At 35.9% G+C, this 72,089-nt stretch overlaps 2 protein-coding genes across 6 annotated transcripts; both read right to left on the bottom strand.

Moving 5' to 3' along the window:
• Positions 1-29,026: 29,026 nt before the first annotated feature.
• Positions 29,027-46,969, bottom strand: LOC107785830 (ADP-ribosylation factor GTPase-activating protein AGD4-like). Of its 5 annotated transcripts, XM_075233437.1 has the most exons (19): positions 46,656-46,969; positions 46,492-46,568; positions 45,750-45,850; positions 44,340-44,410; positions 42,190-42,252; positions 40,850-40,894; positions 40,632-40,697; positions 39,658-39,705; positions 39,462-39,557; positions 39,340-39,381; positions 35,953-36,168; positions 35,641-35,769; positions 34,401-34,613; positions 33,768-33,851; positions 33,420-33,692; positions 32,986-33,107; positions 32,452-32,539; positions 30,995-31,440; positions 29,027-29,491 (listed from the first exon to the last, which is right to left on the bottom strand). In XM_075233437.1, exons 1-19 carry the CDS (start codon positions 46,707-46,709, stop codon positions 29,377-29,379), a joined length of 2,349 nt encoding a protein of 782 aa, XP_075089538.1. In that variant the 5' UTR covers positions 46,710-46,969; the 3' UTR covers positions 29,027-29,376. The 5 variants fall into 5 exon arrangements, 4 of the variants coding, with proteins under 4 accessions (XP_075089538.1, XP_075089539.1, XP_075089541.1 ...); XR_012700340.1 differs by lacking the exon at positions 32,452-32,539; XM_075233438.1 differs by lacking the exon at positions 40,632-40,697.
• A 2,818-nt stretch (positions 46,970-49,787) lies between these two features.
• LOC107785829 (inactive leucine-rich repeat receptor-like serine/threonine-protein kinase At1g60630) lies at positions 49,788-56,483 on the bottom strand. The gene is made up of 2 exons (XM_016607213.2): positions 54,016-56,483; positions 49,788-50,761 (listed from the first exon to the last, which is right to left on the bottom strand). Exons 1-2 carry the CDS (start codon positions 55,391-55,393, stop codon positions 50,103-50,105), a joined length of 2,037 nt encoding a protein of 678 aa, XP_016462699.1. The 5' UTR covers positions 55,394-56,483; the 3' UTR covers positions 49,788-50,102.
• Positions 56,484-72,089: the final 15,606 nt, after the last annotated feature.

Raw genomic sequence — 72,089 nt, 5'->3', positions numbered from 1 at the left:
TGTTCAGTGCTGCAGGCATTTAGCCTTCGCGTTCGCGAGGCAGGTGACACGTTCGCGAAGGGCTGCGAGGTTGTGCATCGCGCTCGCGAGCGTGTAGTCGCATTCCGGACTAAGTGTCTCAAACCTTACAAAAATCATTCCGGACTCGATCCGACCAACCCGATACCACAAAACACGGATTACGAAGCATAAAGAAGCAGAAATGGGGGAAACAGAACGATAACTCATGAGATGACTGGCCGGGTCGTCACAGTCAATTTCTAATATGAAAATATATTTGCTTTTTTATTTCTTGATACGTACATAGTGGAGACAAGGATATCATCGCAGAATCAGGAAAAATTGAACATTTTTTTGGTCGTAATTCGAATGTGTTGTTATATAAATTCAAAGTTAAGTTGAACATTGTCTGGAGTAAAATTAAGGCAAGTTACTACTTACTACTCTTTCTAAATAAAATTTGTATATTTAAAACTAGACAAACAAAAAAACAAGCTTTGTTGTTAAAAAAAAAAGGAAAATAAATTTGATTGTTTTAAAACAAATTTGGAACCTTCAGCATAAGGACGACTGTGTATACATTAGAGATAAAATTATGTGCCGGATAGATTTACTAAGGAGGGTAATACGTTACCTATCAAAAAGTTTCTTATTCCGAAAACTCGAACATGATATATTATCTATTTTTGAACGAAGAAAACCATTTTAGCTATCACAATCCTTATTATTTTGGGGTGTAAACTCCAAAGCCTTTACAACTTGTTTGGATGGTTGGTAAATGGTTGTATTGTATTATTACTTTAAATATAATATTTGTTTTCATTGTTACTTAGATTTTATTGTATCATATTGTTAAAGTCGTCGCTATGTAACGACAAAAAAGTGACACGTTATGAAACAGACGATTTGATATGGTCACATCGTTACCTTATTTTTTCTCTAATCTTGCCCTTCCTTATTATTAAATAATCATATTTTGTCTTTTATCCTATCTTTTTACATAATAAATCTACTTCGTACCTTACTTTTTCTTTATAATATTGCACATTTATTCTTCATATTATTAGTGTATGACATTATGAAACGACGACAAATAATATATTTATCCGAACATTGCATAAATCAAAAGAATACAATACAATAAAATACAATATAATATAATACGATACGATACATAATAACCATCTAAACAAGTTATTAGCTGGCAATCGCGCGAAGCCAACAAGAGGGCAAAATGTGGTGAAACACAGCGAACAAGCAAGGCTCACTGCATAAGCGTGGCGTCCGTATGTGGCCGACGATGGAGGGCAAGACGTGGAATAAGAAAGGAATCTTTTGGAGCATGGCACATACATCAAAATATAGGAGCACCCAGCATACATCAAAAGAAAGGTTAGAAAGATTAGTAAAGAATGAAATTCTTCCGAATCTAAATTTTACTGATCTTACTATATGTTTGGATTGCATTAAGAGAAAGCAAACCAAGCATAGTGAGAAAGGTGCCACAAGAAGCACCCAGCTTCTTGAAATTATACACACCGATATTTGTGGGCTCTTTTATATTCCATCTTTTGGTGGAGAAAAATACTTTATCACTTTTATCGATGATTTTTCACGTTATGGATACATCTATTTGCTGAAAGAAAAATCTCAAGCAACAGATGTTCTCAAAGTGTTTGTTAATGAGGTTGAAAGGCAATTAGATAAAAAAATGAAAATCATGAGGTCGGAATAGAATTTTGATGATTCCAATAGTTTCGATGGTGATTTTGGACTTAGGCACATGTTCGGATTTGGATTTGGAAGTCTATAGGATAATTCGGCGCATTTTGGCGAAAGTTGGAAAATAGAAGATTTTTGGAAAGTTTGACCGAGGGTTGACTTTTTGATATCTGGGTCAGAATCCAGTTCTAAAAGTTTTCATAGCTTCGTTATATCATTTATGACTTGTATGCAAATTTGAAGTAATTCGGACTTGATTTGTTAGGTTTTTGCATCGAATACAGAAGTTGGACATTCCTAGTTTCATTAGGCTTCAATTGGGGTGTGATTCACGATTTTAGCGTTATTTGATACGATTTGAGGTTTCGACTAAGTTCGTATTATGTTTTAGGACTGGTTGATGTATTTTGTTGAGGTCCCGAGGGCCTCGGGTGCGATTCGGAAGGTTAACGGATTAATTCAGACGGAAGAAAAGCTGTTGAAGTTGTTTTGGACAGCTGCTGGATTTTTTTATAGCAGCTTGAATAGTACGAGTGAACAGTCCCACATGAACAGTGCTGTGTGAATAGTACCCGCACGTGTGAACAGTGCCCCCAAAAATTCTGGGCAGTTAAAGGGCGAGCAGTCCATTTATTTCTCATTTTTTGAGCTTCAAACTCGGATTTTTGGCAATTTTGAGCGAGAAATCACGGGAATTCTTGAGGTAAGTCCCTTGTGATCATTATTAGTCAATATTATTGAATTATCATTTAATATCCCAGCTAGATTACGTGTTTTTGAGGTATAAATCGGGAATTTGGGCCTATGGATTTAAAAATAAGATTTGATGATTTGGAGGCCGAATTATTGTAGGATTTTGGTAAAATTTGTATGATTGGACTCGTGGTTGGATGGGGGTTCATATTCTGTAATTTTTGTCGGGTTCCGAGATGTGGGCCCCACGGGAAATTTTTGGGTTAATTTCGAATTTTGTTGAAAAATTAGTATTTTTCATATGGAATTAATTCTTATAATTTTTATTGACTAAATCGAATTATTGTGGCTAGATTCGAGGCATTCGGAGGTCGATTTGAGCGGAAAAGGGCATTGCGGAGCAAGATTTTGCTCGGATTGAAGTAAGTAACGGCTATAAATCTGGTCGTGAGGGTATGAAACCCCGGACATTGTGTCGTATGACTATTTTAAAGGTGACGCACATGCTAGGTGACAGGCATATGGGCGTGCACCGTAGGGATTGTAACTTGGTCCGTCCTGCGAGACTGTGGAATTAATTGGCCTACTATTTAATATATGTTCCCTCTGTTTTCATAGAAATTGACTGTACTTCATGTTAGAAATCATGTTTAGGCCTTATGTGGTCACTGTTGAGACCTGCGAGGTCGTGTACTTACTGAATTAGCTGCGAATTACTGTTTTATACTCAGTCATAGCTTTTCTTGCTTATTATGCCTCCGTCTCTTGCTGTTCATTGTTGATACATGACATTACCTCTGTTTGGGCTGTTTATATGATTTTTGAGAGCCCGAGAGACTGGAGAGATTGATGACTGAGTGAGGCCGAGGGCCTGATCTATGAGGATATTTATGGGATCGGGTTGCACGCCACAACATGTTGTTACTGATTTATGACTGAGTGAGGCCGAGGGCCTGATCTGTGAGGATATTTATGGGATCGGGCTGCACGCCGCAGCATGTTGTTACTGATTTATGATTGAGTGAGGCCGAGGGCCTGAGTGATTTATGTCACGAGGTGGCTTATTATAGCGCTTGGGCTGAAAGAGCCCCTTCGGAGTCTGTACACACTCCCAGTGAGCGCAAGTACCTACTGAGTGCGAGTGTCGAGTGCTGAGCGACTGGGAGGAATAAGTGAATGTGAGGAGTGAGTGATTGTGAGGTTGGAGTGAATGGGAGGGCAGAGTGACTATTATTCTGAGAAAATACATTTACTTCATTATTGTTGCATCGCAGATGTCATATCATTGTTTTAAAAATTATTGAAAGATATTATTTACTGCTCAGTCTGGTTTATTGAGTACGTACTGATGTGACTTAAACTGTTAAATTGAAAGTATGACTACTCTTATTTGAAAGTTATTGAGATAACTGTATTTGCATAGCTCGTCACTACTTCTCAGTTCCTTATTTATTTTTGTTACTTACTGAGTTGGTGTACTCACGTTACCCCCTGTACCTCGTGTACAGATCTAGACACTTCTGGTCACGATGGTTGCTGATTGAGGAGTCAGACTCAGTAGACTATTGAGGTAGCTGCATGACGTTCGCTAACCTTGACTCTCCTTTCCTTTCATATTCTACTGTTCTATATTTTCAGACAGTGTTTTATCAGTCAGATGTTGTTATCATTTAGATGCTCATGCACTCAGTGACACCGGGTTTTGAGGATGGATTGTATAGTATTTTTGGAGTTATATTCTATTTTTTTTAAAAAGTATTTCTTTAATATTAACTGCTTCCGCATTTATTTAAAAGTTCTACTGTGTTGAGATGTCGAGTTGAGGCTTGCCTAGTTCCATGATAGGTGCCATCACGACAGGTGAGATTTTGGGTCGTCACAATAAGTCTCAATGAGACATTATTGTGGACCATAATAATTTTATAACTTATGAACCTGATACGATAAACTACTAATGTTGTAGTATACGGAAGGGAGTATGTAGACAAATTATATATAACTGCCTTAACTCACATTTACTAGTTTATTGTATTGTGGTATTTATGATGGACATTATAGAAGAGATTTATTTATGCGCAACTAATGTTCCTATTAAATATTAATATTATGTGATTATTGGGCCAAGTGGGAGAATGTAAGTTATTTCCTATGTATATATATGGCCCAATAAGATTATGCCCATAATTAATATTTAATTAATGAGCAAATCTCATCCGTCCGATCGGTTACTTGATGGACGTACCGGATTAAGTGTGAACCTCTATAAATTGGTCCTCTCCCCACCCATTAGGGTTACCGTATTTTATTTCTTTCTTCCATCTCTAAAGGCGGCGGTAACGTAAGTTAGGGCAAGGGGCGAGAAACCAATTTTGAATTAACGCTTCTGCTTCACGATGATGGCTTACGATTCAGGTATGTTTCCTGTAACGATTTCGTGTAAGATTATTATGTTCAAGATCCTGGTATGAAATTAAAGTTTATGCCTACAAAGCATTGGCATAAGAATGAAATAAATATGTAAAAGTATTTCTAAAGATTCTTACTTCTTCATAAATTTTCAACATGAAAATAGCATATAAGAATAACACAAAAATCTGAAAATTTATACACATATATCATAATAAATCATTTAAACGTTTGCTAGAACAATTCTAAGTTAATAGGTATTCACTCGCTCCAATTAAGTAAATATAAACTCTTTTAAGTAATTCATCAAACACCTTGTATGCGTGCTTTTGTGAGTTAAACCACTTTAGTAAAGGATTATATCAACTCACCTCAAAATTCCTTGAGCCAATACGTAGACCCCAGTCCAACTTATACCCATCAAACAATTGATTCTATAACAACCAGTGCGTTTTAATTGATTTTAAAGTTTCACACCTAAACATGAAATTTGACGTTGATACAGAGAAAGAAAGGAATTAACTATTCAATTCTTACTTATTACTACTGTAGGGTAATTGACAATAGGAAATATTTCATACCTGAGTTTAAAAATTACTGATTTGTAAAGAACCCTAGAATTTTCGTTGTCTGCCCGAATAGTTCGCTACCTCTATTTTGGAGCAAACAGAATGTAAATTCTGTTTTGTTTTTGCAAGGCTATTCACGCCTGTTGCAATCCTATTGTATTTGGTCCAATAGTCCTTTATGGGCTTAGCTTGACACGCTTCTTTTATTTGTTTTTTTTACTTAACTAGTATTTAATTATACCTACTTTTAATAATTAGAAACATTAAAATTATTAATATTCCCCTAATTGTATATCTAATTATTAATAAATAGAAAAGTAACTCAAAATCAATCACAAGGGTTTAAATCTGTAATAGAAGTATAATTTGAGATAAAAAATAAATAAATAATTAAATTCTATATTTTGCGTGTCTTGAAACTTTTATATATTTGAGGAGTGTTACAATCTTCTCTCCTTAAAAACATCCGTCCTCGAATGTTACTAGGGCTTTATTCTTAAGCTAACAATCATTCCTTAAGTCCTTGGACTTCTTAAGTTTTCTTAGCACTACTTACTCTTTCAAGGACTCAATATTTTGGCTAACTCCCTAAATTTTCAAAAAATTTGGCAGAGTTTCCCTTGTAAATTGGACTATCCAAAAAAATATCTCTATCAGAAATACCGCAACTACACCAATAACAACCAAATATACCATAACAAGTCATTCATAGGCACCATACACAGCTCATAAATTTATTACTCACACTCCGGCAAGGAGGTACCACAATAACTAACAAGAATCTAAAGCACAACAACTTTAGCATAAGTAAATCACTTTAATGAATTAAATATACTACGGCATAAACGAAATTGCTACAACAACTAAGTATAATCTAGGAAGAAAATAAAAACATGCTAACTTGTATTTAATAATTAAAATATAAATGTCAAACTAAACTTAGGTTCACATACCTTTTTTCTCAAATAAATATGGATATTTTTCTCTTATATCTTCCTCGACCTCCCATGTAGCCTCTTTTGAATCATGATTACTCCACAAAACTTTTACCGATGCTATATCTTTTGTTCTTAACTTTCTTACTTGCCTATCGAGAACTTCTATAGGTACCTCTTCATAAATCAAGTCTTCTTTAATTTCTATGGTATCGGCAGGTATTATATGCGACTCATCATGAATGTACTTTCTAAGCATAGACACATGAAAGACAGGATGAACAGAGGACAACTCAACGGATAGCGCTGGCTTTTAAGCCAGATTTCCTTTATTTTCTAGAATTTCATAAGATCCGATAAATCTAGGGCTAAGTTTCCCTTTCTTACCAAACCTCATAACTCCTTTCATTGGTGAAACTTTCAAAAATACCTTATCACTAACCATGAACTCTAACTCACGATGCCTCTTGTCAGAATAAGACTTTTGACCTCTGAGTTGCTTTAAGTGTTTCTCTAATTAGCTAAACTTTCTCTAAGACCTCACAAACAAACTCTGGACCAATCAGCGGCACCTCTGCTGGTTCAAACCAACCCACTGGAGACCTACATGTCCGCCCATACAACGCTTTATAAGGAGCCATACCAATGCTGGCCTGATAGCTGTTATTGTAAGCAAATTCTATAAGTGGTAAGTGATCATCCCAATTACCTCCAAAATCTATAACACACGCACGCATCATATCTTCGAGAGTCTGAATGGTCCTTTCTGCCTGGCCATTATCACGCCCCATTTTCCCTTTCCGCAGAAATCGGGGTTCATGACATTTGGGTATGGGAAAACTCATTCCTTTTGGGAACGGGGTTTGCCGTTTTGAAGAGTCGCCGCCTAACAATTTTAAGGTGCGTTAGGGCACCTATAGGGTTTATTTCTAACTATGTTTGATAACTAGAGATAGGGTAAGGGCTTGAAATTATCCTAAGGGGAAGGTGTTAGGCACTCCTCAGGATCCACTAGTGTGGTTCCTGGCCATACAGTTTTTGTGAATTTGTGAAATTAGCAAGTAGACAAGTAGGGCTCAAATATTAGGGGGATTTGAGTTTAAATACACAAGTGTTTGAAAACAGTTAGCGAAAGGCAAAATTTTGAAAAGAATTACAACCTGAAGCATGCTTGTGAATGTAAAGGGGTGTCCTAGGTTTGTTTGTAATATAGATCACATCGATGCAATACCCGGTAAGACACTCCTCAAAAGAGGGGATACATATGGTATTATCACACCGGTCATCATATCCATATCTACCCTTCCCACCCCGTGAAGATAATTAAAGTGAGGATTAGTTTCGACCACTATTGCATGTTGTTACCCGTCCCTTCCTATCAGTCCAGGAGGAATTTAGGACTTCTATCCTATTAGGGGGGTTCTAAGCAGACCCTCAGGTTTAAAGGCAAAATACTAAGGCGACATACAAAACAGGTAGGACTGAATTTAAAAGGGAAACACAAAACAAGCAGAAGGCTCAGTTACCTCCACAAATAATGCACATAAACAATATGACTTATATACAGTTAAGGTCTGAATTCAAAATCCTAAGCAGGGTGTTTAAGTGGTAACATCAGAACCAGATTTATTACATGACTCAGAAAAGAAGTCCGAATCAGGTTTGCCTACTGATTTTAACAGTTGATAATTAGACAAAGGCAGTTCCAGGTTTTTATTTAAGCAGTTACCTAAGGCTTCCCTAGGCGCAAAGTAATATGCAGCAGTTGTACCAAGTCATTAAGAAAGTTGGAGATTATTCTTATTATCTAAAACATGCTATTCTAGTTGCAGAGATTGTTGCCAATTTTATTCAGAAAATATCACAATGTGAAAATTATTACTTTACTACCTTTTTTATGAATCAGTAGTTAACTACGCTTTTTTTTTAAAACAAATGTGCAAGCAGGATCCTAGAACATGGTATCTAATATGCACATGCAAATTGCAAGGTTGTTGAAAATAGAATCCTTAAGGCATGATTTCTAAGTGTACACAAGAGTTGCAGAATTTTTGAAATAACAGCTTTTTATACTAGTGTTGTTATTGCCCTAGGAGCAGGATTTATAAGTGATAGACATAAAGCATGGACTAATGAATGAAGTGCTGAAGCAAGAAACATAGGTCCTAAGAACATGGTTTTCTAATGCATGTATGAATCCTAAACATGGTTTCTATTGTACAATTAAGAATATAAACCTAATAACATGCTTTCTACCCTTTAACAACAATAGCATGCATATTTCCCCATCCATTTTCACTAGCCACCCCAATACTTGTTACAAATTATTACAGACGATGATAGAATTACATAAGAAATGAAAAGTAAGAAGTTACAACTACAAGAAGCCTGATTCTGACTTCCTCTCTGAGTTATGTAATAAACCACCTCAAATCCCAATGTTGTTCCAAAGCCTTTATCATATCTGGGTGTGTCAGAGTTCCCTAAGGACCTCAAGGGATCCCGGGCAGTGCTCACACCCAGATTGCATAACCAAGAGTAGGTGTAGTGTGGAAGGGCCAGCTCTTATGTATCCAGGTTCAGAGGGAGCTCAAGGGTCCCAAAGCAAGGCTCACGCAAGAGGGGCAGAACCTAATGATCTAAGAGTGCATGTGAGAGTGCTTGACATGGATTTAAGAGAGTTGAGTTGGAAAACAGTTTGGAAAATGATTGATTTGAAGTAAATTTGCAACAGCAAGAGAAGAGTTGCTTAGGGAAAAATAGTTTTGAAAAGGGGCAGGGAATCAGCACATACAGAATAGGTCCACAGTACAACTTCAGCAGTTACAAACAAGGAAATAGAGGATTGGGGACATAGAGGATCCAAATCAGAAACACATAATTAGTCATGAATCATGTACATTGGGAGACATGCTAGTTGAGAGATATAAACAGGAACAAGTAAACATGCAAATCACATTTCAACAAAGGAGGGCAGAATTTTTAAGCATGTTGAGTAAAGCAGTAAACAAAAGGTATAATTTAACAACATGAGCCATTAAGTTAGTGCAGAAAGAGACAAGCCTTGGAAAAGGAACATACCAAAGTTGAAGGAGCAAAGTGCAGAAAAATTAAAGTAATAAGAGTTCCACAGTCTAGCCTTGGATTTTAGCCAGCTAGACAAGGCAGTAGCACAAGTAATAGAGAAAGAAAGAGAGTTTGAATGTGTAACGTGTGTTTTAAACTCAGTTGTTCGTATCTTTAGAGAAGAGAGAGTAGGGTATTTTTAGATATGAAAAATAAGTAGAAAATAAGGTAACAAGTAAAGGTATAACACAAATATAGAAATAATCACAATCAAAATCCCATTAATATAAGTACTTTCCTTTAATCAAGGAATTACTGGTCAAACGGATGCTAACAGGGATAATTAAGGAAAGGAAATCAATTTGAGAAAGATTGATTCTTTACCATATAAGGGATAGTAAAAGTATAGAGTATATAATCGAGTCTAGGTACAGAATATATTTAATTTGGGGAAAAGATTCAGCAGGGGTGAAACATCACAGCAAATTAAGGAAGGGAATCAATTAACTTAAACAAACGAGTAAAATTAGGGGTTTATAAGAAAACCTTGCAATCAAACCATAACTTAAGGAAGTCAAGATCAATCAAGAAGGAGTCATGATTCGGCATTTCGACATATAAATAGAAAAGAATGAACAGGCGTATCAGATATGCAGGGTCAAACATATTGACAAAAAGAAGCAAACTAGATGAACACAAACATACAAAGGTGACATGAGTAGGCTAAGGACTACTCGAAGCATGGTAGTTAACAAAATCAAGTAGTCATGGCTAACACGTAGAACCAGAGTAGAAAACCAAACTAACAGGTAAAGAAGATCAGAAACAAGTAAAGAAAGCCTTTAAACTCACAGTAATAAGTGAAGGAAAATTTCGAAGAAATTAGGGTTTTGAGTTAAAAAACGGTGAGAACTCAGAACCATTCAAGACAAACAAAGAAAAGGAATCTAACCATCGAAGCAAGTATACATACAAAATAAATAAGACAGTTTCAGAACCCCGGATAAAACCAAAATACCAAGGGTTTTCAACACGATGAACCAGGTAGAAGAAGACATAAACAAACCATTTAAATATAGTAAAATCATAAGACAACATTGAAAATCGGAGAAGAAGGCTTTTAAAAAGAGGTTAAGAAAACCCTAATTGTTGGAGACGAAGAGTCACTTTGAAGGAAATCGAAAAACTTTTGAGAAAACACTAAGAGGTTCATAACATGAACAGATCTAAGACAGATCTAAAAGAAAATCAGAAAGCTCTTAAAGCTAGGGTTTCAAAGAACCTAGAAAAAGTGAAAAGACTTCGAAAAGTTACTGATCTAGCCGGAAAAGCCATGGATCTGACTCGAACGGCCATGGATGGCCGGAAAAAGGACCATGGATAGAAGTTGAGCAAGGTCTGGACTAGATCTCTTCGAGATCTTTCCATGAAATCACGAAAACAGGCAGCAAGTAGACATATGAGACCAGTATATGTCTCAAACAGCCATGGGAGTCCATGGATTGAGTGAGAATCGGAGGGGATTAGGGTTAGTTTGGGTGGCGGCGACTAGGGTTTGGGTAAGGTTTCAGAGAGAGTTAGAGAGGAAAGGGATTCAACGGCGACAGGTTGGTGGAAATCAATTAGATTAGGGGGGTCGTTTAGGTTTATTTTAGGCAGGTGGAATGGGGACCGTTGATCTGAATGATCAACGGTCCATATTGAGTGGAGTTGGTGGGGATCCGGTTTGGGCTTGGGTTAAAATTGGGTTAGGGTCGGGTTTAAATCAAAATTGGACTGGGGAATTGGGGTCCGATTTGGGTTATAATTGAAATACAAAAGGGGTTGTTATTTAAATAGCTAATTTTCCCTTTTAATTTATAAAAATAGTAAATAGTTTCTGAAAAATAAATTAAAGTACTAAATAATTTATAACACATAATTAACATTTTAAAAATATAGGATCCAATTTTATACATCTAAAACATAATTAAACTTTAAAATGGCTAATATTGCAATTATGTGCAATTTCGCTTTTAAAATGCTAAATAAAATTGTAAAAATATGTAAAAATTACTTTAGCCATATTTTGGCATAAATATAGAAATATAATAGAAGAATTATCAAAATAATAATTTTGGAAATAATTATTAAGGATTTTATGGATAAAAAAAAGGAAAAATAAATCAATTTAAACCTTTAAAAATAATGGAAAAATAATAAAACACTTGGACATGCTTATATATGCATATATATGCTATTTTGAAGGTACTTTGCATATAGAAAATATATAGGGAAAAATTGGGTATCAACAGCCATCGGTCTGTGGATGGAAAGCGGTGCTTAAATTGACATTGGTACCTAATCTTTTCTGAAATGCCTGCCAAAAATGCACCGTGAACTGAGGGCCTCTGTCAGATATGATTGAAACTGGAGTACCATGCAATCAGACTATTTCTTTGATGTACAACTGCGCATACTACTCTGCGAAATCTGTTGTCTTTACTGGTAGGAAATGTACAGACTTTGTCAGTCGGTCTACAATAACCCAAATTGAATCATGTTTATGGTACGTACGAGATAGACCTACTACAAAATCCATATTAATCATCTCCCACTTCCACTGTGGTGTCTCTATATATTGAGCTAGGCCACCAGGCCTCTGATGCTCGGCTTTGACTTGCTGGCAATTTAAACATTTAGCCATATGATCTGCTACTTGTTTCTTCATGCCTTTTCACCAATACAACTCTTTCAAATCTAGATACATTTTAGTAGCACCTGGGTGGATAGAGTACCTCGAACTGTAAGCTTCCTCCATTATGGCCTTCCTAAGACCATCTACATCAGGCACACATAATCAATCATTCAACTTCAAAACTCTGTCACTTCCTTGAGTGAAAGCAGTGATTTCTTTGTTTCTAACTCCTTTTAGTTTCACTAAGTATGGATCTTCGTCTCGCTTAGCCTTAACATGTGCAACAAGGGAGGATTGCGCTAAGGCATAAGCAGTTATACCTCCTTCTTCGGTCTCATCCAATCTAATTCCATCATTTGCTAGTTTTTGAATTTCTTGACCCAAAGATCGCCTTTGTAATGCAAGATGGGCCAAGACACCCATTGACTTCCTACTAAGTGCATTTGCTACCACATTAGCTTTTCCTGAGTGATAAAGGATATTGATGTCATAATCTTTCAATAGCTTGAGCCACCTTCTCTGTCTCAAATTTAATTCTTTTTGCTTGAAAATGTACTGGAGGCTTTTGTGATCTGTAAACACTTCAGAATGCTCGCCATAAAGGTAGTGTCGCCATATTTTTAATGCAAACACCACTGCTGCAAGCTCCAAGTCGTGTGTGGGGTAGTTCTTTTCATGATTCTTTAACTTCCTGGAAGCATAAGCAATAACTTTTCCATTTTGCATAAGAACACAACCAAGACTAACTCTGGAGGCATCACAATACATTGTGAACCCACACGTACCTGTCAGCAAGGTTAACACAGGTGCAATGGTCAACCTCTACTTTAACTCTTGAAAACTCTGCTCACAAGCGTCTGACCACTGGAACTTAACTGCTTTCTGAGTCAACTTAGTTAATAGAGCTGCAAGTAAGGAAAACCCCTCTACAAACCTTTTATAGTAGCCAGCTAACCCCAAGAAACTTCTGATTTCGGTTGGCATTGTCGGCCTTGGCCAGTTTTTGACTGCTTCTGTCTTCTGAAGGTCTACTTTTATGCTTTCACTAGATACCACGTGGCCTAAGAATGCCACTAACTGCAACCAGAACTCACATTTTGAAAACTTGGCATAAAGCTTATTCTCCTTCAAGGTCTGCAAGGCTATTTTGAGGTGTTCTGCATGATCTTCCTTGCTCTTAGAATACACCAAAATATCGTCTATAAACACAATAATAAAGGTATCCAGGAATGGCTTGAAAACTATGTTCATGAGGTCCAAGAATACAGCTGGAGCATTTGTAAACCCAAAGGACATCACTAGAAATTCATAGTGCTCGTAGCGAGTTCTAAAGGCTGTTTTAGATATATCCTCTTCTCTGATTCTCAACTAATGGTATCCCGACCTCAAGTCTATTTTTGAAAAGTACTTTGCACCCTGAAGTTGATCAAATAAATTATCAATTCTTGGCAGTGGGTACTTGTTCTTAATGGTAACTTTATTCAACTACCGATAGTCGACGCACATTCTGAGAGACCCATCTTTCTTCTTGAAAAATAGGACCGGGGCACCCCACGGTGAAACACTCGGCCTGATGAAGCCCTTGTCAAGGAGGTCTTTCAACTGCTTTCTCAACTCATTAAGTTCTGCTGGAGCCATCGTATAAGGAGGTATAGATATGGGTTGAGTGCCTGGCATGAGATCAATGCCAAAGTCTATGATTCTTTCGGGAGGACGTCTGGGAAGGTCATCTGGGAAAACTTCTAGAAATTCTGTAACAACTGGCATAGACTGAAGAGCTGGTGGTTCTGATTCTGGATTAATGATGTGAGCCAAATAGGAGAGACACCCCTTACTGATCATTCGTTGTGCCTTAAAGTAAGAAAAAAACTTACCTACAAGCAATGTTGAACTACCCTTACACTCTAAGACTTCTTCATTTGGAAATTGGAACCTGACTATCCTTGGCATGACAATCTAACATGGAATAGCAAGAAGACAACCAATCCATACCCATGATCACATCGAAATCCACCATTTCTAATTTTATGAGATCGGCCTTGGTGTTGTGACCTTGGACTAAAACTATACAACCTCTATAGACTCTTATGACTTTCACTGACTCGCCAACTGGAGTAGATACTAGGAATGGCTCACTAAGTTGTTCAGGTTCTAGCACGAGGTTAATTGCAAAGTATGGAGTCACATATGAAAACATTGAACCTAGATCCATTATGGCATAAGCATTATGTGAGCAGACTAAAAGTATACCTGTAATAACTTCTACAGATGTCTCTGCACTCTGAATATCAAGTGTAGCAAACAAACGGGGTTGTCCCCCTCCCTGAGTAACTCGATCTGCACCTCTGCCTACCCTATGCCCGGTCTGATTGTGAGAACCACGAGCCTGAGGTGGTGCAACTACAGTATCTGAGGAACTAGAAGGACGAGTTGATCCACCACCGAAATTACATCGCAACTTGTGACGACCCGGCCGGTCGTCTTAAGAATTTATGCCCCGATCCCCTATTAACTGGTTTTCCCGAGTTTATTTCTGCTATTTTGATTTGTGGAGATGTTTGGTTTTGAGTTTCGGGGAGTACTTAAGTGTTGGAAAGTTGACCGTAGTCGGAACAGTGTGAAGACGGCCTCGAAATGGAAATCTGATGGTTTCGTTAGCTCTGTTAGGTGAATTCGGGTTTAGGGGTGCGTTCGGATTGTGTTTTGCAGGTCTGTAGCTAATTTAGGCTTGAAATGCCGAAAATTGAATTTTTGAAGTTTCCAGTCCGATAGTAAGATTTTGATCCGAGGGTCGGAATGAAATTTCGGAAGTTGGAGTAGCTCCGTAGTGTTGAATGTGATGTGTGTGCAAAATTTCAGCTCATTCGGACGAGGTTTGCTAGACATTTTGATCGAAAGCGAATTTTGAGAAAATTTGGAGTTCTTAGGCTTAAATCTTTGGTTAATTCGAGGTTTTGATGTTGTTTTAGATGTTTTAAGACTTGGTACAAGTTTGGGTAGTGTTTTGTGACTTGTTTGTGCCTTTGGTTGAGGTCCCGGGGGCCTCGGGATGAATTCGGATGGTTGACGAAGGAAATTTTGGAGTTTAAGTTGCAGCTTCAGCTGCTGGTGCTGTCATAACTGCACCTGCGGTTTGGGTTCCGCAGGTGCGGCGCTGCAGATGCGACTCAGCAATTGCAGGAGTGGAGTTGTGGAGAAGCAGCAGGTTCCGCAGATGCGGGTAGTTAACCGCAGAAGCGGTACCGCACCTACGGACGGGAAATCACAGGTGTGGAAATTGGACCTTAAGTGTAAGTCGCAGATGCGACCCCTTTTTCCGCACATACTGCTGGGCAGATTATTTTAAAGGGGGTTCCGCGACTTTGGGGTTTATTTCACCATTTTATCACGGCTTGGGAGCTTTTGGGACGATTTGAAAAAGGGATTTCAAGGGAACTTCATTGAGGTAAGGAATTTGGACCTCAAACTCGTTCCTATGTTATTATTTCACGGATTAGAGCTAGAAATCATGGAAATTAAGGGTGAAAATTTGGGGAAACTAGGGCTTAGTATTGGAGACCTTTGAGTAATGATTTGAGGGACCATTTGAGGTCCAATGTTGGTAATTTTGATATGCATGAACTCGTGAGAGTGTGAGGATTCTGAAAATATAAATTTTACCTGCTTCTAAGACGTGGGCCCGAGGAGCGTTTTGGTCATTTTACCTAATTTCGTGTATTAGATTAGAATTTAATTGTAGAATCATTTACTTGAAGTGTTATTTACATTATGCGATTGAATTGAATAGATTTGGGCCATTTTATAGTCGAGTACTCGTGGCAAGAGCGTGGTTTTGGGTTGATTTGAGCTGGTTCGAGGTAAGTGGTTTGTCTAACCTTGTGCGGGGGACTTTCCCCTTAGGATTGGTATTGTGATAATTGAAATGCCTTGTACATGAGGTGACGAGTGCGTACTTGTGCTAATTGTTGAAAATCTGGTTTTCATTAAGTAACTTTAATTGTGTTTTCCCTTTCTATTTATTCTACTTGCACTTTTAAACCTGCTGTTAGTTAGAGAACATGTCTAATTGACTAAATTGCTTTAATTGCTTTAACTGCCTTATTTGTATTACGTGAAGCATGTTAGGTTAGAATTGTCTGTGTTACCTTGTTATGAAGTTGAGTTTATTTGAGTATTCCTTGTGCCATTGTTGTGTGTTTTACTTTGGGACTACGGGACGGCATCCTGGGAGATCCCTTGTACGCATTTACGATTTGAGCTAAAGTGCGGGATACCGAGAGATCCCCAGCACATATATTGAGGATACCAAGAGATCCTCGGGGTACCAAGAGATCCCTAGCATACATTGAGGATACCAAGAGATCCCTATCATACATTGAGGATACCAAGAGATCCCTAGCATATATTGAGGATACCAAGAGATCCCTGGCATATACTGAGGGTACTAAGAGATCATCGGGATACTGAGAGATCATCGGGATACTGAGAGATCCCCGGTACCTTCCTTGTGGTTTGCCTTCATCTCTGTTTTCCGTTATTGTACTATTATTATCCTGTATAGATTCTTACTGTAGATCCTCAGTTGTACTGCTTATCTTATCCTGTCATCTTTATATTTATTTAATCTCAGTAGGGCCCTGACCTTCCTCGTCATTACCCAATCGAGGTTAGGCTTGGCACTTACTGAGTATCGTTGTGGTGCACTCATCCCCCTTCTGTGCATGTTTTTCATGTGCAGATCCAGGTACCGCTACTCAAGACTATTGGTCACGCCCAACTATGCCTTATAAAAGGACAATGCGGATGTTGCAAATATAACCTGAGTATTTATGCCCAGAGTCGAATCCACAGAGAATTAACCTATCAATTACTTTTGTTGGACTTACTAAATTCTTTAGAATCAACTTCCCCAAATATTGTGAATAACAGTTGATGGTATATTTAATAACTAAGATTAAAAGTCAATAAACAGTTGTAAACTAAATATGCTTAAGTTGTGAACAATAATGAGAAGGTTCTAAGGTAGTGATTTCCCCTATTGATGGAATCCCTTCTGTTTATGTTTCATATAGATTTACCAACACATCTCTATCAACCATGAACACTCTTTTTACCGTGAATCTCTCCCGAGTAATCACGATAATTTACTAGACGCACTCTCCCGAGATACGCTAGTTGGCTTTGTTTATTACAGTTCACTTTAGATTGCACCCAAGACTTCGTTATCCCTAATCCCGCCTTTAAACCCGCAGTTATAGATCCCTCTTATACTTTGGGAGTGATGTTGTTCAACAATTACCTAAATATGCACTCTCTTCCGAGTTATGCATACTAAATAGGCACAGCTAATTGAGGATCCTGTCAATTAACTACAACAAACACGTAGTTGAACAAATAGAGATTAAACTGGCAAACTATATTAACATAATCAAGAAGTTCATCCCTCAATAGGTTCCATTAAAACCCTAGACAAAGGATTTAGCTACTCATGACAATGGGTAAATAAACTATGAAAATATTCATGATCAAAATTGCAAGAAAAATAAAGAGAAGAAGAAATTATGATGTTTTGGGTGATCTCTCACACTTGTTTTTCTTGCTAAAGTACTCTCTAAAACATTACATGCCTCCCTTGGGCGAGTTCTATTGTTTAATATAGGGTTTTGGGCTAAAAATCTCGTGTTTTGTACTTCAGTCCCTCAATTTTCCGCTTCCTATCGCGGTCCTACCGCGGTTACGCCAGGACCGCGGCCAACTAGCCTCTCAGAATCCGCAACAGCCTTCTGCCGCGGTCCGATCGCGGTTACGCCGGGACCGCGGCAGTCCATCTCTAGTTCTGGTTTTGCTGCCTTCGCGTGGTGCACTTAGCGGATATTGTAAGATTGGCCTCTTTTTCTCCGTAATTGATCCCAAAAGTACTCCATAGACTGCTTTTATTGTATATAGCCTGCAAAGCATGAAAAGCACTAATCAGAGCATTTTGTTATCACTTTTTACCATAAAAACTATACAAGAAGGTGGTTCTTTAGAGCCTAATTATAGTCCAATTCACCTATTATCAACTATCATCCTTGAGGAGACGATTGCTCTAGAGACGTCGAGGTACATCTGCCGCGTCCGCAGACCAAGAAGTTCCTTTCTATTCCTGCTTTTAGTATTTAGCCCTTTTGTATTTTTCTGTTCTTATTAGACATTCTGGAGTTAGAGCTATGTAGTATTGATCTTAGCTTGTGATTCATGGGTTTTCGGCTCTTGGATTTATGTATTGGTATTGAGAGTTAAACATGGTGTAAGTCGAGCGGCACATTTAAACACTGTTACTACTTTATTTTTGTTTTAAATTGTTTTACTTCCGCAAATTTTGGTTTTCTTCCGAAAAATAGGCTTACCTAGTCGCAGAGACTAGGTGTCGTCATGATGGTTCACGGAGGGCGAACTGGGGTCGTGACATAACTTTAGGCAGTTGACCTTTATATGACCAATGTCTCCACAATGATAGCAACCATGAAACCCAAGCTTGCACTGACTTGAATGTTGCCACTTACATGTTCCACAAAGACCTCATTGGTGTGAATGTTGCTCAGCCTGACTCTGGCTATGTGAAGATGATGTCCTAAAATTCTAATTCTGGTGAGACTGATTTTCATAACTCTGAGTACATATGAGGGAAGACCCACCACCTGACTGATAACTAGACAGAGCTGGTGCTAATGACTCCTTATTAGAGGAATCCCTTCCACCTCCACTGAATGTACCATTAAACCTGCCCGTTGTTCGAGATTTCTTATTATGCTCTTTTTCTTCTCTCCTTTGTTGTCTGTATTTTTCAAAGTGCTTGGAAAATCCCACAACAGAGGAGAAGGTTGTCATCTCTACTGCTGCAGCTGATGTCGTATACTTAATGTGGTAAGCTAAACCGCCAACAAACCTGCGAATCTTTGTTTTTTCTATCTTAACCCTATGAAGAGCATGCTTAGCCAAGCTTATGAATTCTATGTAGTACTCTTGCACACTTTTATTCCCTTGCTTGAGCTGTTCGAACTCTGTAGCCTTAGCTTCCCTATCCTCTTCTGGGATAAAGTTAGCCATGAAGGCCTCTTCAAATTCTTCCCAAGTAGGCGTACCATCATCTTCATCTCTTTTCTTTTCCCACATCTCAAACCAAACGCCAGCCACATCTCTAAACTGGTAAGCAGTCAGCTCCACAACTTCAACATCAAATGCTTTCATCACTTGGAGGGCTTTCTTGACACCCTCCAGCCACAACATTGGATCTTCATAAACTATAGAACCATGGAACACTAGAGGATTCAACTTTAAAAATTCATTCACTCTTGAGGACTCAGAATTGTTCTGGCTATTTGATTGAGGTGGAATCTCATCTCTTCTCTCGTTCTGGTTGGCCATGAAGGATTTAAACATTTTCATAGCACTATTGACTACATTAAACATCTGACCCACCTTTGGGGATATAGTTGTCTGAGTCGGAGCTGCTATTGGGGGAGGCACTGGATCCTGAGGTACTTGCTCATCATTATCCACCCGTTATTCACGTTCAACTCGGGGTACTTGGACCCTTTTTGTGGATCTACCCTTCCTTTTCTGAGTTAAAGCCTTCTTAGTTCTTCCTTGAGACACAATAGTAGCAATAGTTTCTTGAGCAGCATTCTGAGTGTCGGTGTCAGAGTTGCGAGTACTAGCCATTTCTGCGAGTTTTGGAGAAACGAATACATTAGATAATTTCTTAGAGGTAGGATCTACTGCACGATCTAAAGTATGAAAAAATGAGATTTTTCCTAAATGCTTGTAGCCTCCTGTTTATAAGTATAGCGTGTTTCATACCCATAAACAAGACTCTACTAACATGGCTTCATAGACCCCTCTTAAACCCGAGGCTCTGATACCAAGTTTGTCACGGCCCATTTTCTGAACAAGTCGGGACCGGAACTCGATAACTAAACATGATTGAGTGAACCATCTCTGCTTATTAAATCTATTATAATTCCAAACTTTATATGCAACAAGGCAATACTCTAACCAAATACTTTTGATTAATTTAAATATTTAAATAAATCAACTCCAAAACTTTATTCGTAGTAACTACTGAATTACTACTAAGTTATTATCAAAAACATCTGAATATTAACCCAACGACTATGTCTATGAAGCCTCTACTGATAAACTGACGCATTGCTCAGGGCATGAGATTTCATGGTCAGTTCTCTAAGTAAACAAAGAAATAGCTAAATAAAAATGACTCTAAGGAATACTCCACGAACAAAAGCGGAGCTCACCAATAGCACTGGAAAGGAGGGAAGTCCTAAACCGTAGCCTGTTCGCCTGCAAAACCGGTTCCTACATTGTACCGCAGACCAACGTAGGTTCCCAAAAGAGAACGTCAGTACCATCCATTGTACTCAGTGAGTCTCAACAACAGGGGACGAAACTTTAATAACATATACATTACGAGCAAATGTTCTAAATGCATGCAAAACATAAAGCTTATAAGAATAATTCTAAAATAATTGCATAATAGCAGTTTGTGAATATTCTAAAGAAGTTCTTTTCTTTTTCTTTCTTATAAAAAAATACTTCACTTTATTCTTTGGGAGTTACAACTATCCTGACTTAATTCTGTCTCAGTCACCGTGTGATCGGCACGGGTTCGATCCCAACCTGATTGAAGGCCCAATCCACGAGGTACCACTCGCTTCATGGTTCTCAGTGCTTATGTATCATAGCTTATCATGACTAAGTAAATTCTTAGCAACGAGACCATCGGCTCGTGTGCTCCCTACTTTGGCACAAGTAGTTTCAGGAAGTCAACGCCTTGGTCAGGACCCTCGGCCTGGACAATGACCCCTTCTCAGAATATAGGATACTCCCAAAATCTTTTTTTTCTAAAACTTCTTCTTGTGACTTTTCAAGTCTAAATCTTTTCTTTATAGAACATCATGTACATGCTCATGCTGGTATCCTTAAATATAAAGCATGGCATAAGAATGAAATAAACATATAAAAGTGTTTCTAAAGATTCTTACTTCTTCATAAATTTTCAACATGAAAATAGCATATAAGAATAACACAAAAATCTAAAAATTTATACACATATCATAATAAATCATTTAAACTTTTGCTAGAACAATTCTAAGTTAATAGGTACTCACTCGCTCCAATTAAGTAAATATAAACTCTTTTAAGCAATTCATCAAACACTTTGTATGCGTAATTTTGTGAGTTAAACTACTTTAGTAAATGGTTATATCAACTCACCTCAAAACTCCTTGAGCCAATACGTAGACCCCAGTCCAATTTATACCCGTCAAACAATTGATTCTACAACAACCAGTGCGTTTTAATTGATTTCAAAGTTTCACACCTAAACATGAAATTTGATGTTGATATAGAGAAAGAAGGGAATTAACTATTCAATTCTTACCTATTACTACTGTAGGATAATTGACAATAGGGAATTTTTCATACCTGAGTTTAAGAATTACTAATTTGTAAAGAACCCTAGAATTTTCGTTGCCTGCCCGAAGAGTTCGCTGCCTCTGTTTCTGAGCAAACAGAATATAAATTTTGTTTTGTTTTTGCAAGGCTATTAACGCATGTTGCAATCCTATTTTATTTGGTCCAACAGGCCTTTATGGACTTAGCTTGGTACGCTTCTTTTATTTATTTATTTTTTACTTAACTAGTATTTAATTATACCTACTTTTAATAATTAGAAATATTAAAATTATTAATATTTCCCTAATTGTATATCCAATTATTTATAAATAGAGAAGTAACTCAAAATCAATCACAAGGGTTTAAATTCGTATAGAAGTATAATTTGAGATAAAAAAATAAATAATTAAATTCTATATTTAGCGTGTCTTGAAACTTTTATATATTTGAGGAGTGTTACATTAAGCGTTCCAACCTCTTTGTCGACTTGTTTTTTATCTATTTCTATTCCCTTATTGCTTCAATGTTTGTCTTATGTTGTTCCAAGTGCTTGGTAGTCAAATTCGAAGACCTTTACGCAACCTCTTTTACTTTACCTAAGCTTCGGCCTTTTCGTCTTTGATCCTTCCTTTTAGCTTGATCCCTGGTTATGTCATCTTCTAGCCATGATAGGTAGTAGTACATATGTCCAGCATGGTACCTATCGGGCTTTATAGTCTCTCCATCTACAATGATCTTTTGGTTCCACATATGATGAGCCTCGAACTTGAACGGAATGACATCCTCTTTAAAGTCGGCCTTGTATGAGTCATGTTGGCTACCTGGGGTATAACATGTTTCCTTCCAGCTTGCCTCATTATTCTTTTTGGAGCATAAAGGTAATTGTCTCGCAATCCAATCAATACCAAATAGGTAGCCTTTTTGGACCGAATTATGAACTCTTTGCTGGGAAACCACTCGAACATCCAGTGTACCTGTTCGTCAGTTAGATTGCTGAAAAGGCGTACCCATCCTTCAGCATTTGCATGCTTTGCAAATCTTTTAGGAGCGAATGTCAATCTTCTTTGGATGATGACTGACAATATAATCATTTAATGGCCTACAAAGGAACTCTTGACGGTAGTTTCCTCTTTGGAGATGTTCTAATAATCAAACCTGTAATAGAAGATTGCACCCCTCAAAATATCCAGCCTCATGCTTGCATCGGTCCAAGGCTCGGTACATCTCAACTAATATCATAGGAACAATGGTGTAGTTTTGTCCCTAGATTTCTTCCATCATGGTCCTGGCGACCATGGCTAAACGAGTGTGAATTTTCCCTCCTTGCATTGGGAAAATCGGCAAACTAGGAAACAGACTATGAAGGCATAAGCTCGACGATGAATCCATCCAACAAAGGTGATGGCAAAGTCCTCATGATACAAGCGGTATGATTTTCTATGTCCATACCGTCTGTACAGAAAGTCAAAGGTAATGTAGGACTTCTTCAAGTAACCCAACTTATCATTCTTCTTGAACTCAACCAATTTTAGAAAACCATGAGGTGTACGGTTTTCTGGCACAAACAAACCCGGACTCTCCCATGGATATTTGGCGAAATCCCCAATTTCTTCAGAAAGAGGGGTCATCTCCATATTTCCAAACCGAAAGACGACCCTCTTTTCATCCCAAAACATAGTGACTGCCTCAATTAGTTCTCTACTGGGCTGGATGTCGATCAAGGATGGTAAATTACCCAGTACTCTTCTTACATGATTCTTGTCACATAGTGGGAGGTCGTTCCACAAATCAATCAGTCAGAGATGTTCTGGACCATGTTGAACCTGGGAATTTCGTACCTTATTTTCTGCATCAAATAAAAGTGTTAGCCCTTCCCCCTCCTGAACTGATTAATTACGCGATAACAATCAACACATTGGCTAATCGAAGTTGAAATAAAATCCAGAATTTTCAAACTGAAAAAAGTCGAGACAAATCTAGTAATGAACTTCACTAGGCAAAAGTTTGTGAAAGTTGAAGAATTACGAGCGAAAATCACTACTCACAATTGAATACACATTAAACCGAGTATTTTAATATTTCAATATTTTTAAAGTTTATATATTGAAGTTCTTGCAAATAGTGATGGCTAAACTAGTATTTGTATATATTGGAATTACAAGTTTACATCTTATTGTGTTGACAACATATTTTTACTCAAAGTTACATGTGAAAATTGTTTTTTTAAAATGAAAATTGAAGGTGACAACAAATAAATAAAGACAAGCAACCAAGGGGAGGTCATCCATATAACTATAGGAAATAAAGCATCTGATGCCTCAAAAACTAAAAGAGGGAAACAAGAAATAAAAGTTGAACTAATATTTTGGGCTAACGGTAAAATGATTATTCTATTTTATTGCAATGGATATGTCTTTGCATCACCTTGTATCATAACTATAATACATCAGACTCTTCATTTAGAATCTGAATAATAAAAAACTCCTAACTATTTTTTATGTGAAACGTTGAAGCTTGTATGACTTTTCATGAGGTTCTTTTGCCTATTAATTAATTATATTTTAGTTTTACTTTACCAATTAATCACATCAACACACTCACGCACACGGTATTGCCATTTGGTGATAAGGTTTTAGTGACGATATTTAGTGGCGACACCTTAAATCGCCACAGAACGTCGTCACTAAAAGGTCAACATTTCGATTTTAGGCAGTAGCCAGTTTGAGAGGCAACATTGTATCACTTTTAGTGGCGAATCCTTTTTATGGCGATAAAAGGAGTCGCCACTAAAAGTCATCACTAGAATTGTGTATATGTAGTTTCGGGTAGGTGCGAAATATGACAAAACCTTTAGTGACGACTACATAATCGCCGTAACAGTGGTCACTAAAACGTGAATATATAGATTTTAGGTAGATATCAATTTACGGCAACACTTTTAGTTGCGACTGTAATTGCCGCCACAAATCGTCACTGAAACGTGTATTGGTAAGTCGCTACTATTATATAGGCAACATAAGGCACAACTTTTAGTGGCGACCACCGGAGCGGCCACTAAAAGTTGTCACTGAAAATTCTTCTTCGGAAAACAGCATATAGCAACACTTTTAATGACGAATATAATGGTTACCAAAGAGAGTCGTCATTGAAAATGTTATTTCCTGTGGTGGATATACAGATTTTTGGTAGAGCGCTACTCCGAGAAGCAACATATATACAACTTATAATGGCTACTAAAGTGATCGCCACAGAAAGCCGTCATTGAAAACTGTAAATATATAAATTTTAGGTAAGTTGCTACTCAGAAAAGTGACATATATAAACTATTAGTGGCGATTATAGTAATCGTCACAGAAAATCGTTTCTGAAAAACTTACTTCCTGTGGTATATAGAGAGAGAGAGAGAAGTGTCCAGGAGGACGCTATTTTTTGGAAGAATCGTTTTATCATAGTTCCTCTGGGAATACATCGCAACTTGGACCATTTAAAAATTGCATTCACGAGAGGAACTGAAAAAGAACTTTATGTAATAACTTTGTATTTAATTTAAAAATTATGGTCAACTACTGTATTAACTATAATGAAAAAAATAAACAAAACATCATAATCTCTGAATAAGGAAAGCCATTATCTAAAGGCAGCATTATCGAGTATTGATTCTGAGGCCTAAGATATACCCTATAATCCCTAACCTTTCTTGTAGGGCGGCAAGAACAGGTACAAAGTGAATATTTAATATATGTAATGCCCCTCTTTGCAGATCAGAATATTTGTATATGACGATATATTTTTTTGATTTTCCATTCGATTCCCGATGCCCGCATTAGGATCGACTAAGTCCAGAAAAAATTCAGAAATAGTCAAATTTATAACTAGCAATTGAAAAATAGTCACAGTTTTAAAACTAATCGAAATTTAGCCATTTTTTCATGTAAAGATAAAATCTGAACAAAAACACCTTTAAAAATCCGAAAAAATTCCAGCATAATATGCTGGAGTTCGAGTTCGAATTTTTTACGTATGAGATTCCAGCATAACGTGTTGGAGTTCCAACATAATATGCTGGAAGTTTATACACATGAGCTCCATAATCCATCATATTATGTTGGAACTTTCCTTATGCTGGAGTTCCAACATAATATGCTGGAAGTTTATACGCATGAGCTCCATAATCCATCATATTATGCTAGAACTTTTCTTGTGTTGGAGTTCCAACATAATATGCTGGAAGTTTATATGCAGGAGCTCCATAATCTAACATATTATGCTGGAACTTTCCGCGTTTCAGCAAAATAATGGCTATTTTTCAATGACTTTGTAAACGCTGATTATTTTTCAATTACCAGTTCGATAACTGGTTAACCCGTGCTATTTTCACACTAAATCTGGATCACATAGGACTATAGTGGTTCATTAAATACATATATAATTGAATCAAGTGACTATATCGACCCTTTGTATTTACATTTTGTATGGTTAATATCTAAGCTTACTTTAAAACTTGATCACATCAACTCTAAATTAAGAAACAAAACATACCATTTGCAATGGAATATAATTTTATATAACACCCAAATATACAACTATAGTAAATCCATATAAATAATATTACTATATATAGATAGGTGGGGGAGGTACCTACTTTTTTGGAGTAACATCTTGTCATGTTCTTTTGGGAATACATTCCAAAATTTAAAAATTACATCCACGAGTGGAGCTAAAAGAGAACTTTATGGGCTGCTTTGTGTTATACTAATAAATATTTGAAGTCAAATAACATTAAGGAATTTTATATTCATATACACTATATGAAACTATATTACCCTCCCTACTCAAGTTTTACTATAGTTACATTTTATATACCCAATTACCATTTTAAGAGAATTAATGATAATAATTAGTGTCTTAAAATTACTCTAACATATCTTCCATTCACCCACGTTTCTCTCTCCACATCCCACCTCCCTCCCCCACGTATCCTGCACAAAAGAATATCAATTCCACCATTGACAACCATTAAAAAGCTTTGAAGCTTTGAATTCGAATTTGGGTTTTCAAAAGACATTGTTTGTTTGAATTGGATGTTGTTGCAAAGAATTGAGAATTCTCTCTATGTCTCTCTCTATCTCTCAATCCCTAATTTCAATAATATAAAGCAAAGGAAAAGAGAGCAGCAATTCCACCATTGACAGCCATTAAAAAGCTTTGAAACTTTGAATTCGAATTTGGGTTTTTAAAAATCATTTTTTGTTTGGATTGGATGTTGTTGCAAATAATTGGGAATATGATTTGGAGTTTATATCTCAATTTTGAGGGGTTTTGGTGAAGATTAGACTTGGTTTTGGCTGAATTTCATATTGAAGAAATGACATACAGTATACTGCAGAAATTGTAGAAAAATTGTATTATATTGTTTATATATTTTTCTTTTATTTATTTAACTATTGTATGAAAGTTGAACAACATTGTATAAAAATTATATTTAAGTTGTATGATATTATAGTTGTATATAATTGAGTAGAAATAATGTATGAAAATTGTAAATAAGTTGTATAATATATAATTAGTTGTATGAAATTTATTTTTACTATGTATAAATCAGATACAAAAGACATATTGTATAAAATTTGTATTTAAGTTGTATGTTATTATAATTGTATTTAACTAGGTAAAAATAATGTGTGAAAGTTGTAAATAAATTGTATAATATATAATTAGTTGTATGAAATTTATTTTTAAGGTGGATTGTATATATTTTGATCTAAGTTGTAGATAAGTATTGAAATTGAAATTTACAGAAGCTTCATCCAAGTTGTAGATAAGTATTAAAATTGAAATTTACAGAAGCTTGATCCAAGTTGCTAGAAAGCATCCTGATAGAAGGTGAAATTGAAATTTACAGAATTCTAACCAAAAAATACAACTTTCGTCGCAGACAAGAAGAAAAAACAAAGGAAATTAATCAACACTTGAAGAAATAGTTATTTAGGCTATTGTTTAGTTTATTTTTTTTATGATCTTACATTTACGATATTATCATGCCGCTAGCATCTGTGGAATATATGTAATACTTACAGTTATTTAGCAATCAGTTCATGAACAAATAAGTTTACTGAAATGTGAGGATTTATCATGAAACTAAGTTTACAATTGTTGAAAAATATGGAAAGAGAAGAGGAGAAAAAAAAATAGTGTAACTAAATCCCTTAATTGAAGGCACTAATAATGGATTGGGAGTCTTTTCAGGTGGAATGTATATATTTTGTAAACAAAACTTGTGTAGGTAGGGTAATTTACTAAACATGAACATTTAGAATAATAAAATTTTCAATAATGTATAGGAACGAAAAAATTCCAATAATTAATTAATATTTTAAAAAAGATGGGAGACAAAAACATCAGAATCTTATAATACAGAAAGCCAATGTCTAAACTCAGCTTTATTTTGTTTTGATTTGAGGGCCCTAAATATGTCATATCGGACGGCAAAAGGCACAAAGTCTTGCATGATTTCATCTAGATTCCCTCTTTGCGAATAGGAATAGGAATCATAGGTTATTTTAAATTTATTTTTGTCTTCATATCTAACACTATGGTAGTTTCTGTTCCATATCATTGAGTTGGGTGATCTTGTCATCACTAATCGGACCATGACTTCTGGTCTCGCCGTTTTTCGATTCAGTTAACGGTTACGGTTCGATTTTGAACAGCCCTACCTCTAAGGCAAGCACGTTTGCCATTGCACTAAATAGAAACTTACTTTATGTCGCTGAGATTTATATAAATTATATATATATATATATATATAAAGAGAATCACTTTTATCCGATTAGTACAAGAATTATCTTTACTTATACGACTTAGATATCTAAAGTGATTCTGATTTGATACGAGATCGATGTTGTAGGATCTTTTTTATATAATCCTACATAATCTCAAATTTTACCAATTAGTAATATAACACAAGCAAAAGTTCCTAGATTATTCAATTGAACCCCATTTGTACTATGAAGCTTCATCTCTGCTTGTGTATTTTAATTTTTTTTATCTTACTTGCTTTTTCGCCCGATTTCAATGTTTTGTTTCGAACTTAGAACTTGGTCATTTTTCTGCAAAAGAAATATTAAATCGTTTGCACAACGTTTGAGTAAAAAATGAAATATCACATACTGCAATCGAGCTGCGTGATGCAACTCCTGCCTGTTGATTGAAGTGCTACAACAGTTGATGAGCATTTTATTGTCCACAAAACTTATTAAATTAAAATAAGATATACAAAACAAAGTGCTTGGGTAATATTTAAACAACGTAATTATATGGACTTAAAGGTAAAAAATCAGAACATGAGGGTTTTAGAATTGATAGAAAACATTAGATGAAGATAGTAGCAGAACTTCCAGTTGCTAAGAAATTGTACAACTTTAGATGGACATACTTTTTCCTGAGTCGAGGGTATGTTATTGTTGTAGATGAACGTACTTTACCATGCATATGAATGTCCTAAGTGGACGTTAACAACGAAGATGTCTTCTGAATATTATTAAGAAAATAAAAGAGAATGATGAAAAAGCAAACTTCCAGTTTCATTCAGGAAGGTTTACAACTTTTTACTCTTAACATCTAGAATGGTTGTTTCAAAAACTAACAATGTCAAAAAAGGATTTGTGAACACTGCACTGGTTCTTGTTTCTTTCGGAACTTCACCAAACATCAACAACGTAAACCAGAGAGAGGGAGAGACAAATTGAATTTCAAATATTAGAGGAGAAAATAGTAAGCATTTAATGAACAACATGCTTTACAATTTAAAGAAGTTGGAAGCTGAGGAGTTGCCAATTGAAAAAAATTGCCCATTTCACTCACTCTTGGTAAGCAGGACAAATAACTCCTCATCTTTGATTCCACCCATCTCCATGGCCCTTTCCAGCACACTGAGTCCACCGTAATCCTTGATCGATGCACGGGCACCTCTGAAAACATACATGCCAGGCAAAGCATAAATATGAGATTCAGAAAAATTTAAGAGTTCGATATTTGGTTTACAAAGCATAAGCTCAACATCAAGTCATCAACCCCTTTGAAATTGGGAGCCACGAGTACTAGCAGTAACAAAAGAGAGCTAGTAGAGAATGTAAAATATCAAAAACTTTATGAGAGCTAAGGTGAAGTGAAAGCTAAATTGAAAATGAGAAAAGGATAGCTGCTTAACTACTTAGCCAAAATTTTAAAGTTACATGCTTCATGTCCTCTGGATGTGAACTTTCCCCTAGAGTATGAACTTATAGAAGTCGCTAAAGTAGAACACAATTTCTTGAAATAAACCACTATGTGAAAAGCTACTTGGTATAGGCTGAGCTGGAAATACGCATGCCACTTCTGAGCTTCAATGAGGTCAACTTAGATTTGTTAGTTAGACAACAATATGTCACCTTAACATGTAAAGTGAATTGATTTGATTTAGGAAGAATTTACAAATATGTACAAAACACAATTTCAAAAGTAATATCATTGATAAGCTATATTACCTTTTATTTTTTATTGTTTATCATGCTGTTATGACATAACATAGGCACTAGTACAGGATAATTTATTAGTTGGATACTTGAATTTTTCTAAGCTCAGAACAGTCGAAGTAGTAGATTTTTGTTAAAGTGCACATAAATTGCTCAATATGAACTTACTAACAATCAGAACTTTTCCCTAATCCTAACCTTAAGATTACTGTGTCCCTCTTGTACCAAAGGAAGGTTCATTCTTTATGTCAAGAGGCTAGATAGTGAAACATTATATGCATATAACCTAAATTTTCATGCTTATCAGCCATATCCTATCACCTGCATCTAGTGTTTTACTCACACGTGCCTATCCTTGATATAAAGGCTGTGGCAACTCTGATGCCTGTCTAACAGCCATAGCCCAGTCCAACTAACATAGATGATTAGGAAGTCTATTGCCCAAAGAAGACTAGGATGTTAGAAAACTAGTGATACAAAGTCGGTTGGCTGAAAGTAGTAGAACCAGAAAGCACCGTCAATCTTGCGTGCATTCAGCCAATACTTTGTTTAGGTTCAAGACAACTTTACCACATTATGTCCAAAATGGTACACAAGTTATTAGCATTAGATCTGAATTTAAAATGATATGTTCACGCATAGATGAATACAGCAGAAGTATTATGGTTCCTTTTCAAAAACTAAGAGAAGGAACAAATGATGGAGGTAAGCTTATAGTAACTAAAAGCAAGAAAGAGTATAATCTTGAATTCAGTTTAATGCGGAACCATGGAAGTCATCTTGTCATGAATTCAAATAATTTTAGCCAACTGTAAGAAAGAACTACAGATCTAAATGCTGAGATAATGTAACCAAATTAAATATTGGGAGAACTAATAGAAAGATATGTTGCTGAGAGGTCAGATTATTAAATTGCCTAGAAACCATGCTACGTAAAAATGACTGAATTAAATATATCACCTTCTAAGCAAAAATTTTGCCAAGTGGTGTCTCCCCGTGCAGATACAATGTTGTAGAGGAGTCCTTCCATGAAAATCACGCCTATTTATATCTGCACCAAATTGCAGAAGAAGCTCAAGCATCACTGGACTGTCATCGTTGCATGCTAGATGTAACAAAGAACATCCTTGACGGCAAAGCTTGATGTCCTGACAGCCTGCTGGGTTTTGATGTTTCTTTTTGGAATCATCAAAGCCTAGTTTTGAATCATTTTCATGGATTTCATGGTATATTTTAGCACCTTTGACCTCATCATAGGTAGTGTTGATTATATTCACATCTGACATTACAATAATTCGATAGACTTCCTTCACATTATTACTCCTAACTGCTTCCCAGATGCTGGTGGCACGATTGTTGTTGTACGGTGCAAGAGCTTCTTTATTCACAACCTGCTTTTCAACATACTGGACAACATGAAGCAAGTTAATATCGCAAATATTCATAGAAACTTTGCATACATTCTCATTTCTAGCAGCGGCTTTTTTTTTTTTTTTTTTTGATGAAGTAGTTAATAAAATAGGCATCAAGAAGATGCAAGAAGTACAACAGTGGGGGTAAAGAGTCAGCTTTGATACAAAAAAGTGTTAAGCTAAAGAAAATGAGCTGACAAAATCCAAATCGTTAATAGCTTTAATTTTTGATGGTATACATTTTCTATATGGTTAATTGTAACTTAAGAGTCAGATTTATCTCCATTAATTTTTACTTTAGTACAAGTATTTGTACTATAAAGACTAATATACTTAATATATGAACTGTCCGTGACGGAATTCTTATGATTGATCATCTTAGTTTGGTTAATGATACTAACTTAAAGAATTTCTGTTACAAATACTTCTAGTAACTTAACGAATTACTGTTACAAATATTTCCAGTAACAGTATCAGGCACATTGACATGAAAATTCAACTCTATTTCAATCATTTGATGTGTTATGCAAAAAACAACACAGATGGATATGAACTACTAAATTCATTTCAAGTTTTAATGGTGAACTAAACAAATGTAATAGAGCAAAAACAATTAAACTAATATTTGGCCTGTGCTGGATAGTGGGCCTAATGTCGGAGGGCAGCCTTGTTCAGATAGATGATGTATGTCCAGGAACCTACATTCAGGGATATGGAACAACGGTGGCATAGCATATAGCAGATCCAGGCTAAAGATTTGCAGCTACAGTGAAGGTATTGATGTGGAAAAGTATAGCAATAGTGATTGGAGGGGCAAATGAATCGCCCAAAAGGGGTTTTGGGCACAACTCAAGCACCTAAACACATACTAAGGTATTTTCACATGATTTCCTTCGAGATTATATCAAATCTCAGTAACTGTAAACCGAGTTTTCAGGCTTAGCACAAGGGAGAAAATGTATGACATGGAGAAGGAAAGTCCTTAAAACATGCAAGAAAGTATACCTTTGCCAAAATGTACTTCTCCTTTTCATGAAAGCCATCTTTCGGGCTTGGCTTGGAAACAGATTGAATAGAATCAACATTTGTTGATCTGAACAAATTGATAATTCAACACGAGTTATACCAGTAAAACATAGTTTACAAATCATTAGAGCTAAATGCATGTATATAATCCTGGCACGCGGGAACATTATCTACTTGTTTCTTACATTTGTTATCAAAAGATGAATTCTCCGACAATGTACTGAAATAGGAGATAGGCATTCTGACGCAGATAGAATGTCAAATTGTAATGGAAATATAGAATGTGCATTAACTAGCTCAATTGAAGAATGACCAGAAGTATAGACATAGATAGTTCTGTTATCTGTAAAGCGGGAATTTTATGATCTGTCATATCTCTTAACATTTCTTTTCTTGACTGACTGGAGGACCTTTCACATTAAATCTGAACTCGAAGATCGAAATAGAAGATCTACAGAAATTTATACCATGCAAGAATGCCTTTCTTGTATGTTATCAACTAAAGGAACATACCTGCCACTTGGAAGTAGAAGCAGCTCCTCCCACACCGAGTTACAGTAAGAATTACCCAATGTGCGAAATAGATCCAAGATGGTAGGCTCCCAAACCCTGACATCTAACGTGATGGACCTGACCTGCAAATAATAAGTATCTCAAGAATAAATACAGGCCCATAGATCTTTCAGTTTTCTTTGCAGCAACTGCAAAAAAGTTATTAACTAAAAATACATTTCCAGAAAAGATTCAATAGCTACTAACCTCCGGAACTAATAATGGATCATCATAAAAGTAATGCAAAAAATCATATTCGCAGATATACATGCATGTGGACCAGTAGAAAATTGAACAAACACCATGAACTAAAATGGTCTATTTTTTGTTGCAAAAATAAGACATATTTGTAGACAAAAGGAACAAAAGAAATTTCAATATTGACAAATATGTACCTTTGAGATATGAACACCAAGGTTCCGATGAATTCCCGAGCATTCTATGCAAATTAAGATACCAAGATTTAGAGATGCCCAATCAGGTTCTGAAGCACCACAGTCAGCACACGTGTCATTTCCAGGAACTTCTCTGAGAATCCTAGAAACAGAATCGGCCTGATTGACTCTCATGGTAGCTAGTGCATTTTCGCCACTAACAGCCCCTTGAACATTTAAAGAAGCAGCATAGGTACCGTTGCTACTATCAACGTCATTTTTACTAGGATCAAACTGCAAAAACATGACGACGCTCAAGATGACTTCAGAAAATTATTTTGTACAGAAAACTAGATTTCAAGATTCAACCTTATGTAGATGAGAATTCAAAAGGGACGCAATCACTCCGGTGATTTTATTCATCCAGTCAACTCTTTCAGCTTCACTTTCAGCCTGCCAGTGGAAAATAAAGGGTAATTGTTATACATGATGGATCAGCCCTTGTTAAAGTGTTGTAGAATCTGGTAACACATTAGTGCAACTACAGAAGAGATTGCACCGTTTGTGGTTCTTTCTGCTGAAGCAAATAAAGAAGCCAATTGTGACTATTGTTCAGCCCATTACTATAAAGTGTCAAAGCATAAGACTTGACAAACGCACAGTTGACAGATCTTTTATTTACTTGATGAAGATTAAAACAAAATATACTATGCATAAGCTTAAAAAATGTTAACCTGAATCAGTTTGACTAAAAGATAGATAGCCAAATGAAACAATTACACGATATCGTCAAAAAATTGTAGCATTCCTCCATTCAGTAATCAGATACAGATCTAATGCATCAAAGCAATAGTAGACTTAAAACTCAAACTTCCTAATAAAACAGTTTAAAATATTGAGTTACTCTAACTCTTTCTTCTTTGAAATGTTCTTCCCTTCTAGCATTGACATATTACTATCAATTTAGCATTGAGAACAAAGATCGACTATTCTATTCTTTACCTGCAATGTATAAGTTTTTAATGGCGAAATAATTCTGAAGCAAAGCCTCAGGTCTGTGTCCTCCGCATCAGGTTTTATTGTAGAAGTATGAAGATCAACAGTACGACAGCCTAAATTCTCCTCTCCAAGGGATGACGACCTATACCTTGTCCGGAATCTGCCAAATACACTACTATTGTTGTCAACACCGGAGGGATGAGATGACGGGGAGCCCTGCCAATAAGATAAATTTGAAGGAGTAAGCAAAAGAGTGTCCTGGAAATAACTTTACTGCTAAAATACTCTAGCACTTTGTTTTAAAAAATCCACCACAGTTGAGGAAAGTGTAATATTTACATTAACCATAAGTGCTTTCCAAAGTGCTTCGGATACCATAAAGTACCATTAGTTTGTATAAGTTTTGTTCCAAATTTTCTTTTCAAAAAGCTAAAGTTTAGAGCTTTAAAGTACTTTCCAGATTTGAACAAAGAAGGTAATTTTAAACCAAAAATTAGGTGCCAGATATTTTTTCCTTTTTGATCAAGTAATAAGATTTTATTAAGAAAGGGCATAAATACGCACATACAAGAAGAATAGCAAAAACTAGAAAATCTTACAGCACACCAGATCTTTATTATTATCATTGTTTCAAAGACAACTTTACCCTGCTATGATGGAATCACATCAAAGACTTCAAGTTAAAAGATGCTCTTTTGACTGAGGTGGCAAAGGGTTACCTTTCAGATATAAAAAATGAGCACAATGTATACCTACTATAGACAGTCATTAGTAGGCCACATCTATATCAGCAAATATAGACATATTTCAGTCGTTCTCTCTCGTCAAAGTAGATTCATGTTGACTTGCCAATTCTACACAAACATCAGTTTTTGAAACAAATAATATTCTTAGCAATCCAAGGAGTTCACACATAAGTAAGCCTACTCGTGAAGATGTTAGAGAAAGTCATAAAGAACCAGCAACATCGTACATTTGGCCTTAAGGTTTTTCTCCCACATAATTCCAAAATTTCCACCAAATGATTGTACTTTACCAGTTTACCTTATTATACTAATCATTGCACTTAAGATTCAATTATACGACCTTGATTTTCATGTCAACTGAAAATCAGAAAAGTAACACTAAACAAGTAGGACTGATTCACACAAGGCGTCTAACAAAAACTTTGAAAAAGAAAGATAAAGCAGAATAAAGGCATGAAAATAACTTATATTAGGAAGGTGAAAATAATTAAGAATACCATCTGTGCACCCTTGAGCCTGTAATAATATAAATTGCCAAGACTGTCAAGTACGAAGAACCGTCTCTTCCAATCTGCCCTCAAACTGGAAGATCTTTTCAAAAGATATCCCTGCTTAATAGTTTGGACCTGGAAGAATGTAAGAAAAAGTATCCAGATTTTAACGTCTGGTATTTACAATAAAATTTATCTACAAAATCAGGAGACATTTCAGGGGTTCCTATACTTAAATCTAGTGCTATATTTATTGTAGAGCTCTCAACCCCTACACGGACAAATAACAGACAGAAATGACATTGTTATATTACTTACCGCTCCTTCTGCACTGGACTGCATAATTGCTTCTATATTTTTGTCTGAATTCATACCAACACCATTTGAGGCTATAGAACTAGTTGAAGTACCAAGGTTACTGGATCCCCGCATATGATTAAGCTCAGCTTGTGTCCTGAACTCTTGGATTCTTTTGGCAAGTTTGTCTTGTTCTATGCTGGCCTGTTCCTTCGACTGCTGAGCATATGTCAAAACCTGATTTGAGGAGTTAATATTAGCACCAAAAATGTGCAAAAAGAAGAAAGATATCAAACACAAACTGCAAATTTTTAATCATTTTGACTGTTGTCAATGTCAATAATCAAGCAAGCTGCAAATCATCCATTTTATGTTTATAAATGCAGCAAAAGAGGTAGTGCGAGACATATAGATCTGAATGTTATCAGTGGAGGTGGCAAATGAGTAGGCTGGGTTACATTGTGTGGTGGAAGAAGGTGGTTAGGTAGACAACGGGTTATGAGCAACTCATCCAATGCTGGTCCACTGCGGTTTAGGCCAAAATTGGCCGGGTAACCTGTAGTATTTGAAATTCATCCTAAATAAGTTTTCACTAATATATACTTATACTTTTTATATATGCTCAGTTTATGCCCTTCACTGAGGTACTAGTGAAGTATCATCTACACCAGAGACTATACATTTTCTCCTTCAAGAAACTTTGCAGTGATTGAAGAGATTTTCAAAACATAAAAGCAAAAGAGAAGCAAAGTAAATAAACACCAGTTTCTCAAATGGGTTATGCCTGAAAGTGTAAAAGATGGATTGATTAGCTGGAGTTCATGGAAGGTCAGAAAATCCATCAGGGAAGTTTGGAAGATGATCCCAGCTTGTTTCTTCTGGTGTATATGGACTGAGAGAAACACAAGATGTTTTGAGGGCATTTCTACTCCAAATTACATACTTAAGGCTAGATGTTTAGCAAGTTTATGTAGCTGGAGTAACCTTGCACCTTCTTAATGCCTTATATGAAAACCATTATCTTATCAAAAAAAAAATAATAATAATAATAAACAAGCCCAATGCTTACATTATGCTTGGCTTTGTCAACTTTGGCTGGTAGGGTGGATCTCCCAAGAAGGGTGTCATGATTGACATCGTTAGTAATCAGCATGTGACCGACCCTCTCCCTCCCTCTCCCTCCCTCCCTCCCTCCCTCCCTCCCTCCCTCCCTCCCTCCCTCCCTCCCTCTCTCTCTGCGTGTGTGTGTAAAAAAAGGTATTTCTAAAATGAAATAGCCATCTCTCTCCTTATCAAAAAATAAACAACAACTGTACCTCAGTCCCAAACAAGTTAGGGTCTGCTATATAAATCCTCTCTGACTACGTTACACCGTTTAAACTCATCTCATGCCAATATTATGCAAATACAAATAAAAATATTAGAAGTTCTGTATATTTTCGAAACTTATAAATCTCCGGAAGGCTAACCCCCTCCTAGAAAGCATATCACCTACGATAAAAGTGCTAATATCTAAAACATATACTCAACTAATATGTATCGCCTACATATATCTTTTTTTCATTATGCCATATCTTTTGCTAAGTCTGAATAGATTCTCAATAATTGTAGGTCCTTCGAGACAACTTCCTTTCATGTGATTTTTGATCTACCTCGTTCTCTTTTAATACCTTCATTTACCATGGTTTCACACCTATGGACTGTGCGAAGTGGTCTAACTTTGCTCTTCGTTAATATTTGGGGCCAAATGAGCCCTTGCCGTTAGCAAAAGGGTTCATCTATGACCCCTTTTTTTGTTGCTAACGGAGCATTATTTAGCTAAAACTTGATTTTAAATACAATGATTAGCACTTGGGCTGCTACATAGCTATCTTTAAAGGCACTATTTGTAACCAACCCCAGCCCCTCCTCTATTTTACCCATCCTTGACACCAACAACCACCACCTCTCCACTGGGTTACCACCATCACTCTCCCTTTCAGAAAATTCCATAATCTCTTCTTCCGAAAACACAGATTCTTAACCATCACCCAACAGCTGCTTCTTCCCAAAAATCCTATCTTCAACCAGCAAAAGCCCACTCCAAAATGTTCACCCAGAAAAAGAAAGAGAAAAAGAAACCCACCTGGAAAGCCCACGAGAAATTCATCTTCTGCCCACCAACGTTACACCACAAATGAAACCTTTCTCCTTCATTATCTCTACACATTGAAAAACCCTTCAACCTTTGACATCAACCCCCAAAAAAGCATCATCACCACCTTATAAGAACATCATAGCCGATGACCTTCGTACTCATCGAAAAAGCTTCCCCAAAAACCAATCAAAAGAAAAGAAAACTTTCCACCTTCAACCTTCCTCTCCACCACCACGAGACTAGATTTGAAAATACCACCGCCATAAACCCACTGTAAAACTCATTTTCCAGCCAACTCCTCCAAGCAGTCTACTGCTGCAACACCACTGAGACCGCCTTTCACCACCTCTAACCCGCAGGAAAAGCTTTCGCCTTTCGATGATCATTTATGTAGAAAAATGGAGTCCAAAAAGCTTTCTCCTTTTGATTTTCGAAGGGGTTCCTTTTTCGGATATTGAAAGTGGTGGGAAGATGAGAAGAAATAATAGAGAAGGAGAATATGGTAGATGGTGAAGGTTGTTGCCTTTTGGGTGAAGGAGGTTATTTCGAGGGTGGATAAAAAGGGGGAGGGGAATACCAGTGGAGACAAAAAACAAAATACAGTAGGTGATTTCTTCCCGTTTGTTCAAGCCTTGCTCAACAGAGTTACCTGGTACCTGTTGTTGGTGGGAGGCAGCAGGTATCCCGTGGAATTAGTCGAGGTGTACGCAAACTGGTCCCGACACCACGATATTTAGAAGGGGGGAGGGGGGGGGGGGTTGGTAAAAAAAAAGGGGCTTAAATGATAGGACACATGGCATCTTCCGGTGCTAATCATGATAATTAGAGATAAATTGATCTCAAAGCTTCCGTCATTAGCAAATAAGGGCATTGGCATTTTGCATAGTTCAAGCGCAAATTTGGTCCTTTGCCCTAAAAAATAGCCATCTCTCTAGTCTTCTCAATGGGGGCTTTTAAATGAAGTATAACTTAGAAGTACCTTAAAATAAGCAAGCACATTAGCACAAAACCTAAGATGCTCTTAAAAGCCATGAATCAGCTATTCTATGCAAAGATTAATCTCCTTAAATATAATTTGTGCATATTGCAATCAAAAAACAGAAAACAATGAAAGAGTTCTGAAGAAAGAAGTAAGGAACAAGAATCAAATTGCAGCATAAGAGGATCTGCCACACCCAAAATAATAAAAAATGACAGCATCCTGATGTGATCTTCCCAGTCAATGTCCTCTATCATAATATAAGGAAAAAGTAACTTATATAATGGGGTACCTGATGGATGAACGGCTCCATTTGGCTTAATAAGTCATAACCCTACATGAAACAAGTACTGAAATTTGTTAGTTTGATGACAGAAACTTAACTGCATTAAAGAGAACATCAAAAAGACATACCAGCTTGAAGTATCTCAGATGTGCATCCATAATAGCACTAAAGGATTCTAAGAACTCGTACTTCTTTTTCGCTTCAACATTCGTGAGAGCATTTACCTGAAATCCTTGAGGACTACAAGGCTATAAACTAGAACGTAGAGGCAAGAAACTTTTGCTAGATAAGTGTAGAAAAGATTCTTGTATGCATTATACATACTAGATTGAAACGGCTTCTCTCAAAAGTGGACTTCGAGTTATGTAGGTCCTGTCACAGAACAAGTTAACGATCCTCAGTGTATTTAATTAAGCATGGCAAAATGTCCATTCCCAGTTTTGACTCCTAACTACGTAGATCATTTTTCTTGTCAGATAAGTGCTAATAGAAAAAACAGAAGGAATATATGTTCCATAAAATCCTGAATAGGATATCATTAGCACAAAAACAGCAATGGGATACACGTTAAATGCTTCAATATTAATTTATCACAATTTGTTTCCTGGAGTTGGGAGCAAAGTAAATATATGTAAAAGCTCTGAGAAATGCTTCATGAAAAAGGCTACCAATAAGTTGCCTCTACGAGCTTTAGCTGAACATGTAAAACTTTTCCTTTCATGTAGGTCATTTAACAACCAATAAAAAGGGGAACAAAGAATGGGCTACAATGTGTTTACCCAAAGCATGAGGTTTAGTTTCTTATCCCATTCCTCAATTTAATATCCCACATAAGCATTATCAGTAGCAATAAGGATGATGTGTTTACCCAAAGCATGACCGAATGAGTTTCTCATCCAGTTCCCTTGTTATACCATGACAATATCTATAAATAAATGGTAGCAATTTGGATCGTCCATGATCGAAATTCAGAAAATGAGGATGAATGTTCTTATAGTTTCTTCCCAAAGCATCACCTTTCCATCTCTATTTTTTTTTCTTCAAGGTAAAAAAGCATGCAAATGATTCCTCAGAGGTGTTCTATAGAGAAAGACCTATTGCCACCGAAGTTTGGAGATTCTCTCGGACATAATTTTATTTGGACATATAGTGATCAGGCTGCCAAGCACTTTTGGTTGGTAACTTTAGCAACATGTATTAATTTTCATTGGGTTATACATTTATCAAGTTAGAGGGAAAGAGAGAGACATGAGGATGAACAATCCACAAAGATACCCTTTTTCAGAGAAAGGGCTTACTTCTTCTATTTCAGCAACAACTTCATCCCGTGCATTCTTCTTCAGAGAAGCAAACCTTTCACGTGTCTGGCAGTTTAGCAACTCAAGAATGAAATTAATAACAAAGTGAAGTGGAAGTGTTATCTTCCAATCGAGCCACCATAGGATTTTGTATATGAAATCTTCTAAGCATTTAAAAGGCAGTTTTCCACCTGTTTTAATTCAGACATCCCCATTACCTGGTCATAAGTGGATGCAGCTTTATCAAACCGGCGACGAGATTCCTGCAAAATTAGAGACGAGTAATCAGCATCATTAATGTCTAAGTACAAAAACTTTTATGTCAAAACCCACTCTCAGGCATCCATGTGACAGACTGACACCTAAAGTTGCGCTGGCCATGTTCAACAAACATTTGGTTAAATGACTAGCGGAAGTTCATGGATGCCAAAACAATTGTCCCAATTGCAGGATTTGGCAACATAGAATAATTCCTAATTTACATAGTCATTCCAAAGAGGAGTTGATCTCAAAACCTTTTTCCCCCTCCCCATCCCCCACCCCCGCAAAACCCACCCACCCCCACCCACCCTCCAATAAAAAGGGAAAAGAAACCATCATTGTTGGGTTAAACAAACAAAGGATTAACTAGTACTCCCTCCGTTTCAATTTATGTGAATCTATTTGAGGAGTTCAAGAAAAAAAAGAAAACTTTTGAACGTGTGGTGTAAAATGAGGCACATATATTTTGTGTGACTATAAATCATTGCATAAAGGTAAATTGTTTCCAAATATGAAAAGAGTTCATTCTTTTTGGCACGGACTAAAAAGGAAATAGGTTCATAACTTGAAAAGGAGGGAGTATTGAATATTGGAAACAGAATTAGAGGGTAACCTTGGGCAGGAATAAAGCAGAAACGAAGAGGTTTACATCAAGTTATAAACAACGTAAAGCCTCCCTATTATACATATCAGTTATGTCTAGAACTGCAAAGATATTGTGCCTGTTCAATGTAATAGCAGCAGTAATAATAACTTGCTGGAATTTGAATCTGCTAAAGAACATGACTTATCCTGGCACTATAAGGATTGTTGTTGCAGTTGTGGTTATAGTCGTAGCTGTTGTATCAGAGCTTTGATGACAAATTACTCGCTACAGTAAAGTCTGGAGGAAGAAATTTCCTTGCCTCCCAACTTTTTGTCTAATGCTAAATCTGCCTGAGGTGTTCTTGTTGAGTGTTGCTCATAAATAGGGGTATCTCGTATCTTTTAGATTATCAAGTAATCAATACATCTCTTCCCTTCTCTTATTTTCCACACTTACAAACACCTGTAGGATTTTAGGGCCACATATGGGATTGATGTCACATATAACAGAAAATAACAGAAACAATTCATCAGATACATACTTATCCTATGTAATTGAGGCAATTTCCTCGCTAATATCTCAAATAGTAGGCAAAATGTAACATCTAAAAGTAGGAATATTATAAAAGCTCTTTAATTCTATAAAGCAAACATATAGAAAGCTTCGTCTAAATTTCCAAAACAATACTGAAACAGTGCCAAATGTGGTTACCTTTACATCCTGCAAATCAACAGACAAAAATTGGCTCACACGATCCACGAGCACATGTTCTACCTGCAAAAGTTATAGCTTGTCTTACTTTTTCAATCAAGTATATCTGAACAAATGCTGACAAATCTTTCACATAAAATGGAGCGACATAATCAGACAAGTTTAGCTCATCCAATGACAGGAGGTCCCAAGAACTTCATTCTGCAGCGTCAGAGAGAGCTCGTAATAGCTTGTTCTAAAATTGCAAGTCCAAACTATCTACTTATGATTCTCCACTTTCATGGCAGTTAAACGAAACAAAATTATTGGCGATCTCAGAAATATCAAATTTGGATTAGTTTAAATGGTTATACTTGTAATTATAGAAAACTCAATTGTGTATTAGGTTGGTGTAGAAAACTCCACTTCCACGGCAACTACAGAAAGATTTGGTGTTTGATGAGAATGGTTGTTCTTCCACTCAGGATGATGTTTCTATGCGCGTGGATCTGAAGAGAACAATTCAGAGCTTTACTGACAAATATTGACAAATCTTTCACATAAATGGAGTGACATAAAAAGACAAGCTTAGCTCATCCAATTACAGGAGGTCCCAAGAACTTCATTCAGCAGTGCCAGAGAAAGCTCATAATAGCTTGTTCTAAAATTGCAAGTCCAAGCTATCTACTAATGGTTCTCCACTTCCACGGCATTTAAACGAAACAAAATTAATGGCAATCTCAGAAATATCAAATTTGTGTTAGTTTAAGAAGTTATACTTGTACTTATAGAAAACTCAATTGTGTATTAGGTTGGTGTAGAAAACTCCACTCCCATGGCAACTACAGAAAGATTTGGTGTTTGATGAGAATGGTTCTTGTTCCACTCAAGGTGATGTTTCTATGCACGTAGACTTGAAGAGAACAACTTCAGAACTTAACTGACATTTTTCTTTTTTCTCTTTTTGATAACTGATGGCATATTACTTAAGAACAGAAGCAAGTAGGTGTTAAATGTATACAAACAAGAAAATGTATCACTTCCCTTTTTCCTATGTATGAAGCCAGTGAAATCCATCAAAACATATGTACCATTCAGGTTTTGAATTACACCAAAGCTAATAGAGCATGGAATTGGACTTCAGCCAGTGTAGAGCCTTAAATACCATAATCTCACTTGAACTTCAGCAAGTGTAGAGTCTCAATCTTCCTTCAGAGCACTTATGATTTATCTTTCTCTACATTCCCTACCAAATTCATGCTGGACTCCATATCTTCTGATGTGTTTATGAGCATTCCTTCCTCTCCAACAGAATAGAGTGTCTATTAGTGTCTTAGGCATTACCTAATGAACACCAAATAACTTAGAGATGTGTTCCGCCACTCAATGGAATGCATATAAAAAGAGATTATTAGGATATTCTGACTCTCTTCAACAGTTGGGACATGTTTTACACAAAATAACATGCCCTTTTCCAGATTATTCTGAGGGAGACAAGCTTGTGATCCAACCAAAACAAACAACTTTAAGGGCTGCTCGGATCTTCTAGAGCATTTGGCAAGACCACTGAGTTGAGCTGTTCCCAAGATTCAACAATGTGTTATAGCAGGCCTTCACTGTGAAGATTCCCCTTTTGTCACAGTTCATCAAAGAACCTTCTCTTTTTTTCAAGTTTCCCTATGATAATAGCCAGTCATTCTCCCAACCCTAAGGATTCCTCACGAATCTGAAGTCCCAACCATTAGTAGATCTGCATCCAGCTACGGTTGCTTCAGGATATGATGCAAAGTTGTATAAATTTGGTATCCCTCAAGGGTTTATGTCTCAGCCATGCATCATATTAGAATCTTATCTTTATACCATCACCCACCCTGAATTGTATTTTGAGATGGAACCCATCCCACTGAGAACTTATTACCTCCATGATCCCAATCTGTGAGCTGTTGACACAGGTTTAATTCACCAAAATTGTTTGTTTAACTATTATAGGTGTATTCGAGTAAAACGGAACAGGGCACACACAAAGCAACAGGCTTTGATAGAAGAGTACAAAGTTTCTAACTAAAGGCTCAAGAGTAAACTACAGCAAAATTTACAAAGGAAACAGCAGTGGTGCATTCCAATTTGTTACCAAATAGAGAACTACTCTACTATACAATGCATCCACTTACTTGAGATCGGATAAGTTCCTTGTATGTAGCAAGCTCACGCAACGCAGTGATGAACTTCGTTATGATTGGACCTGACATATGGATGCATTTAGGAGTGAAAATAATCTTGACGTTTGATTCGAGTCAATACTAAGCTTCACAATGTGATCATGGAGAAAACATTATCAAATCACATTAGGTAACCGTACTTTGGAAATATAAATGGAGTAACAACAGACGATGTTTCCGTGTCAACTCCATCAAGTGACGCCCAGAACTACAGCATGAAATTTCACATTTGAGCATGCATAGTATGAAAAATAGAACTACAAACACTTTTTCTTTAATCAAGACTTCACGGAACTCTGATATATTAACAATTGGAGTTAGAACTTAGGAAGACCAACAAGCAACAGGGAATTGATTTTCTTTTTCTTTTTTTCTAATAACAGAGAAATCTCTGACAGCCAATGGCGCATGATTCAAAACTTGGTGGATAATGGTAAATTGATTATAACTTCCAACAATATAATGAACCATCACTAAATGGTGGTTTCGCTTCAAATTATGTTATATTCCAGCAATAACACGCCGCACAATCTTTAGTGCCTGTTAGATCCAACATACTTTTTTTCTTCATTTTGTTAATAGCTGTAATTTTTAATGACAAAAAGAGACACCCCTAAATGCCCATCACATACCAACTAGCAGCCTACAAAATACAAGCCATCCGAAACCCATCCAATCATCTATTTGAGTTGGCAAGTCTTCCATCCCACACAGCACCCAGAGAAAGAAACTAAAGAGGGAAAACAAAAAAACAAAAAAAGAACAGAGAGGGAGAGAGAGAAATATGTGTTGTTCTGGACCACCTATTACAATGTTGCCTTCTCAACAACATCCATGTAATATTATAGCACTAGGTGACCACTTTCAGGCTTTAAGTACTCTGACATCAATAGTGACTCAGGAGCTCCCTAAGAGAATGAGAGATGGCCCAGAAAGCAATTAAGAAAGCAGTGAATCCCTTTAGCTAACATGCCCCCTTAAGGAAGAAGAAAATTTGGTTTTCACATAGTTTCAGGACATGCAAGACCAGCTTATATAACCGGTATTTCTCCATAAGCTAATTGAGATCAGGCTTCCGTGCAGTGTTAATATACACATAAGAAGTCAGCTGTTTGGGGCCACAGAATTCAAAGAGCCTTGGCAGGGATATATTTTTGCATTCACGTGACGTCTCAACCAAATTTACTGCGAACCTCAGGGCGATCATTTATATGAGAATTCCGAAATCCAGCAACATTGAAGAGAAAAAAACACCTTCTTCAAGAAAATAAACCGCGTGCACAATGCAGTAATTGATAGTTGCAAATAAAATTAGCAAAAATGAGTAACTTTTTAATAGGTTGAATCAGAAAATTAACTAACCTCCTAGGGACACACTGAGAGGGTCATCTAGACCACCACCAAATGCCTCTAATGATTCGGCAAAGATGATATCCCCATTGTGCGCTTCTCCAAGAACTTCCCTGAAATAACAAATATCAATAATAGCCTTTACCTAAACCAATAAATGCTAATGAATAAATCAAATCTTTCAGACAGAACAAGAGAACGAAAATTTCGCAGAGCAAACAAATTTGGCAACAGCACATTTACATATACATTTCTGTTCTCTGCACATCGTATGTGTGTGTGCGCGTGCGCGCGTGTGAGAGAGAAAGAGATGACTGTTCAAAAACCTCTAGTTGTTAGAGAACCACTGCCTAAGGCTTGATGGCTAGAGTTACTTGGTACCTGTACTATTGGGAAGCAGGAGGTAACATGTTTTTGTGATGGTGAGAAGTAGCAAGTGCCCGGTGAAATAGTAGAGGTGCACGCAAGCTTGGCCCAGCTACCACCATCATTAATTTAAAAAAAAAAAAAAAAAAAAAAAAGAGAACCCCCAATTTGCCAAAACAAATTATTTACTACTCCTTCAATAAAATTGACCTAATAGATTATAATAGATTGTGTACATGATTATATAGCCACCTCTAAATCTAATAGTGTGGATTGAAATGTACTTCATTGGACTAAAAATGTCAGCTTTTTAATCATTACAAGTTATTACAGTAAATAAAAGTTATTGGACTAACTGAATTCTGAAATGATAAAATTGGGTACTCACATGTACTTCTTACAGCCTTTGTATAGCTTTTGACATCGATCTCTGAGCTCATCCGTATTCTGTTCAACAGACCGCACCTAAAAAAACAACAAATTTTAGAAAAAATAAATAAATTTTACAACCAAAAAAAAAGGGAGAGAAGGGGATTAGAAGCAAAATCTAACTTGTTTCTGGAACATAGGAGAATCTTCCAGCTTAATAAACGCAGCCATTGACATATTTCTCTTTCGAAAAAACTCCAAGTTTTGTTTAGAATCAGAAACGGGAATGGATCTGTTTGATTTTGATTTTACTGTACTTTCCCAAATGAAGAAGCTTTTCTAGGATCGGATCTTAAAATCATACGTCATTTTAAGGTTGTTTTTTGGTAGGTTGTCAAATGCTATAATATTCATTGTTGAGAGTGGAATTATGTGTATGTGAGCTGGTTAAGGACCCTATTTTATTTTAATGATTGTTAAAAAAGAAAAGAACGAGTAAATATAATCCAAAATTTTACTGTTAACTTTATACATTAACCTTTTATTTTTTATTACAACAAAAACAAGGATCCTAAAGTAGTTGAAATTGACTATATGGATTCTCATTTATTTATAGTTCATATCACTCAATTTAAAGTTAGGTTATGTATGCCTTCTAAATCTTGAATTCAACTAAAGACAATGAAGATATCTAAATTCATTATGCTAAAATTTTCTTCATGAAAAAATGACCAACTTCAACATGTTACTAAAGGCGGGATCAAGATTTCAATTTTACAGGTTCTAAATCTCAAAACGACGATCACGTGCTAATAATTGTATTCTAAAATTAATTTTTTAATAAATTTCTTAATTCAAATATATTGTTAGAGCAAAAATTATTGGGTTCGACCGAACCCATATCCGAGCTTCTAGCTCCGCCCCTACACGTTACGCACTATATCTTTCAAGTAAGTAGTCCATACATAGTAAACACTTGCTAACCCTGCATGTTACGCACTATCTCTTTCAAGTAAGTAGCCCATACGTAGTAAACACTTACTAATAGTAATTAGTTTTATATTATTATAATTGTGTAAGTATTTTTATACTGTATGGGTCAAAAACCGACCGAGGAAATTCAGCATGAAGAGGTAATTATCGTAAGTAATTTGCAATTTATCATGGGCGATTTGGCCAAGGTCGACCAGAGCTCAACGGAACAAGTCGCCAAGCGATCAACCACTGTCGAGATCGAGTAGGGCAGATAATAGTAACGGTTAGTTTTGCATTGGGATCTTCGGAGGGAATATTCTATTGAATATTCTCTATGTTTGTACTTTTAAGGTTCTGTGGGAAATACCCCATATAAATAGAATGGGAAATAAGGAAGGCATATAATATTCTAGGTGATAAGAACTCTTTTGAAAAGCAAGCTCTCTAGATAAATACAAAGAACACCTTTCTAAAGTGATTCGTCTTTTTGGGTTATTCCTTGTCATTTGCACCATATCCGATAAAGTCTTCAATATTCTTATAGTTGTCACTCGTCATTATCAGAAGAACGAATCATCCACCTCATTCAATATTGGGTGAATCTTCTTCTTTATTTATATTGAGCTCACTTCTAGCACATTATTGCATCCGACGCATTCAATATACAATACATTAAATCTGCATCATCTCTTTCTATATCTTCCACATCACTTACCTTAGATCTAAAGTTATTATATTTAACTAGAATTAACCTCTTAAATATCGATTAATTAGTTTAGCTAAAGATAATTAGAATTCCGCCCCTGCATGTTACGCACTATCTCTTTCAAGTAAGTAGTCCATACGTAGTAAATACTTACTAACCCTGCATGTTACGCACTATCTCTTTCAAGTAAGTAATTCATACGTAGTAAACACTTACTAATAGTAATTAGTTTTATATTGATATAATTGTGTAAGTATTTTTATACCAATGTTAGATAAAACTTAATTCTCTTTTAAAAAATATCAAACAGCTTTTGAAAATAAATGTTAATTGTTGCATTTAATATGGAAGGTGTAAGAAAAGTGGAAATAGGGGAAGTGAAGTGCTACAATTTATTAGATTTAATGTAGGTGTGATTTGGTGATCTCTCTCACAAACACTTGAAAGTTGAAAGCTACCACATGTTTTCTTGCTTAATTTTCTCCACCTCCTTTGTGGTGTTCTTGACTAGTAAGTAGAAACCACCAACACATTCACAACAACTAGAAAACTACTTGGCAATAAGAAGAACATAGAATATCATCATTCAATTGCATTATTTGCTATCTTATTTTTTGTGTTACTAGAAATCACCCAAGACCAAGACTATTTCTTTTTTATATATATAACCGAGAAATCTCAAAAACTAGTGACACGGTTCAAAACGCAATTGAGTACTTCGTTCGTCTTTCTATCCTTCTCTACTTAAATATTAGACTTTTGTCTGGAATACGATCTAAACTAATGACGTGTGCCCAGGGGCGTATCTAGGTTTAAGTATATGGGTTCACGTGAACCCATGCTTATTTCTCTAAGCCATGTATAATAATGTTATATTTCTTCAAAATTACGTAAGAGCACATTTGGACATAAGAAATTTTTTCCTTCACTTTTTTTCCGAAATCAGCGTTTGGTCATAAAATTTTCAATTTTCACTTGAAGATGCATTTGGGAATTTTTTGAAAATTTGAAAAACTCCAACAATTTGTTTTTGAAATTTTTCACTCAGATTACTCACAAAACTTCAAAAACAACACAAAATTATATTCATGTCCGAACACAATTCTAATTCTCAAATACCATTTTCACTTGAATTTTTTTTCCACTTTTTGTTTGGAATTTTACAATTCTTATGTCCAAACGGCCACTAAATATATGTGTGTGCGCCCAGGGACTCATATAGTGCAATAATTATTGGGTGCACCTCTACAAGTGAAATTAGCGGTTCAAAATCCACTCCGAACAATTTTGTTTTCGACATGGAGTATATATATATATATATGTGTAAAAATCAGTAAAATTTCAAAAAATATAATTTTAAACCTATAATTTCAAAAGTGTAGTGGGTTCAGGATAAGAGCCTAAAATTAAACTCGTCAAATGTGAATTCTAGATCCTATCTCTTTACAATAGCGCACCCATCCTCTTAAAATTATGAATCCATCTTTGCGTGTGCCTAACCTAGACATCACGTGCTACGCTCTTGCCACAAAACCAAAAACTATAGGGGCAGATTATCTCTTTCTTTCTGCAGCATGAAGACTATTTTATCAGCCATTTCTTTAGGAAGGACAATATTGAATGAAAACATGAAGTTGGATACAAACAAGAAATTTCCTAAAAAAGAGTTGGAACCTCAATTACAATTACATCCTCACAAAACAAGCTGGCAACAAACTTTTGACTCAGGAATGGATCTTAAACTAGTGAATGTCAATGAAGTGGTATAAAGCAAATCTCCTAGATACAAACAACTAAACCTAGAAACAAGAAAAATAAAAAGCCCTTGATCTTTACAAGAACTGAATCAACAAATCCATTATAACTCATATTCATTAATGCTTCAAAGAGACTTCTGCCTTTCAAAAGAATCAAGACACATTATTCAAACCCTTCAAAAAGTATACAACTCATATGCTCAAATGTTCGTCTCTAGGCAAGCTCTGGACAGTATCTGACCATCTTCCTGGTGAATGGTCACTGCTATTAGAAGACCCTTGAGCTTCTGCTCTAGCATCTCGAATCATCCTTAAAACATCCTTCATCGTGGGTCGATTCTCAGGTACAAGTGAAACACAAGCCATGGCTATGTTTAAGAGTGCACCAAGTTTCTCTTCTGAGGCTTCATTACTAGAGGCAGGTTCATCACCTGATTCAGTTTCTTCTTCTCGAACAGATCTCACCCATTTCGGTATGTCTGATCCATGTTCTTGAACAAGATCTTGGAAAGGGGTCTTTCCGGTTAGGAGCTCCAACAGGAGGACGCCAAAGCTATAGACATCAGCCTGATGGGTTACTGGCCTTCGAATGTCACGACACTCAGGAGCTCTGTAGAAGAGGGAAGAAGCACCGGATTCCTCTGGAGAATCTGGATTCCTAAATGGCATGAGGCCATAATCGGTGAGGCACGATTCAAAGTCAGCCCCCAATAGTACATTTGATGATTTCAAGTTTCCATGAGTCAGGCCAGGATTCTGATGGATATGAAGCAATCCAGTAGCCACATCCTCTGCAATTTTGAGACAGGAGGTCCAGTGAAGTGGCTTTGAACCACTATTAGCCCTTGACCCTGCAAAAGTAATCACATAGTAACAATATAATATAGTTATCATCTGGAGCATTATTTGATTAACAAAGCAAATTGGTTGTCGAAAAATACAAGAAAACAAGAAAATGAATAAAAAGGCCTCGGCTAATTTTAGATACGTTCTTTTCTAAAATAAAAATTGCCTCCCCCATCCCTAGTGATTAAAATTCTAAAACTCTAGAATTCCAAGCATGACTATAGAAACACGATGTACTGTAGAACTTCAAATGTGGTCTTACACGACTGGTAAGAAGATTAGACTACACGAGAAAAAACACACTATTTGAGGCGGTACTTCCATATATAATTGCTTGAGGCAAGAAGCACCTCCACATTCTTTTTGTTCCAACAAACTTAGGTATGCCTTTAGCTCTGTTCCTCCACAGTGCCTGAAATGGTCTAATGGCCTGAAAGAGTAACTCACATTCAATTCCTTCACTGCATCCTCGGAACTCTACTTGAAGAGACTAGCATCTAAACTACATGATTATTGATTATTCCCCAACTTGCTATTCCTATTCTAGAGTACTCCAGCTAGTGAATCGAGTATTCAGTATGTCAATTGGCAATAGTTAATAAGATGAATAACCTTTTTGTTCTTACTCGCTGGTGTAGTGTATTTCAGTTTTCCTATTATTAATCACATCGGACACACTCTAGAATACAACGGAATTGCAACTTCAGTTTATTTGGAACAGATCAACTTATAGGATATTTAGTTTTTAAGAAAACTAAAATCCCCACCCGTGGGATTATACTGGGTATGTTGTTGTTATTGTTGTTGTTAGTTTTTAAGAAAAACTTAGAGGACAATTCAAACTATAATCACACACACACATATATATACAGACTCCCTCTGTTTTATGCTATATGGCGATACTTGAATGCGATGGAGTTTAAGAAAGAAAGACCTTGGCACATACAAGAAGTACCCCTGGAACTTGTAGTACTAAACATGCAATGACTTTTGTATGGCTATAAGACGAAGTCATTAAGGGCAAAATGGGAGTTTAAAGTAAAAGCGTTACCAAATATAGAAATGTGTCATTCTTTTGGAACGAACTAAAAGGAAAGAGTATCATATAAATGACAAAGGAAGTATGTATGTGTGTGTATGTACACCACACATAGTGTTGGAGCTACCCTCAGTGAAAGGGGTTCAATTGAATCCCCATTGTTGGAAAACTTGTATGTGCCACATAGAAACAAAAAATTGCATGTATATAAACTATTGAATCCCCTTGACATAGATTGATATCTTAGGTGTGACATTTTTACATTTATTTAAATCCCCTTGCTCAAGTACCTGGCTTCGGTACTGACCATACACGTACATAAATACACACATGTATAAAGAGCAAAAGAGATGTATATGTGTATATAAGTACGTGTCCATGTGATGTATATATGTGTATCCGTTTTGTGTGTAAACAATTTGAACTTTATTATTTCTATTTTTCGATGAATCTGGAGAAAATTTTTCCTTTTCCAGGTCTCCTTGAAAGTTCAATGGTCAATTTAGTGATTAGCAGCATAGCACACAAATTGCAAATCAGCAGAAGGCAAACAAACTCTTACACAAGCAAATTCGAGCAATATGCAGGGTCATTACCGTTGTATCGTTCAGAACTCAAAAAACCAAGCAGAGCTGCTGATCCACTTTATAGTCAAGTTATTGCAGAAAACTATGATTTTGTCTTTTTAGTTTCAATGTAGCATGTGTTATCTCCATATGTGGTGGACAACTATTTTGGCTCTATGCACTATTTAAATGGCAAGTGACATCATTGTTTTGACCCCCAATTTGAGTTTTCTCTTCTCAAGGGACATCTTCACAATCCATTTGAATGAAAATCTTCTTTTTTCTGTTCCCTCCTTAAAATGTAAGTTTCAAAAGGCAGATATCTATACTCCACTTTTGTTCTTTGTCCTGTCTTTATAAATAAAATGTCATTCCTAGCTCAAAGGTTAGAAAAGGTTAGTTATTTGGTTTTTTTCTATTTTTAATTTATTAAATAATTTAAACAAAATAATATATTTCTATAATCCTCTTATCAGTATACCAAAGTAAGTTTGGGATTTCATCTCTGATTTACATATTATCCTCCTTGGGCAGTTAACCCAATTCCAAAAGAAATTTATCTCCATGCTTTGCCTCTTTTTTTGTCTCATTACCTTTGTTGGTTCCTACACTCTTCCCTTGTTGGCCCTCTCTTCCCCACTATCACCAAACAAGTTCCACAGGAGAAAACCAGAAAGTGATGCACTACCAACCAAATTATATGGCGAAAATTCAAAATTAGCAAAAAAACAAAAAAGAAAAGAGACAGAAAATCGAAGAAGATCAAATGAACATATATAAAAAAGCAAACCAATTCAAGGAAAATATGCAAAGTACACAAAGATAAACACAAAAAAGGCCACCAAATCCTCTAATGTTCCACAAAACAGGCAAGCCGTAAAGAGGTCACAATTTGAATTCTAAAACAAAAAGGTCATGTCATAAAAGGAATCAACTGTTCGAGATTGAGCTATAATGATCTCATGGAAAATTTTTGTCTCTGCGTGGTATTTGCACCAAATTATACTAGTTTACCCTTAAGAGGAGCACTGGACATTGATTAACTATCTTTAAGCCTTAAGCTTAAGCAATAACTAATTTGGTAAAAAACATAATGCATCTATTGATATATGAATATACAATGCTGTAAATAAGTTATTTCCCCTTATCTTAATTCTACCTTACCACTTAAGTTCAAGTTTATCCCGCCATTTTTCTTCCTTTCACTATTCACAAGCTCAAATATCCCATTTTTTATTTCCTTTCACTATTCATGAGTTCATTATCCTCGTTCTTACTTTTTCAATATTCACGAGCTCAATCTATCCGCGTTTTCACTTCCTTTCCCTATTCACGAGCTCAACTATCCCCATTTTACTTCCTTTCACTATTCACAAGCTCAATTATCCTCGTTCTTACTTTTCACTATTCACGAGCTCATTATCCCCGTGTTCACTTCCTTTCACTATTCACGAGCTTAATTATCCCCGTTCACTATTCACGAGCTCAATTATCCTCGTTCACTATTCACGAGCTCAATTATCCTTGTTTTCACTTCCTTTTACTATTCACGAGCTCAACTATCCCCGTTTTCACTTCCTTTCACTATCCACGAGCTCATTCTGCAAGAACAAATAACAATGTATTACAAATAAATGACTTAGGGAAAACATACCATGAATGAGGGAGAAGAGGCTGCCATTAGGGAAATAATCATAAACGAGCAAACGTTCTTCCTTAGCTTGAAAATAAGCTCGGAGTGGGACCAAGTTAGGATGTCTTAGCCTGCCAATAATCTCCACGTGTCGCCGGAATTCCTCTAACCTCGGAAACCTTGAATCCCTCAGCCGCTTCACCGTCACAATGTAGCCGGATTCCATCACTGCTTTATATGTACTTCCCATTATACCCCTCCCTAATGTCTCAGCTGAAGCCTTCAACAAATCCTCTAGGCTGTAATTCATTTGTTGATCCCCTGGTCCGCAGAACACCAATGCCCCTAGTCCTTCACTTCCTTGTTGATCCCATGAAAATGCCCCTTCTTTTCCTCCAAAATTACCACCACTGCCACCGCCGCCACTTGTCCCCTCTTCTTCCCTGCCGGCGGCAGCGGCTTCAATTCCTTTGCTTTTTCCTTCATTATTTTTTCTTCTTCTTTTTCTCACACATGCTATGAAAATCGCCGTCAAAATGCAGAGCAGCAAAACTCCGGCGAGCGCTGAAACGATGATAATGACAAGCTTTTTGTTTCTTTTATGGTGAGATTCATTGTAAGGACTAATAGGATACGACGGGCTAATTGAAGGACCAGAGATTATACAGTTAGGGTTTAATTGAGCTCCGCACAAGTTGACATTACCGGCGAAAGACGATTCGTTGAACCGAGAAAGCGCCGGAGTATTAGGGATTCGGCCGGAGAGTTGATTGTTTGACACATTGAAGAATCTCAAACTCGGTTGATTCAACGGCGGGATTTCGCCGGTGAAGTGATTGTCCTGTAAATACAGCACGTAAAGCCGGGATAATTTCGTTAACGACGGCGGAATTTCGCCTGACATATTGTTGCCGGCAAGTACCACAACTTTAATGCGGTGGAGGACGGCGATGGACGCCGGAAACTCGCCGGAGAAATTGTTATTATTCAGGAAAAGGGATTTGAGGTTGAAAAGTCCGGCGAGGTTAGGAATTTGGCCGGAAATGGAGTTCTGTTTGAAGGACAAAACTCGTAATTGATCCAATTGATTGAGGGCATTTTCGTCCAATCTGCCACTCAAATTTAGATTTTCAACTACAAGCTTTGTAACTCTTTTTCCATTCATGCATTCTTTTACACCTTGCCATTGGCATAAATCAGTCTCTTTTTTCCAATCAAGAATGTTTTTTGGGTCTATTGTGGCTTTCAATGCTAGTAAAGCTTCAGCATCTCCTGATTTTACAAGTGGGAAAAATATGGAAAATATTGTGAATATGAAAAAGAACATTTTGTGACATGAATTGTACCTTAAGTACAAAATTGGGTTCTTGATTCCCATCGAAATTGACAACATTTCCATTGTTGTTGAATCAATGAACACTGAATTGTTCTTGTTCAACTCTACAGCCAAAAGGGGTTCTTGATTTTCACTAAAGTTGGCATTTTTATTGATGAAAGAGCTCTGAAATGCTCAACTGCAGCAGTAAAAATGGATTCTTGATTTGGATTTTCATGAAATGGGCACTAAAAATCTCAACTGAAGAGTAAAAATGGAGTCTTGATTTGGATTTCCACTGATGAATGAAAACAAAAAAGCTCAACTGCAGAGTAAAAATGGAGTCTTTATTTGGTTGCACTGATAAATGAACACCAAATGGTTTACTGCAGAGCAAAAATGGAGTCTTGATTTGGATTTTCCATTGATGAATGAGCACTGAAAACTTCAACTGCAGAGTAAAAATGGATTCTTGATTTGGGTATTGATATATAGAGGAGGAGGAATAAAATGCAGTTTCTTTTTTATTTGGTGTTGAGGAGGACAAAAAGATCAGATAGAATCTTGAAAACTAAAAGATCCAAAAGACAATTAGCTTTCTGTCTAAAGAGTTTTAACAAGATCACTTTCAACACCAGAATCTTCAGATCTACCACTTTAAAAGAATGTAGTGAGAAAATGTAACAGAAGGCGCCAATTAGTGTCATTATCATCAATGACAACAACTTTGACTCACAACCTATAAATCAAACTTGACAACACCTCCAAAACACAACATATTTACACTTTGTTCACTGTGCTAGTACTTTCACTTTTAATGGAACCTAAAAAAAATTCAGTACCATAAACAAAGAGAAATGGAAGTAATAGTATAAAGAATTTCAAGATTTGGGGGGTTTGGTTTCTTGAATTTTTTTGGCTTAAACTTCACGTGACGGAGTTCAGAGTTTGCAGAGACACCCAAAAATACTTCTCATTTTAGTGGAACAATGATTTGGGTGTGTAATAAAATACATTTCTTTACTGAATTTTAAAAGGAAAAACACATTGGACAACTAAAAACATTTATTTGAGGGGTGTTTTTGAAGGTTGAAAGGCATTGGATCCAATTCAAGTTATATTATTTCTATAGTATTTTTTCTTGCAATTTGGTCTGTAACCATGTTATGTTACATTGATATCAGTCTTTATAGGATAGAGGGACGAGAAAACTGTAGAAAGAAAGAGACAGAAAAAAAAGAGAGAGAAGAGGACAGGTGGTTTTTTTTGGCTGAGATGAAAATGGGGTCTCAGGAAATAGGTGAAGAAATTGAAGGCGATAGTAGATTGTAATTAATGCATTCATGTTTGGTGACACGGGCAGTTTATTTGTCACAAACTTTACTCCGTTTCAGACATTGACCTTACTAGTAACGTTTACTAGACAGTGATGCTGTCAAAATATTTTCGTTTCTTTTTTGAGGAAATAATTTGGTTTCTTGGAATTAACTTTACAGCTTGTTCGGATAGTTATTAGTTATTGCATAGTATTATTATTTTAAATACAATGTTTGTTTTGATTGTTACTTAAATTTGACTGTATTGTATCGTTATATAACGACGAAAAGTGTCACTTTATGGAACGACGAATTTAGTGTAGTGGCATCGTTATCTTTTTTTTTCCTCTCATCTTGCCCTTCCTTATTATTAAATAATAATATTTTATCTTTTTACCCTACTTTTTTATATTATAATTCTACTCTTTATCCACCAAATCCCACTTGGAATACACCAGATCGTTGTTGTATTCCGTATCCTATTTTTTCTTAATAATATTACAAGTTTATTTTTCATATTATTGGTCCATGACAACATGAAATAACGGCAAACGATACAATCTATCCAAATATTGTATTTATCAAACAATACAATATGATATATTATGAAACGAGATGTAACAACAATCCAAACAAGTTGTTAGTAATGTTGACGTTTTTACTTTAAGTTTAATATTCAGTAAGAAAAAAAAATAGACTTGTTAAAGATTTATATGATAATAGAAAATATAGAGAATTTTTAGTAACAAAAAAATTAAACTTTTAAATGTTTGATTAAGACGAATTTAAATGAAATGACATGAATATCAAAAAAATCATATAGGGATAGTATACTCCACTTCTGTTGCATGTCACCACGATAATAAAAGTTCTCCCTATATGACCAAAATCGTCAATTACCACTAGTGTTCAACTGCTAATTTTAGATGGCGTTTCGTCAAGCAAATAATTTTTAAAATATCATATAATTAATATTTTCTATAATATTTATATGATTTACATATAAATAACTTGCATACATTCTGACCTTCGGAACAAGAAACAATCTTAATTATTTAGGACTCATTTGGTCATAGATTTTGCCAAAATAAATTTGAGTTTATTTGGCAAACACATGTTTGGTCATAGATTTTACCTACATTTTGGCAAAATCTCAAATTCCAAAACTAACTTAATAGCTGGTTTTGGGCCAAAATATTTACAAACACTAATAATATATATATTTTTCCAAAATAAATTTGGGAAATATGTTTTGAAAACTGATGTCCAAACATATTTTCATCTTTAAACCAAATTTCAACCAAATCAAATTTATCAAAATAAATTTGAAAATCTATGCTCAAACGTTGATTTAATATTTATAGAGACAACATCCTAATAATTAGAGGTGTATTATGAGTCAAACATCTTAATATTAAAATGATATTCGATATTTACATCATTTCAAAGTTATAACAATATTTGCACTACAATTAATCTTTTGCTCAGTATAACCATTCGATATTCAAAATCAACTAGTTCTACTAATCTTCGATCCCGCTGGTTAGATCAACTATTGAGGAAAGCACTACCTGTCGAATATTCAGCTAAGAGTGTGAGCACGTAAATTTTGCCCAGTAAAATACTGTTGTCACTACTGTGTTAAAACAAAAATTATAAAATTGTTAGAAGAAACTGAAAAACTGTAAACGATAAGTAATATTCCGAGTCCACAATTTCTTTGTGCTTCCTTAAAGAATTTTAACCCTCTCACAAGTTGCGAAGGTAATGGATTAAATCCTCCCAGGATGAAACAGAATAAACCTTCCTGTAACAGTGGCAATACAAACTGCAGGATACCAACAAACTCAAATACGGAGCAAAATCACACTTACGAATTTGAAAGAGAAACTGTGAAGTAGAATGCAGGATTTTCAGAAGTAAGTTCTATATTTTTTCAGTGTCTGAAAAGGAAGCCATGCCTCGGAATTTATAGGCAATTATTGGAAGAGGTGTGATGTCTGTACATAATATGAACAGATATTTGAAAGGAAGAGGTGTCTATTCATAAAAGGGAAAACCAACGTTCAGCGTTTTGGATTCCAGTTAATTCCGTTAATGAACTGACTGACACTTAATTAATTCTTAAATAATCAATTAATTAAACTTCGTCAAAAAAATTAATCTCATCGATCGATCATTTTCCAAATCTGAAGCCGAAGCCGAGCGACGACGACGGCGCGAGGCTTCATTCTCTTCAACTCCTTTTTAAGAGCTCTAAGAAGTGATCCTATTTTTATACACACGTGTAGTTGTCCCTCGCCAATGAGGGACAAAGTTCATTTGACAAAGCTCACTTGATAAATTTTCCAAAATTTTCATTTCCCTCCATTTTATTTCCCACCATTTCCCAATTCACACTTCTAGTCTTTAAAGCCCAGTGACTTAAAGTCCAATAATCCCCCATATGAATGGGAATGACTGTAACAAGAATGAACATAGATGAAAGTTGTGTGATTGCAAGTAAGGATTAATTGCATCTGGATAAGTAGGTTTTCCTTTGAACTTTCCGTAGTGAGCATATGTCGGATATACTCGGTCAATCGGTAGATTTGATATCTTTGAACCGTCGAACTTTAATGTATACCTAGACAACCATATGTCACACAACCAACCCTTAACCGTCTTTTGGTTCTCATTGTTGTGGTCGTTTCAGCCATGAACATCGCCTGGTTTCATAAGTGCGTAGAGAATTGGCCTTACAGAATTCTCATTGAAGCGTCTTCCACTTCAAACTTACATAGGTGATTCCTAAACGTGTAATCCTTTAGATTGACACTATTTGATAAATACCACATCAAACTTAGGTAATCATTAAAGAACGTGTAAAGTTCTATCCTTGTTACTGAATATTGTCTTCATCACGAGAAGGGACCAAAGATTTTACTTGGACAATGTTGAACCGGTCAATCACAACTTTGTTTGAGCTCCTTGAACCTAGATCTCGGAATATCCAAAATTCTAGGTAGAGTTACCGCCATTATGACTTGTCCTCAGCCATAGTCCCATTCCCTTAGATGATTTCTCAACTCTCTCTCTCTCTCTAGTTTGGCCTTTTATAAGCGGATACCCCACATTATCCTTTGATCTTACATAATCAATAATGATAATTCCATTAGAGAGTAGTTGTCTAACGGTTTTATGTCTTCATCGCATATGACGAGACTTTCCGTTATACATAATGCTCCCTGCCCGTCCTGTTGCAGCCTCACTATCGCAATGTATGCATATAGGAGCCAAAGGTTTGGCCAGAACGGAATGTCTTCTAAGAAATTTCGAAGCCATTCAGCTTCTTCGCCAGCCTTATCCAAAGCTATAAACTCTGATTCCATTGTAGAGCGAGCGATGCACGTATGTTTAGAAGACTTCCAAGATACTGCTCCTCCACCAACAGTAAAAACATATCCACTTGTGGACTTTGTTTCTGTTACACCGGTTATCCAATTTGTATCACTATATCCTTCGATAACCGCAAGATATTTATTGTAGTACAAAGCGTAGTCTTGAGTATATTCCAAATATCCCAGAACTCGTTTCATTGCCACCCAGTGATGTTTGTTGGGATTACTTGTGAATCGACTAAGTTTACTTATTGCACAAGCTATATCAGGACGTGTACAGTTCATGATATACATTAAGCTTCCCAACACACGAGCATAATCCAATTGAGACGTGCCATCACCTTTATTCTTTTCAAGATGATGGTTTAAGTCGATTGGAGTTCTTACACTTCTAAATTCCAAGTGTTTGAATTTTTCAAGTACCATTTTCACGTAATGTGATTGAGACGAAGCCAGACCCTGAGGAGTCCTCTGGATTTTAATTCCTAGAATTATATCTGCAACTCCTAAGTCTTTCATATCAAACTTACTAGCAAGCATACGCTTAGTAGCTTGAATGTCGGCAGTGTCTTTGCTCATTATTAGCATATCATCAACATATAAGCAAACAATGACTATATGATTTGGAACGTTCTTAATGTAAACACATTTATCACATTCAATAATCTTAAAGCCATTTGACAATATTGTTTGGTCAAATTTCGCATGCCATTGCTTGGGTGCTTGTTTTAGTCCATAAAGGGACTTAACAAGTCGACATACCTTCTTTTCTTTTTCCGGAACCACAAACCCTTCAGGGTGGTTCATGTAAATTTCTTCCTCTAGATCACCATTTAAGAAGGCTGTTTTTACATCCATTTGATGGATTTGAAGACCATACAAGGCGGCTAATGCTATTAGCATTCGAATGGATGTGATTCTTGTTACCGGTGAGTATGTGTCAAAATAGTCAAGACTTTCTCGCTGTCTAAATCCTTTGACAACAAGTCTTGCCTTTCATTTGTCAATAGTACCATCGTCTTTCATTTTCTTCTTGAAAATCCATTTAGAACCCAAAGTTTTGTTACCTGGAGGAAGATCAACCAATTCACGGGTGTGGTTGATCAATATGGATTCTATTTCACTATTGACAGCCTCTTTCCAATATTGTGCTTCTGAGGAAGACATTGCTTCCTTGAAGGTTCGAGGCTAGCAGGAAAGTCAGAAAATCTGGACCGAATGAAGTAGATGTTCTTTGACGTTTACTTCTTCTCGGATTTTCCTCATTAGGCATACCATCTGTTGTTTCCTCCCGAGGTCGTTTTGACTTTTGGTAGGACAATTCACTTTCCTATAGTTTCAAAGAATTCAACATTATCTGATTCTATAATCGTATTAACGTGGATCTCAGGATTTTCTGATTTATGAACCAGAAAGCGATATGCCTTGCTATTGGTTACATATCCAATAAATACATAATCAACCGTTTTTGGACCTATCTTAACCCTTTTAGGTTTAGGAACTTGTACCTTAGCTAAACACCCCCACACTTTGAAGTATTTCAAGTTGGGATTCCTTTCTTTCCATTTTTCATAAGGAATGGACTATGTTTTACTATGAGGTACACGGTTGATTATTCGGTTAGCTGTAAGTATAGCTTCCCCCCATAAGTTCTGTGGTAAACCATAACTTATCAACAACGCATTCATCATTTCTTTCAACGTTCGATTCTTTCTCTCCGCAATTCCATTAGATTGTGGAGAGTAAGGGGCAGTTGTTTGGTGAATAATGCCATTTTCCAAACATATTTCTTCAAAAGGAGATTCATATTCGCCACCCCTATCACTTCTTATCATTTTGATCTTTTTGTTTAGTTGTGTTTCAACTTCACCCTTGTATTGTTTGAAAGCATCAATTGCTTCATCTTTACTATTAAGTAAATAAACATAGCAATATTTCGTACTATCGTCAATAAAAGTAATAAAATACTTTTTCGTACCGCGAGATGGTGTTGACTTCATATCGCAAATATCTGTGTGAATTAAGTCTAAAGGACTTGAATTCCTTTCAACGGACTTATAAGGATGCTTAACATACTTTGATTCCACACATATTTGATATTTGGATTTGATACAATCACATTTTGGCAATACTTCCATACTTATCATTTTTCGCAATGTTTTGAAGTTGATGTGACCTAGGCGTGCATGCCATAAAGTGTTTGACTCAAGTAAGTAAGAAAAAACATTAACTTTATTGATAGGAATTGCTATTACATTTAGCTTAAAAAGGTCCTCATTTGGGTAACCTTTTCCTACATATACATCATTCTTACTTAGTATAACACTATTATAAACAAAAAATACATTTGAATCCATTCTTGACAAGAAGTGAGGTAGACACAAGATTCTTGCGAATTTCTGGAACATGGAGAACTTGGTTTAGAGTCACAATTTTCCCGACATCATCTTCAACGCAATATTTCCAACTCCTTCAATTTTGGCTGTAGACGAATTTCCCATGAAAATTTTCTCGTCGGGTCCTGCGGGGGCATAGAAAGAAAATAACTCCTTTTTAGCACAAACATGGCGGGTGGCTCCAGAATCAATCCACCATTCTTTAGGATTTCCTACCAAGTTGCATTCAGACAACATGAAACACAAGTCCTCCATTTCTTCAACATTTTCAACCATATTAGCTTGATTCTTCTTCTTCTTCTTTTGTACATCATTCTTTGGTGCACGACAGTCCACGGTCTTATGCCCTGACTTTCCACAATTGTGGTAATTACCCTTGAACTTTTTCTTGCTTGGGTAATTCTTTGGTCCAGAAGCCTTCTTTCTCTTCTTATTTTGCGGCGCCTCCTCAACAATGTTAACCCTTATTATTGTCGAGTTCCCACGTGACTTCTTTTCAGCATTTTTGTTGTCTTCTTCTATCCTCAAAAGAACAATCAATCTTCAAGTGTCATCTCCTTACGCTTGTGTTTTAGATAGTTCTTAAAGTCCTTCCACAACGGAGGTAACTTCTGAATGAAAGCGGCGACTTGAAAGGCCTCAATTCGGGTCATACCTTCAGCAAGGAGGTCATGCACAATGACTTGTAATTCTTGGACTTGAGTTATGACCGACCTAGTGTCAACCATCTTGAAATCCAAAAACCTTGCAGCCACGAACTTCTTAAGTCCGACATCCTCAGTCTTGTACTTCTTATCAAGCGCATTCCATAACGCTTTTGAAGTTTCCATGACACTATAGACATTGTACAAGCTATCTTCCAAACAACTCAAAATGTAGTTTTTGCACAAGAAATCAGAATGTTTCCATGCTTCAGTTACAACAAATCGTTCGTCATCCGGAGTGCCTTCAGCCACGACCGGAGGATCCTCCTTGATGAATCGTTGCAAACTTAACGTAGTAAGATAGAAGAGCATCTTCATTTGCCAGCGTTTGAAGTCAATACCGGAAAACTTTCCGCGTTTTTTTGCTGGTGTCATAGCATGAGCAGGAGTTGAACGGCTCGACGAGGCAGCAATACTCGTAACAGTAGCACCTGTTCCATTAGCATTAGTTTGGTCCTCATTTGCCATTTTTCTATAAAGTTGGCAACAAACAGAACTTTTCAAAATCAGTGAAGGTTTTATATCTTCAAACTGAATACCAAACCAAACATTCAAACATAAATGGTGAAGTTTATTATATTCTTCAAACCATATTCAAATTTAATACCCCGGTATAGTTTTTTTGTTCTTTAAACCGGAGTAAAAAACATATCGGAGTAGAAAGTACCAAAGCTTTAGTCTCCAAACCAGTATACAAAATATAGGTAACAGTTCAATATAGATTTCAACACAAAAACATTAATTTAAAATTCCTTAAGCTTGTTGTCACTACTGTATTAAAACAGAAATTAGAAACTGTTAAAAGAAACTGAAAAATTGTAAACGATAAGAAATTTTCCGAGTCCACAATTTCCTTGTGCGTTCTTAAGGAATTTTAACTCCTTCACAAGTTGCCAAGGTAATGGATTAAATCCTCCCAGGATGAAACAGAATAAATCTTCCTACAACAGTGACAATACAAACTGCAGGATACCAACGAACTCAAAGAACGGAGCAAAATCACACTTACGAATTTGAAAGAGAAACTGCGAAGTAGAATGCAGGATTTTTAGAAGGAAGTCCTATATTTTTTCAGTGTCTGAAAAGGAAGCCATGCCTCGGAATTTATAGGCAATTGTCGGAAGAGGTGTGATATCTGTTCATAATGTGAACAGATATTTGAAAGGAAGAGGTGTCTGTTCATAAAAAGGAAAACCAACGTTCAGCGTTTTGGATTCCAGTTAATTCTGTTAATGAACTGACTGACACTTAATTAATTCTTAAATAATCAATTAATTAAACTTCGTCAAAAAAATTAATCTCATCGATCGATTATTTTCCAAATCCGAAGCCGAAGCCGAGCGACGACGGCGGCGCGAGGCTTCATTCTCTTCCACTCCTTTTAAGAGCTCTAAGAAGTGATCCTATTTTTATACACACAAGTGTAGCTGTCCCTCACCAATGAGGGACAAAGTTCATTTGACGAAGCTCACTTGATTCAAATTTTTCAAATTTTTCATTTCCCACCATTTCTCAATTCACACTTCTAGTTTTTAAAGCCCAATGACTTAAAGTCCAACAAATACTCCTACAAAATTCATAAAAATAGACTTTTTTAAATTATTTTTTAACTTTTTTAGAATTGTTTATTTATGCATTTAACTTTTTTTTTTGATTTTCCATCTGGTGTTTGGTACCTGCCGTTGGAGTCCGACTATATTCGGATTTGCGGCGCGTAGAGCTTCACTCGGGGGAAAGTGCTCCCTACCAATTTTTTTTTTTATATGCAGACTTCAAACCCGAGACCTCTAGTTAAGAAAAAAACACTCTCATCCGCTGCACCATATTCTTTGATGGTCTGTTGAGTGACCTAACATTGAAGACTTTGTTTTCTTTGGTGTGAAAAATAAAAAGGAACGAATTATAAAAGTCATAATAACAAATTTCATTTAATGTATAACGTCAAGGAGCATGGTATAAACCGTATAATAATAATGCAATCCCATTTACTTTATAAGACAAAACAAATGCCCCAACATAATAATGACCATGCAAAACCAGCTATCTCATTTAATAAATATTTATACTCTTTAAATTTTACAAGGTAGAGTAAATGATAATTTACGTGGTCCAAAGTTTTGCAGTCTCTTTTCATTCATTCTATATTTATTATAATGTTGCAACAAAAATCCTTTTTCTGAAAGGAGAAAAGCTGTAAAGGTATCAATGGTGAAACTGTCGTGGCATTAATTGAATTGAAAACTTTACGTAAAAGTTAGTATTGATTAGTAGTAGTAATTAATGAGTAATGAATAATGACTAAGGTAAAGAGTATTAAGGACGTAATATGGACTAATAATCTGACATTTTAGGTTTGATTGGAAGACAAGAAAAACAAAAGTAAGAAAAGGAAATTAGTTAGATAGGTATAATTTCACTAATTAACCTTCCTTGAGATTTGCCTTGATTGTGCAAGGCACCTTTACATTTTCTTGTAGCGGTGGCCAGGGTCGTATCTAGAGTATAGTGTATGAGTTTTCGGGAACCCAGTAACATTGCATAAACCTTATATTTTTATTAAATATCTATAAATACCTACCGGTGAACTCAGTTATTATGGTATATTAATTTGAGATTGCGATATGAATTCATAAACTTCAAATTCTGGATCCACCTCTGGTGGTGGTAAAATGGTTAAAAAAAATAGTTAACCACACATATTATCCACTAAAAAATGGGTTGGATAATGAACTTTTTAAAAACTGGTCAAATATGGATAAGAACCATATTATCTATTTAGAAAATGGGTAATCAATGGATAACCAATGGGTCTAACTTTCATATTTGTAAAGCCTCAAATTGGGAGTTCCTCAAGCTAGGGAGACTAAGAATTCTCCCAAAAGTGATCATATGCAAGAAGTCATGGATAATATAGTTACCCATATTATCCGCCGGTTAGCCTATTTTTTATCCGTATTAAATATGGTTCGGGTCGAATAATTTATCCATTTCTCATTACCCGTTTTTTATCTGAACCATATCCGACCCGCCCATTTGCAACTCCTAGTTTCTTGTAATTCTTTCCCTTCTAAACTAGATCCTTCTAATTTTTTAATTGAGACTGCCTATATATATATATATATATATATATATATTAAAAATAACTAATAGTTTGTAAAATCAATGAGTGTAGATTAATAACAAAGTCTATACTTTTGTGCTTGTTAATCTGTAGTACATTCTTCAGGTATTTTTTTTGTCACAGATCGACTAGTGATTAGCCATTTCTCCCTCTTTCGTTATAAAGGGTGGTCTGGATTACGCACTGCTTGTTCATTAAAGGGGAAAGCTCTCTCTATCAAAAAAATGTTTATCGTCAAAACTCAAATTTGATATCTCTAGCTAAGAGTGGAAGGATTTCATTCATCTCATCAAATATATCGATGGTATCTTGACAAATCTCTTTAAGAATAAACATAAGCATGAAATAAATGTGGACTGTATTAAGGACTTTATATTTTAACATTTGACATTTGGATTGTAAAGTGTAAAAGAAATTTGTCCAATTTTCTCAAAAACGAAAAAAACGTCGAATTTTCTTCTTCTTTTCAAATCAAACACCAAGAGTAGTGTTGTAGTTTTTCTAAAAATTGAAACATTGCTTGGCCGGAAAACTTACTTCGAAAGACTCAACAACGATATATTCAGTGTAATGTTATAAGTAGGGTCTGACGTGACACCGAAAGACTAAAGTAAATTTTGAAACAGTTTTCAATGTTTTTCTAAAACCAAACACAACTCTTTCGTACTTTTGGACAATATTTGGTTGAAATTGCAATAAAAAAAATATTTAAAAAAGGAGCATTTGGAGCTTTCTGTGCATTTGGTGCCTTAGTGGGCCTACATTCGTGAGCCCATGAATAAGTACTATCTTCATTTCTATGGCCCAGCACAATCTGTTAAGCTTTCAGAACTGCGTGGGCCCTAATGGACTAATTTATGGGAGAAATTCAAAAGTAATTTTTATATTCCTATGCCATATAATAAACTATATTACCCTCAATGTTTAAGGTTTGATATAATTACATTTAATATACCTAATTATCATTTTTATACCATAATGTATTTTAATGGTACATTAATTGTACCTTATATCCCTCCTAAATTAATGGTACCGTATATTCCTCCAAATCCCCCCCACCCCACGTTTCTCTCTCCCAAACCCACACCCTCACCCATGTATCACCCCACTCCCATGTTTCAAACCCATTATTTCCTCTGTTAAAACTAGAGAAACATATGTAACCCCCCACCATTAACGTCCAATTTCAAGTTTTTTCTTCTACAACCATTCAAAATTGAAGTCAAATCTTCAAAGTTCATACACACATTTACCTTCAGCTTCAAATTTTTTCAACGAAGAAGAACAAACCTTCAAAGAACAGCCCTAAAAAAGCTAGAGAAGCTGATATACCTTCTTTCGATTTGGGTGTATTATCACCATATTCACCCAAAAAGCAAGGAAATCTGCACATGCAATTGTAGATATGAAGCATAGTCTTTCTCCGCATCAAATCAGGGCTGAAGCTAGAACTAAACAAAAACATAATTTCGACGCTGGAGAATCTTCGAGGCCAATCAAACAAGCGGAAAGGAAACGAAAAGTGATAGTGTTCGATGATGATTTTGTAGAAGATGTTCCTATCAGTAAACCTGGAAAGAAAGCAAAGGTGTCTCCCAGTTCAAAAACTCTCAGAAAGAAGAAAAATTCAAAAAAATCTCCTAGTGTTAAATCTCCTAAAAATATTCGAAAACAGTCATTGGTGAAGGTAAGAATTTAGTAATTTCTTTACTAATTATTTCGTTTGTTTTAGTTGTTAAAAATTCTACATAATCTGTGTTGTTTCTGCATTGTAGATTTTTTGTAGAAATTTTGTATATAAATTGAAAATGTATCTATGTTTTTTAAGCACCGAATTAATGTGAGATAATTTGTCTTCATTTTGAAGATTAATTGTAGCTTTATTGATCTGTTTAAAATTGTTGATATTTTGTATATTTTTTGAAGTTATTTTGTAGATAAATTGCAAATGTATCTATGTTTTTTAAGCACTGTATTAATGTGATATTATATTTATTGATTGTGCAGAATGGATATTTTTTTGCATCCCATAATGTTGATTATGGGGTGCTTAGATTCTAGACATTATGTGACCCTAGCATTCCTAGCCAAATTAAAGAGCTTTTGTCTCCAAATGGTTTGAAGCTATTCAAGAAGATATGCTTTGGTTATTTACTGTCATTTCCCAATTTATGCATGTAAAATCAAGCTATTCATCTTCTTATGAAATATGAATTGAATTCGTCTGATGCTTCCTATTTTTCAGCTGAGTTAAAAGGTGAGAGGTTAAATTTTGGATTGAGAGAGTTTGCATTAATAACTGGTCTTAGATGTCATACCGAGGTGACAGACTTTGGTCACACTCCGAATTATGTCAGTAAGATAATGAGCAGTTACTTTCCAAACAAGGTAAAAGTGGAAGACATACCTAAAACAGACTGTAACCAACAAAAGCTGGGTAAATGATGAGGATGCAGTAAAGTTATGTATTCTATATCTCATAGAATTCTTTATTTGTCCTAGAGAAAGAGAGAGAGAGACCATATTGGATTGGTAGATCATTTGAGGTTTTATTTGGTGGAATCCGGTCAGTACGAGACATTTCCATGGGGTATTCAGTCTTACAGACAGTTGATTGAATCAGTTAGGCACAGGCTAAATCCTTTCGTTCATTCTTATCTCATTCGAGGATTCCCACTAGCCATGCAAGTATGGTTGTATGAGTATTGCTCCTTCCGTCAATACTGACATAGCTACAAGGATTTCTAATTCAATCCCTCGCATACTTAACTGGTCAGCTAGTAAGGGTTAGATTTGGTTAGCTGCAATTGAAGACAGAATGATCAAGCCTGAATGGATGAAGGTAAATGGTTTTTATTTATGATTATACAATTTACCTACAAAATATCTACAATTTGTATACATATTCTGCCTTAATTAAGTTAATTTATTTTTTTTCCTCATTCAGTTCACCAACATAAATGAATCACCTGAAGAGCTTTCAGTGATGTCTTTGCCTGATAAAGTTGAGTACATAATTGAAAAGGTTGAATATGTTTCTGAGGATCTCAAAGTTGATGCTCCTCCATTGGAACCTAAAGAATCAATTGGAAAAGAGGACAAGGAGTCTATTCTTCGTAAAATAAGAAAGTTAAAAAGAGGTCTTGAGAAGATAACATGTATTCCTAAACAGCATTGTGATGTATACATAATAGTGCATCTGTTCTTTAATGTATGTTAAGACATATTCTGAAATTAACTATGTATTTTTTTTAATATGTAGGTCGATGAAAAGCTTGAAGATTTTAGGAAAGATGTCTTTGAAGAACAAGGTAGCCTTCGAGTGCTAATAAATGATTCTGTCAAGACTGTTTTGCAGGCGATAAACAGTCCAAATGATCAAGTTGATGCAAAGGTAACATTTGAATTTTATTCATATTAACAAAACTATTTATGTCGCCTCTAAAATATATATCCTAACTAATATAAAATTTTCAGTTTGCTGGGAGTTCAACCAAAATACTGACCAACCAAAAGACAAGAATAATTAGCAATTTCAGTTCACTAGTGGAGAACCAGTGCAGGCCAGCACCAACAAAACATGTATCTACAATTATCTACAGAATATCTACAAAATATCTACAAATTATCTTCAACATAATTATAATTTGTCTACATTATATATATAAAATATATACAAATAAATACAGCATACACAACTCTACATATTTATGCAGATTTTATAACACACCTGCAAATCTTCTTAAACTGTCAAGCCACTACTATCCAGTATGATTTAACATTTTTAATGGAAAAAACATAACATGTTGAAGGTGCACTTGGTAAAGAAAATCATCCAGCACGTGTTGATTTATATAGACATTTTGAAGGGGCAGTTGATGAAGAGAATGCAGGTATGAAATTGTATTCAGAGATATTTTCTTTATGTTTTAATATTTTTACAATTCTATTAAGCTAGATATACATGGTGTTACATAGAGGGAAGATATGCATGCACAATCTCCAATTCACGAAGTGACAGTAGCAGCTCAAAGAGAACAACAGAATGAGGAAGATGAAAATGTAGGTGAAGAGGTAGAGTATATGATCTCATAGAATTCTTTATTTGTCCTAGAGAGAGAGAGACCATATTGGGTTGGTAGATTATTTGAGGTTATATTTGGTGGAATCTGGTCAGTACGAAATATTTCCATAGGGTATTCAGTCTTACAGACAGTTGATTGAATCAGTTAGGCACATGCTAAATCCTTTCGTTCATTCTTATCTCATTCGAGGATTCCCACTAGCCATGCAAGTATGGTTGTATGAGTGTTGATCCCCCTTCAACACTGACATAGCTACAAGGATTTCTAATTCAATCCCTCGCATACTTAACTGGTCAGCTAGTAAGGGTCAGATTTGGTTAGCTGCAATTGAAGACAGAATGATCAAGCATGAATGGATGAAGGTAAATGGTTTTTATTTATGATTATACAATTTACCTACAAAATATTTACAATTTGTATACATATTCTGCCTTAATCAAGCTAAATTTTTTTCATCATTCAGTTCACCAACATAAATGAATCATCTGAAGAGCTTTCAGTGATGTCTTTGCCTGATAAAGTTGAGTACATAATTGAAGAAGTTGAACATGTTTCTGAGGATCCCAAAGTTGATGCTCCTCTATTGGAACCCAAAGAATCAATTGGAAAAGAGGACAAGGAGTCTATTCTTCGTAAAATAAGAAAGTTAAAAAGAGGTCTTGAGAAGGTAACATGTATTCCTAAACAGCATTGTGATGTATACATAATAGTGCATCTGTTCTTTAATGTATGTTAAGACATATCTGAAGTTAACTATGTATTTTTTTAATATGTAGGTCGATGAAAAGCTTGAAGATTTTAGGAAAGATGTCTTTGAAGAACTAGGTAGCCTTCGAGTGCTAATAAATGATTCTGTCAAGACTGTTTTGCAGGCGATAAACAGTCCAAATGATCAAGTTGATGCAAAGGTAACATTTGAATTTTATTCATATTAACAAAACTATTTATGTCGCCTCTAAAATATATATCCTAACTAATATAAAACTTTCAGTTTGCTGGGAGTTCAACCAAAAATACTGACCAACCGAAAGACAAGAATAATCAGCAATTTCAGTTCACTAGTGGAGAACCAGTGCAGGCCAGCACCAGCAAAACATGTATCTACAAAATAACTTCACTTTATCTACAATTATCTACAGAATATCTACAAAATATCTACAAATTATCTTCAACATAATATAATTTGTCTACATTATATATACAAATAAATACAGCATACACAACTCTACAGATTTATGTAGATCTTATAACACACCTGCATATCTTCTTAAATTGTCAAGCCACTACTATCCAGTATGATTTAACATTTTTAATGGAAAAAACAGAACATGTTGAAGGTGCACTTGGTAAAGAAAATCATCCAGCACGAGTTGATTTATATAGACATTTTGAAGGGGCAGTTGATGAAGAGAATGCAGGTATGAAATTGTATTCAGAGATATTTTCTTTATGTTTTAATATTTTTACAATTCTATTAAGCTAGATATACATGGTGTTACATAGAGGGAAGATATGCATGCACAATCTCCAATTCACGAAGTGACAGTAGCAGCTCAAAGAGAACAGCAGAATGAGGAAGATGACAATGTAGGTGAAGAGGCAGAGTATGTGAATATAGGTGATTCAGAAGACTCCGGAGGTGAGAAGAAGGAGGTTACACTTGATGATTTCGAGCTGCCTGATAACTTCTCCAGTTGGTTAAGTTCGGCGAGCCTATACATGTGACGACTCGGCCAGCCGTCTCATGAGTTACCGCTATGTTTTCCCTATTTCTACTT

This window comes from Nicotiana tabacum, chromosome 16 (genome assembly GCF_000715075.1).
Source record: "Nicotiana tabacum cultivar K326 chromosome 16, ASM71507v2, whole genome shotgun sequence".
Lineage (NCBI taxonomy): Eukaryota > Viridiplantae > Streptophyta > Magnoliopsida > Solanales > Solanaceae > Nicotiana > Nicotiana tabacum.
Note: the sequence above shows the minus strand (reverse complement) of the source record. Positions and strands in the feature narration are given on the sequence as shown.

Coding starts and splice junctions, on each gene's coding strand:
- LOC107785830 (XM_075233437.1), bottom strand. CDS start 46,709: ATGTCAATGGCTGCGTTTATTAAGCTGGAAGATTCTCCTATGTTCCAG. Junction 44,411..45,749: donor TCTCAGTGTGTCCCTAGGAG/GTTAGTTAATTT, acceptor TCCATATGTCAG/GTCCAATCATAACGAAGTTC. Junction 33,852..34,400: donor TAAAAACTTATACATTGCAG/GTAAAGAATAGA, acceptor TTCCACTGGCAG/GCTGAAAGTGAAGCTGAAAG.
- LOC107785829 (XM_016607213.2), bottom strand. CDS start 55,393: ATGGAAATGTTGTCAATTTCGATGGGAATCAAGAACCCAATTTTGTAC. Junction 50,762..54,015: donor CCTCTTCTCCCTCATTCATG/GTATGTTTTCCC, acceptor TTACTTTTGCAG/GGTCAAGGGCTAATAGTGGT.